The following is a 70,948-nucleotide window of genomic DNA, read 5'->3' on the forward strand; positions in this document are numbered from 1 at the left end:
GGTATGGTGCTGACAAACCTAGAAAAATAATCGGGGTGAACCGGGATTCGAACCCACAATCATAGGTTTCTGGCGTGCCCAAGGGACTCAACTCTGCACAGCGAATTGCGGCGCCTTAGACGACTGGGCCACCCGTGCCCCCCAACACTCAAGCAGCTGTGCAATGATCACATGGGCTGTATTTATCATACAACTCCTCACTAGCAGCTGTGCAATGATCACATGGGCTGTATTTATCATACAACTCCTCACTAGTACAGATTTGTAGATATTGCCAGTTGTAGATATTGCAAAGTGACAGGCACCTTGGTAACGCAGGACACGGCACAACTCTGCTGCGTTATGGGACTCAACTCCTGCTCAAGAATATCACAAATATAAACAATACTGTTCCTGTCGCTCTGTAGTGCGGTTCTGTAGTAAATCTCTTCTTTCATTCAATATTCTTGGATTGTCTGGCAGCCATTTTGTTTCACAGTCAAAAATAGATGCGTTACGTATAGCAAAGTGCGTCTTAAAAGTTAAGTCCAAAAATGATAACATTTTATTCTAGTCTGTTGATAAATATGACTTAAGTTTTATTAATGACTAGTTGTTTGACAAATATGTCCTAAACAGTTGGACTACCAACAAACTAATCCACAGCATGCCTGCAATTTGCCAGTCTGACAGACGGACATTGAACGGAAACTTGACCAAACTCCGCTAAAACAAAGTACAAGTACACAAGTTATACACACATTCATACACCACGGAAAATACTGAATCAACTTGTTCCATACGACCTACTCAATCAGCATTGTCTGCATCACCGTCACATTTCATCAACTTGTTCCATACGACCTACTCAATCAGCATTGTCTGCATCACCGTCACTTTTCATCAACTTGTTCCATACGACCTACACAATCAGCATTGTCTGCATCACCGTCACATTTAATCACACTTGTGTTCAACTTGATTGTTTCCGTGAGAAGCAAAGCTTGGATGAGACCAAGGTGTTATATACAAATCCCTCCGGCCCCTACAAATTCGAAAGAACAAATCATCTGACTGTTACTTTAAGTCCAACTAGATGAGAGAATTTCTATCTAATCTGTCTGTCCGTATACAAGAGTAGTTATTGAGCTATCAAAACAATACCATGAAATTAGGATTCGGAACTTTGCATTTCTATGAACAGTCAGTCAAGTTTCTTGCCATGGAAATGGAAAAACTATAATTTTAAAGATTCCTAAATAGCAAAAGGTACCCTTTGACAACCTGGTCTTTGTACAGTTTCAAGAAAGAGTACCTATTCATGGGCGGATACAGCTTTTTTGAAAAGGGGGGTGCACAATTAAGATCTATTAAGTGTCTTTGGTGGTAATTTATACAGGAATGAAGATTTTTTTCGAAATAAAAAGGGGGGTGTGCACCCCCGCACCCCCCCTCTGTATCCGCCCATGCTATTGGATTTAAAGATATGGTCCGGACCAACACACCACTATGCTCCGGATATGAAATACAGACGAACCGCCATATCAGATGATGACTATATCCCCCCATCATTTGCCGGGGGGATTAATACTACGTCACATCTAAGTTAGAATGACATGTTATCTTGTGTAGACATTCCATGTCTGATAGATTGGTTTGTTTGTTGTTTAGCATTCAGCAATATTCCAGCTATATGACAGTGGCCTGTCTCTAACTGAGTCTGAACCAGACAATCCAGTGACTGATATTATCAGAAATGACACACCATCTACATAGACATCCTCCTCTCATGACCAGCAAGTTGCTGGGGTCCAGTTATAACCCAGATTCCCTACAGCGTGAGGAACTAATAGAGATCATACATCATGGCAAGAGGACAGAGCAGTCACACCATCCACTAACAAGATACTGTAAATCTTGAATTTAATGCGTCTCCAAATTAATACGACTGCTGACCCCTAGCCAGAAATGCAACTCAAAATCAATGCGACTCCCCCACCCCATCCCCAGTGGAATGATACAAATCCTTACCTTACTCCAATCAAACACCAAATAGCGCCACTTATTAGTGCTGAGTAGATCACTTCCGTAATAACAATAAATAGTGATTTCCTAACAACAACACACAGTTTATATGTTTGTTGTTGTATACTGGCATTAAGGAAGTTCAAAGGCAATAAAATAATTGAACCAACAACGATTCATTTATGACACCAAGTTTGACACGAGTGGGTTGAACTCTTGACCCCAGCAGTGATAACTCACCACATGCCCATTGTTTAATTACTTTTCTTTAAAAGACATTGTTCGTACTTGTTACAACTGCTGCTCAATAAACCGTGTTTGTGTTTATATTCAAGTTTGTATTTACGCTATCCAAAGTGTGCAGTGAGGCCGTCTTATTGTTGATAGTCATTTGGGAGACATAAATGCGATGTTTCATTAATGCAAACATAGACCACTGGCATTTTTCGCATTTAATTCACGCCCGCATTATTTTCAAGATTACAGCATACGGAAGCATGTAACGTTCAACTTACAATACATAAATTTACAAATGATTCTGTCGCATTTGAGTGGCCAACCGAGCAATTGTTGTTGAGCTTATGTTTCTACAAATAGGAAAAACATTAGACTGCAACGAACAGACTGCTTCCTGATTGGCTGATAATGGAATGCCTTGTGTTGCATTATTGCACTGAATGATGTCCCAGATTTGTCTTCATTGAGGTCTACAGTTTCTTGTATGTTAGGGGCGGTCGGGTAGCATAGTGGTTAAAGCGTTAGCTTGTCATGCCGAAGACCCGGGTTCGATTCCCGACATGGGTACAATGTGTGAAGCCCATTTCTGGTGTCCCCCGCCGTGATATTACTGGAATGTTGCTAAAAGCGGCGTAAAACCCAACTCACCCACCCATCTTGTATGTTAATGATTAATGAAGCAGCCTGTGACGTCATTACTGTTGACATATTTATTCATAAAAATTGATTTCGATATGTTTTGGCGTTTATGGAGTTATAAATATAAAAAATGGTGAGCACATTTTGCATAAATCCCTGAGCTAACCTCCATATATACAGAAACATTGAAGTCAGTTCTTTGTTGGTTGACTTTTTAGAGCTACATGTTTTAATCAATTTTGGCATTGTATACATGGAATAACTGCATAATTTAAAATTCATTCAGCTCCAAAAAGTACATTGTGCTTCTTACAGGATTGTGTCACAAAAAATCAAGACTGCAACCCAAATCCCACTCGTATAATAACACATCCACATAACACACATTCAACCAACAGACACATCACGGAGAATTTCAACCAACAGACACATCACAGAGAATTTCAACCAACAGACGCATCATGGAGAATTTCAACCAACAGACGCATCACGGGGAATTTCTACCAACAGACACATTACTGAGAATTTCAAACAACTTACATATGATCAGTCATCAACTTGTGAAACAGGTCTTCATGTTGAGTAAACTCGCTTCTAGTCATGAATATAAATATGTCGGTTTGTTTGGTAGAGTTACCTGCCCTTGTCATGCATTTACTCCTATAAAGATTGAGCGCCGGGAGGAAAATGACAGGGGCAGAACCAAGGAACAACAGATAGGTAGACATAAAAATATTTCTTTGACTTCAAAACATCATAATACTTCTCAAGTTTGTCTGTCATACATTCTCCAACCACCTGTGACAAGAAACCGCTGATACGTGGCGTGTTTTAAGTCAAGCAATCAACTGAGACCATGCATAAATCACGGAAGACAAACGAGTTTCATGGAGTTTCATTGAACCCTGACACTAATGTAATGTTTGGAATAAATGGTTCCTAGGCCGTGACACTTGCTGCAAATTGAGAGAAAGGTGTGATACAACCAGAGCGCTCATTTATCTTGCTAGAACCAAGTCACGAGATGATTGGTTGGTTAAAAATAGCCACTACAGTAGACAGCGGCTGATTGTTTCATGGAAGATGGAGGAACGTATTTTACAGAAACCTGTGAAGTACTGACGATGATTTCAATATGAGAACGGTCGAAGAAATGAAACGGTGGTGGACAGATCCACACCGAATCACCCTCTCCATCACTGTCTCCATCTGGACCCTGCGACCCGTGTTGATCAAACATTTGGGCTGTGCTACCCGTGTTGATCAAACATCTGGGTTGTGCTACCCGTGTTGATCAAACATTCCCTTGAGAGACTGCTTGTCTTGCTCTGCCTTCTGTTTGATCATGTCGTCTAATCTTGTCAACTCCTTCTTCACTGCATTTGACAGAGATGGATCTAACAGCAGGACACGGTTAAAGTCATTACGAGCATCGTCTGGATTCCACGCACCAACGTGGGCCTTGGCTCGCCGAAACAACGCCTTCACATTCTCTGGAACAAAACACATGCACTGTGACATAGATATACATGATATAGCTTCATTGATGTGAATTTACAATTGTACATTTTCAAACTCTAATAAATCCTCTGTACGTGATGACTCCTACCCTTGTGTTATTTGATGTTAAAACTATCCCCTGAAGCTCACAGTCAATGAGTGGTGATATAAACAAACGCAAAAAATAACTGTGCTTTACATAAAGATAAATAAAAATATATTATTCGGAAATAATATAAACAGGAAGAAAACAGCGTTATCACCATCCCCTGCCGTGGGGTATATTAGAATTGTGTTCAGTTCCCTGCATACAACAGTGGGGGAATTCGCATTTTTGTTAATAGTTAATATTCCACTGCGCAACAATAACATTTATACCACTTCATATGAAGTATAGTATTCCAACCATGTGGTGTATAGTATATTTAACAACAGCAGACAAGCAAGCAAGGGTTTAATCATTGGCCAATATATTTCTGAGTGTCTCTCGTGAGTTTGTTGAGTGGTGGTGTGTTCTACTCACCTGGCTCACTCTTGAGTACAGTAAAGGTGTGTGCAACTCACCTGGCTCCGACTTGAGTACAGTGGTGAAGTGTGTTCTACTCACCTGGCTCCGACTTGAGTACAGTGGTGAAGTGTTCTACTCACCTGGCTCCGACTTGAGTACAGTGGTGAAGTGTTCTACTCACCTGGCTCCCTCTTGAGTACAGTGGTGGTGTGTTCTACTCACCTGGCTCCCTCTTGAGTACAGTGGTGGTGTGTTCTACTCACCTGGCTCCGACTTGAGTACAGTGGTGGTGTGTTCTACTCACCTGGCTCCGACTTGAGTACAGTGGTGAAGTGTTCTACTCACCTGGCTCCGACTTGAGTACAGTGGTGAAGTGTTCTACTCACCTGGCTCCCTCTTGAGTACAGTGGTGGTGTGTTCTACTCACCTGGCTCCCTCTTGAGTACAGTGGTGGTGTGTTCTACTCACCTGGCTCCCTCTTGAGTACAGTGGTGGTGTGTTCTACTCACCTGGCTCCGACTTGAGTACAGTGGTGGTGTGTTCTACTCACCTGGCTCCGACTTGAGTACAGTGGTGAAGTGTTCTACTCACCTGGCTCCCTCTTGAGTACAGTGGTGAAGTGTTCTACTCACCTGGCTCCCTCTTGAGTACAGTGGTGGTGTGTTCTACTCACCTGGCTCCGACTTGAGTACAGTGGTGAAGTGTTCTACTCACCTGGCTCCCTCTTGAGTACAGTGGTGGTGTGTTCTACTCATCAGGCTCCCTCTTGAGTACACTGGTGGAGTGTTCTACTCACCTGGCTCCCTCTTGAGTACAGTGGTGGTGTGTTCTACTCATCAGGCTCCCTCTTGAGTACACTGGTGGAGTGTTCTACTTACCTGGCTCCCTCTTGAGTACAGTGGTGGTGTGTTCTACTCACCTGGCTCCCTCTTGAGTACAGTGGTGAAGTGTTCTACTCACCTGGCTCCCTCTTGAGTACAGTGGTGGAGTGTTCTACTCACCTGGCTCCCTCTTGAGTACAGTGGTGGTGTGTTCTACTTACCTGGCTCTCTCTTGAGTACACTGGTGGAGTGTTCTACTCACCTGGCTCCCTCTTGAGTACAGTGGTGGTGTGTTCTATGACAGGGTAGTAGTCGTGCTCCAGCAGTTTGCACTGGGAGAAGTTCAGCAGGAATGGCAGCTTCATCTTGTCAAGTTCCTCCCACTCCTCATCTCCCGGCTTCTCCCTGGCAACACAACCAGACAGTTGTGGATAAACCTCGTTGAGCACACACCCAAACAGTTGTGCATAAACCAGCTGAGCACATACCCAGACAGTTGTGGATAAACCTCGTTGAGCACACACCCAAACAGTTGTGCATAAACCAGCTGAGCACATACCCAGACAGTTGTGGATAAACCTCGTTGAGCACACACCCAAACAGAAGTGACACACCCAGTTAACACATACCCAGACAGTTGTGGATAAACCTCGTTGAGCACACACCCAAACAGTTGTGCATAAACCAGCTGAGCACATACCCAGACAGTTGTGGATAAACCTCGTTGAGCACACACCCAGACAGTTGTGTACACACCCAGTTGGGCACACACCAAGACAGTTGTGTACACACCCAGTTGAGCACACACCCAGACAGTTGTGAACACACCCAGTTGGGCACACACCCAGTTGAGCACACACACAGACAGTTGTGTACACACCCAGTTGAGCACACACCCAGACAGTTGTGTACACACCCAGTTGAGCACACACCCAGCCAGTTTTGTACACACCCAGTTGAGTTCACACCCAGACAGTTGTGTACACACCCAGTTGAGCACACACCCAGACAGTTGTGTACACACCCAGTTGAGCACACACACAGACAGTTGTGTACACACCCAGTTGAGCACACACCGAGACAGTTTTGTACACACCCAGTTGAGCTCACACCCAGACAGTTGTGTACACATCCAGTTGAGCGCACACCCAGACAGTTGTGTACACATCCAGTTGAGCACACACCCAGACAGTTGTGGATAAACCTTGTTGAGCACACACCCAGACAGTTGTGTACACACCCAGTTGAGCACACACCCAGACAGTTGTGTACACACCCAGTTGAGCACATACCCAGACAGTTATGGATAAACCTCGTTGAGCACACACCCAAACAGAAGTGACACACCCAGTTAACACATACCCAGACAGTTGTGGATAAACCTCGCTGAGCACACACCCAAACAGTTGTGCATAAACCAGCTGAGCACATACCCAGACAGTTGTGGATAAACCTCGTTGAGCACACACCCAAACAGTAGTGACACACCCAGTTAACACATACCCAGACAGTTGTGGATAAACCTCGTTGAGCACACACCCAAACAGTTGTGCATAAACCAGCTGAGCACACACCCAGACAGTTGTGTACACACCCAGTTGAGCACACACCCAGACAGTTGTGTACACACCCAGTTGGGCACACACCAAGACAGTTGTGTACACACCCAGTTGAGCACACACCCAGACAGTTGTGAACACACCCAGTTGGGCACACACCCAGTTGAGCACACACACAGACAGTTGTGTACACATCCAGTTGAGCACACACCCAGACAGTTGTGTACACACCCAGTTGAGCACACACCCAGACAGTTTTGTACACACCCAGTTGAGCTCACACCCAGACAGTTGTGTACACACCAAGTTGAGCACACACCCAGACAGTTGTGTACACACCCAGTTGAGCACACACACAGACAGTTGTGTACACACCCATGTGAGCACACACCCAGACAGTTTTGTACACACCCAGTTTAGCTCACACCCAGACAGTTGTGTACACATCCAGTTGAGCGCACACCCAGACAGTTGTGTACACACCCAGTTGAGCACACACCCAGACAGTTGTGTACACATCCAGTTGAGCACACACCCAGACAGTTGTGGATAAACCTTGTTGAGCACAATCCCAGACAGTTGTGTACACACCCAGTTGAGCACACACCCAGACAGTTGTGGATAAACCTTGTTGAGCACACACCCAGACAGTTGTGTACACACCCAGATGAGCACACACCCAGACAGTTGTGTACACACCCAGTTGAGCACATACCCAGACAGTTGTGGATAAACCTCGTTGAGCACACACCCAAACAGTTGTGACACACCCAGTTAACACATACCCAGACAGTTGGGATAACCTCGTTGAGCACACACCCAGTTTAGCACACACCCAGACAGCTGTGCATAAACCCAGTTGAGCACACGTGCAGAAAGTTGTGCAAAAACACCACACCCTGACAGAAGAAATCCAAACAGTTTTGTATACATCCCAAACAGTTGTACATATGAATTAAGTTCAAAAGTACAGTGTCAATAGTATAGCTGAAGTCATAGCCTTAGCATAACCTACACTTACTTCAGAATGAGCTGTTCCAGTTTTCCTGTCACCTTAGCGTAACCTACACTTACTTCAGAATGAGCTGTTCCAGTATTCCTATCACCTTAGCGTAACCTACACTTACTTCAGAATGAGCTGTTCCAGTATTCCTATCACCTTAGCGTAACCTACACTTACTTCAGAATGAGCTGTTCAAGTATTCCTATGGCCTTAGCGTAACCTACACTTACTTCAGAATGAGCTGTTCCAGTATTCCTATCACCTTAGCGTAACCTACACTTACTTCAGAATGAGCTGTTCAAGTATTCCTATGGCCTTAGCGTAGACGTCAGCCGCCTCCTTGTACAGCTTCCGGCCATACAGCTGATTGCCTTCCTCTTTCAGCTTGGGGACTGTGGCCAGCTTCTCGTCCTCACTCATCGTCCACACTTCCTTGTCAAAGGTCTCTGCCTCCTCGAACTTCACCAGTTCTACAAGCACCAGCAATAAAACTGTGAGACAAATGTGTGTGTTTATGGCACATAAGCTTGAAGGCAGGCAGTGACATGAGACATTGTCTGTTCATTCCAAGCAGTTTCCAAAGTATTGTCAGAATGGGCAACCACTCTGTGTGTCGAAGACAAACATATGTCACTCCTCTGTGATCAGACACAACAATCAAACAAACATAAATAAGGAGACTCATGCATATGACAGAAGCGTTCTAGGTATTGTTCTACTGTGTTTGTTTTCTTGGGTTTTTTTTGTTTATTATCACATACAGTAACATTCCAGCTATATGACAGCGGTCTGTAAATGAAATATTTGTGTTTCATCTTTCTTATGAGCGAACAGGGTCAATTTTGACGTGACAAGCAAGTGACGTCACATTAAACTGCATGATGTCATATCTGTACAGGCTAACTGCCACACAGATGGCTAGATTCTCTAACAAGTAAGGATATCTATGTTTATGGTTCTGTAGTGTTTATTTTGTATCAATTCTCATCATAAATCTCTCCCACTGGATATTCTGAATTAAAACCAGTACACAACAGCCATTGCTGGTTATAAGAGGTCACTTACAGGGTCTGGTCAACATGCTTTGAGATTTACTGGTGGACATGCTTTGTGACTTACTGGTGGACATGCTATGTGACTTACTGGTGGACATGCTTTGTGACTTACTGGTGGACATGCTATGTGACTTACTGGTGGACATGCTTTGTGACTTACTGGTGGACATGCTATGTGACTTACTGGTGGACATGCTTTGTGACTTACTGGTGGACATGCTTCGTGACTTACTGGTGGACAAGCTTTGTGACTTACTGGTGGACTTTGTGACTTACTGGTGGACATGCTTTGTGACTTACTGGTGGACATGCTATGTGACTTACTGGTGGACATGCTTTGTGACTTACTGGTGGACATGCTTCGTGACTTACTGGTGGACATGCTTTGTGACTTACTGGTGGACATGCTTTGTGACTTACTGGTGGACATGCTTTGTGACTTACTGGTGGACATTGTTTGTGACTTACTGGTGGACATGCTTTGTGACTTGGTTCAAGGGCGGATCCAGCATTTCAAAAAGGGGGGGGGTGGGGGATTGGGTCCAAAATCACAACATCAAAATCCTCTCTCAGTCAATTTTACTGTCAACAACATACTACAATCGGTTTTCAAAAGGGGATGTTGGGACCACGTGGCACATGGACCTCCCCTCTGGATCACCGCCCATGTGACTGACTGTGTTGTTGTAACCCGTGGATCATTGCCTATGTGACTGACTGTGTTGTTGTAACCCGTGGATCACTGCCTATGTAACTGACTGTGTTGTTGTAACCCGTGGATCACCGCCTATGTGACTGACTGTGTTGTAACCCGTGGATCACCGCCCATGTGACTGACTGTGTTGTTGTAACCCGTGGGTCATTGCCTATGTGACTGACTGTGTTGTTGTAACCCGTGGATCATTGCCTATGTGACTGACTGTGTTGTTGTAACCCGTGGGTCATTGCCTATGTGACTGACTGTGTTGTTGCAACCCCTGGATCATTGCCTATGTGACTGACTGTGTTGTTGTAATCCGTGGATCATTGCCTATGTAACTGACTGTGTTGTTGTAACCCGTGGATCATTGCTGATAATATCAATCACAGGATTATCTGGACCAGATTTTATTATTTACAGCTTGTTGTCATATAGCTGGGTCAAAACCAACAAACAAACAAACATTATAGTTCTGTCAAGTAAACCACAAAGGAAGACAGATTATCAAGCATGAAACGATTCTCACAATGCAGTGGCTATATTAATCGAAGGTGGATTTGACGACAGATAGCACAACGCACTCTGTGACCTTACCCAGTGTAAAGGCAAGGGGCTGAGGAGTCTTCATCAGTTCATCCAGGTCGGCGTGACCAAGGCCGTGTTCCGCCATATTCATCATGCCACAACAGTGGTTCTCATGCTGGTGGTTGTCCGTCTTCCCCGAGTGGATCTGACGGAGACTCTTTGCAACCAACGGGTAGGTCGTCACATGCTGTAGATTGAATGAAGTACAAATTAAATTGGAAATGAACTGATAAACATACAAATCCCCTCTTTAATGCACCCATATTTATGAAAACTCTCTCAGACAACATGCACAGCTCTTTCATACAACATGCACAACTCTCTCATACAACATGCACAACTCTCTCATACAACATGCACAAGTCTCTCATACAACATGCACAGCTCTCTCATACAACATGCACAACTCTCTCATACAACATGCACAACTCTCTCATACAACATGCACAAGAGACAATAACCTGATATTATATCTATCTTCAAAATAGAAAGGTAAGTATGAAGGACAATCTGAAACAATCTTAGGGCTGGATAATTATTTTCAAAGATGCTGAAAAAGTATTTGTCCCTAAACAAATCATTCACTGGCATGAGTGAGTGAGAGAGATTGGTTTAACGCCACTTTGAACAGTATTCCCATTAAGTTATGGCATGTAAGCTTAATGTTGGAGGAAACCACGAAGTGCAGCAGGTCTCAGACGTTTACCACTTTGGTGAAAAACACGAGCACCAGTATGGTGCTGACAAACCTAGAAACATAATCAGGGCGAATCGGGATTCGAACCTATGATCATAAGTCTCTGCTATGCCCAAGGGACGCAACTCTCCACAGCGAATTGCAGCACCTTAGACGACAGGGCCATTGTGACAAATTATGTACAGTGTGCAGGCACCTAATTAGGCAGCAATCACTATTTAGTCTGTCCACTTGACAAAAACAACAATGCGCCACTCTTGACTCAAGCTTCTTAATTCACAGCATCATAATTTAAGTAGTACCATTAGGTTTTGATTCCATTGATCTGACTTCGATTACCACGTTGATGTAACCAGGTGCCGCCATGTCTTTTCACAGTATTTCATTTTTTAATAATGATTACCATTACAGTTGGATCAAAAGATAAATACGTAATGGGTTGAACAATTTGTTTGAATTGCTACATGTTACATGTGTTGAGTGAGTGAGTATGGTTTTAGGCCGCTTTTAGCAATATTCCAGCATGTCCAGCAAGATCACGGCGGGGGACACATTGTACCCATGTTGGGAATCGAACCCGGATCTTCGGCGTGACGAGTGAACGCTTTAACCATTTGGCTAACCGACCGCCCCTACATATGTTGAGAATGGTACGAAATATACTTGCACTTTCCAAACTGTCAATGTGGCAATGCCAACTTGGAAATAAAGGCACCAAATTATCTAGTAAAGTCAAATTTGGGGCCCAGTCCAAGGTTCAAGATTACGCTGTGTATTTTTCTCTCAAATTCCAGATAAGCATGCAACTGGAGAATAGGTTTGAGATATCGGTACATTAGAGATAACAGAGTTTGAGATAACAAGGTTCGACTGTATTTATATCCTCATAACCAAAAGGGCCAAATTAGTTAGCCTGCTTTACACTTCAGCACTCGAAATCTGTATTAAACTGCCTTGTGTATGTTTTCATTACAAAATATATGGAGGGATTTTATAAGATTCTAAACTACGTGACTTTGGCAAGCAAATTGAAAATAAAAATCAGTATTGTGTTAATATACCTGTCCTTTTATCAGCGATATACAATTTCCTCTACAAAGTCATAACATTAGTTATAATTATATTAACATTAATTGGGAAACTGTCAATTCCAATTAGTGAGTGAGTGAGTATGAGTTATGCTGCTTTTAGCAATATTCCAGCAATATCCCGGCGGGGGACACCAGAAATGGGCTTCACACATTGTACCCATGTCGGGATTCAAACCTGGGTCTTCTGCGTGACAAGCGAACGCTTTAACCAATAGGCTACCCCACCGCCCCCAATTCCAATTTAGGAATTTTTACAGGCATATGCTACAGACTTGGGGGCCAAATAAATCCCTGATATGTCTGTAACAAACACAGCTGTTTACCTTGATATCACAGATGAACTCGGCCACCTCTCCCTCCTTCATTGTTTGAAGACACATCTCCCACACCTCCAACTTGAACTTCTTGCCAAGGATAATCTCCAGAGGCTTGGGATGTTTCCGACTGTCATCGAGGACTGTCTTGCTTTCGTCACATTTGCTCGTCTTGTAATGGAAAGTCAGCTGAAAACCCAATTCAGTCCACATTTAACCATGTTTTAACTGAGCAAATCCTAGGTGAGGTGACCTTTCATTTTCAAGTAAGCATATTGAACCTGAGCAGCTGAAGCATGTATGTAACCATGGCAACTTAGATCCTAATTCGGCATGTGCACAGTCTTTGATAAAATACGCTTTTAAAGTCGGGGACCATTTACAATCTATGCCTATCATGTGTCCATTGTCTAGATGACGAAATTATGTATAACAAAAACATGATAATAAATATTGAAACTTGTACCTACTTCAAACCATTGGTGCATGCATGTATTATTTGTATTGTTCCTCAATAATGAGTAAATGTTGTTTTCTGCTGTATCTCCAGCAGATTTTAGAGTTTGTAGATATGGACTTTTATTAGTTAAATTTACTGCATTAAAATATATTTGACTAGACCCATGCTTTTGACCATGTTCCTAAAGTGAATCACATGCTGTCAAACACCCTGATCATTTGTCCATTGCATTTATTCATGTTTAAATTCAAACAAACTGCCGGCCCTGTTTTACGCTGAGATAGCCTACATGCGAGTGCAGGTGCAAGTGCCACTTTGTAACCAGTCTTTTTCATGATTATTTGATCCAGAATATTTTGAAACTCTTTCTTTCAGATTACTTTTTTAAAGAAATTATTTTAAATATATTGGACTGTATTATTTCCCCTATCTAGTCATAATTTAAGGTGTTTCCATACAACATCCGAGCTAGCAGTACTCATGAAATCTAAAATATTGCATTATACGGTTATAATTAAGGAAGTTATTAATTACGGAATACGGACGATTATAATATCCTTCAGAATTTCAAGAGACGTCTGTACAGACAATCAGTAGAATGCATAGATGACGGCACAACAACATAGTCATTCACATATATTGATTTACTGGTTCTTGACAGAATCTATAGTGTAATTGCGACAGACACCGGATTCAGAATATGGAGGTGCCTAATCGTCAAACCTAAATACTGCACTGTCTATACAACGTATCTATCCATCCACTTGTCAGTGACAATAATTGAAGTGTCTACCCTTGATCCATCCTTAAAAGGAGGAAGATTGCCCTTCCCAGCATACAAGATCTTCTTGATGATACCATCCTTTTGCAAGTTGAACAGAATGTCAGCCATGTTGTTTACACATTTCAAGTTTGATATTAGAGTTATCTGCCCTTATTTGTTCCGGTGAGAAAATATATATGGGATTTTACTGTTACTTCCTACAATTGTCACTATGTGCTCGAGAGATGACACAGTGGGCTGATAAATTTATATATACCCGAGTACGATTTCGACTTTTTTTAATACTTTTTGTGAAATGATATAACAAAAGATATATGCATGTTTCTTGTATCATAATTAGATCAATGCATGTCACTACATTTTGATATTATTTACTGTCAATTCAATGTTTAGATATCAATAAATCTGATTTATTTGTAATGATTATTTGCGATATCAATAAATGCGCTTATTAATATCTAAATATCGACTTTGTGAAATCAATAAATTAATAATCTTATATCACAAAACTGGGTATAAATATTAAAATAGCGCCTAACAGTTGTAGGTCAAGAATAGATCAATTAGTATGGCATTTTGTCCAAGCCCGAACAGATAGATAAATCTGGAATAGATATTCAAGCACATTGAAGTTAATGATGGCCTTACTTCGAACTGACAGAACCATCAAATAGAAATGCTTGACAAAACTACTCCCCAGCAATGAAAGACTATTTCCATTAAGCAGGGGACTGCTGTGGAGAGTGGATACATGTATTCGTTTTTGAACCACGGTGACTTGATACAAGCACTCGATGTTCACATCAGTGAATGTATTAAAAAGGAATAGCTGACTTTGGCTGTTTAGATGCTAATCCTATAGATTTCAATTATTGTTAACAGAAAAATCAACTCATCCACAGGGTCCATTCAGGTTGTGATTTTTTCTAAGGTTTAATTTCCAGTAGTTAGCATCATCCAGAGGCAAGGGAGTTACTGTCTGTAAAAGTCCAGTTTCCACCCTTGCTGAACTAGGCTGGAATTTCCGGGCTTAATCATAGCACCACCAGTGGCTATATTTCGAGTTATTTCCCTTCTATGTACCTCCTATTGACCAATCAGAATCCACCTCTTATATCAATTGCATTTGCTTAAAAACAAAAATGGTGATGCCCAGTGAAGACAATTGGATCGATAATCAAGATCTATACTGTAATAAAACGGTTTTGCTTCACCAATATATATATCTATATTTTAGAAATTTAAATAGTAACTATAACAGATTGTATATATTTATTAGATTCTATGTTAAACTTGCTTATGTTGTACTTTCATTGTTTCAGGCTGAAGTAAGTATGTACGTACGTAAGTCCATGCATCAATACAAATATAAATAAACGTCATCAGCCTCACCCCCCACAGCTGTTTGTGATTATTGGGTAGTCGACCACCTACTCTACTATCGGCTAACACAAGCTCAGTTACAATAACAAGAAAAGATTTGGTAAATATCTGCTGATGCTGAGTTGTCGGTACACATGCTTTGCAAATGCTGCAATTGACCGGGTAGTTTACAAACCGGAGGTCGATTTCGTATTGCAATTTCTATTGACTAAGCATAGACTTGTTAGTCCGGCCAAGATGTAAACACCATAATTCCAGCCTGGTTCGGCAAGGGTGGAAACTGGACTTTTATAGTCAGTTAACTCCCTTGCCTCGGGAAGATGGTAGTTAGGGATAAGATGTGACTGTGCATACATTGGGGCCCACATTCCAAAGTGCTGAACATGGGTTGTATGAAAACATATTGCCCAGGGCAGTCCTGACCCTACCCAAACACATTTCCAGTGTGGAGGTTTACATGTCTTCTTGATGGGTGTTGATCAAATACAGAAGAAGGTATTGACTGAGATCTTTTATTTCCTATTTACATGTTCGTTCAAATCTGACCAGCAGGACAGCAGCTGGCGTGCATCAAACAACGGCCATTTCCTTTGCTGCAATCCTTGTCGTGATGCTGTCCAGTGGAGATCCTACAGTCAGCTCCTGCTCTGTAAGCTTGTACACCTAGAACAACAAGACCAACCAAGTAATGGTGTGACAACTAATACGTGGAAGATTAGCAAGGATATATATTCTAGTATATACAGTAGAACACGGATATAACAAACTACAAGGGACCAGAGAAATCAGTTCGTTATATCCGTTGTTCGTTATACACGTTTTGGCTCGGAAACGTCCGCCATCTTGGATAAGACAAAGCACAATACACGTAACTGCAGCACTGATTTGTATTAGCAGTGATCATTCAATGGATAACAATTTATCTGTGTTCTACTCTCTCTATATATATATATCTGTTTCTTAGGAGACCCATTTATAGCTCCAGTTCTAAGGGGAATGTCTTAAATATTTGGCCCACTGAAATTAAATATTTTACAATCAGGCAATGATTAATGCATTCAGTTAAATACTAAAACACCTCTGAAAATAAGAAATTAAGGAATCTAAAAATATTCCCAATTTGGGACAAATCAAGACTTTTCCTAATTTGTTTGTGACAGACCGACCTGACTGGACAGATGAACACAAGAAAACACAATTTTCTGAAACTAAGTACAGTGTCGTCCCTAAATTCCAGAATATGACAATCAGGTTCACTTTATTGCTTTTATCTGCACTGCAAAATTTTAACAATGTTTGTTTAATCTTGAACTAACCTTTTTGACCATATCAGTGTCTGTGAGCTCCCCAACTTCTGTGACATCAACCAGTTTTCCCTGTACCTTGTCTGTCACTGTTGCCAGTGTGCTGCCGTTTTTGTCATTCATGATCACTACTAAAGCTGAAGTATCCGAGTCACCCAAACCAAACTTCTTGAATGAATCGGATATCTTTAAAAAAAAAAAACAGACACAATGAATAAAAAAAAATCATTCATCAACGAAATTTTCATACAAATGATACACCAAATAAATAATATACCACAAATAAATGATACACCATTTTAGATGTCAAGACAACTGCATTTTTACCTACTGTTCCGCTGATCCAAATTTGTTGTTTAACGCCGCACTCAGCAATATTCCAGCTATATGATGGTGGTCGGTAAATAATCGAGCCTTGACCAGACAATCCAGTGATTGACATCATGAGCATCAGTCTATGCAATTGGGATATGGTGACATGCATCAACCAAGTCAGCAGGCCTGACCACCAAATTTCTTTAGTCACCTCTTACAACAAGCATGGGTTGCTGAAGACCAATTTTAGCCAGGATCTTCAGGGGTAGCTGATCCAAGTAATTCTCGAGTTGATGCTGTAGGTTGTTAGTACAATATATGATTCCTGAAGCCCTGCTACCCATGAACAGACGGTTGAGACAAACACCCTGGGTAGTATAAACAATACAACCATGGGATTATAGGTCATAGAGAGATACGTTGGTAGATGTCACATGGTCAATACAAACTCAGTAAAATCGGATCTTAGTTCTCACTAGTGCTAAACAAAGATCAGAGGATATCCCATTATAGATCACAATAGAACAACCTTTCATCCGAACAGGTAGAGAGTTGCTTACCAGATTGCAAAGTGACAGCTTGGATGGATTCTCTCGATTCAATGGGATAAACATTTGAAAAGGAAGAGACTTTCCATAGCCCATGGGAAGTACTGTAATTTCGAAAAATCTTTTAGACATTCCAGAATTTTCTATTTTTCAGCTTCAAATTTGGAAGAATTCATAAATATTTTTGAAAGGGTAGTCTGGAATGTAGTGCTGTGTAGAGTAACGAATACGAATATTAATTCACGAATACAATAACAAGTCAGCAGTTGATGTATTATTTGTTGTATTCAGTGAAAAAAAAGCAACACAAATTATTTGACATGGTTTGTTAATTATTAATATATTATACATTTATATACTGCACTTATCCAGGTACATGTACTAGTATCTGCTCAAATGCAACAATGACCAGTGACCACATTACTGTCAAATTAAATGTTATAAGAGTGTTGTCTTTCAAGAAATCTATGCATATAATAGTTCTTATGGATATTTTTAGATACAGGGTACATAAATGATCATGACTGCATATTCATGAATATTTGATTCTATTGGTCCCGAATAACAAATTCAATTCATGACTGGATATGGTTTGATTCACCGAATACACGAGTGAATCGTAACAGCCCAAGTGCTGTGTAGCTCTAGAAATCAATTTCTCATTGTGTACTAAATCATCTTGACTTCTAGTTATTCATTTCTTTGATCAGTCAAAGTTCGCGGAATGGTGTTCTGACATGACCTGTAATTGGATGTCCCAAGATCTTTGGGGTAGTGGCGATCACTAAACCTGACTTTAATGAGATTGATGGCGAATATAATATACCATGTACATCATAAAAGTTTTGTTTGTTTGTTGCTTAACATTGCACTCAGGGACAATCAAGTAACTTATAATGGTTCACTTAAGGATACATGATCAAAATATTGTGAAATTCTTGTAACCAGCTTATCAGTTTCTGGGGAAAACACTTTCAACAAAACTGCAATAGGTAGAAAGGAAGCTTGAGAAAGAACTATTCTTACATTTTTTGTGGGTGAAAGACAGAAGAGAATCTCTGTGTGGACATTTCTTGTCATCATTCTCCCACTGCGGTGTAAATGCTCAGCTTTATTGGCAGCTACAAGGACTTGAAATGGATCAACAATCTGAAACATACAATAAACAATAACAGTGAGTTATTTTTAATACTGTTTTGAATGTTATTATGGTTATCAATAGCATAGTGTTGTATCAGCTTGATGGGGACAAAATCTCAAAGTACTTTCTGAGGAACCAAGGAACCTAATCCGGGCAAGATTCGAACCTACAACCAATGCCATCCATGGATCCAGCTGGGGTGTGTTGGGGAGGCGGAAAACAAGATTTGGGCAAACTATTTATTTATATATTCGAACATTATATATGCAGTTTGGTATCCTGGTATGTACACATAAAAGTGCACAATAACTATAACCTGTCTGGTGATATATTTTCAACAAAATTACACAATTACAGAATGCAGTTGTCAAATAACTGGAATACACACATTCTTTCCATAAATCTGTATCAACTTTTGAACATTTACACTTTTCGGTTTTCCAATCAATCTTTAAAAAAAGTTAAAACCTCAAAGATGATAATTGAACTACACCTACTCCAAGCATATATTAGGCCTACCATGTTTTCGAAAGAAAAGAACACAAATGTTCAGTAGAGTGTCAGAGCCTGTTGTTAAAAGCTTATCTAAAGTCAAATGTTATTAAATGGAATCAGATGTATACATATTTGCTTTTAAATATCTTTCATTATGTACACTGGCAGCGTCAAAAAGGAAATGATGGATATTTTAAGTCTCTTCACTAAATTTGTTTTCAAAAAGTAATCTTAGAGGCTGACCCGCTGCTGTATTTACGTACCATTACTGGTTTCAAAAGAGAAGCCTCGAACTCCCCCTTCATGACATGTTGTCGAAGCTCAGCGGAATTTGTAACCTCTCGAAACAACGCCATTGTGATAGTTGTATCAGGATACAAAGCATGGTTGACCACAGTGGCAGCCATATTGCGACAAGAAGTGCAGGGACCGTTTCGTGATTGATAAGCCAAACAAACAATGCACATTAAATCATTCTTATCAGGCACAGGATCATGTGATACCTTTTGTGTAACTGATCCAATGCTTTTTCTTTAAACAGAATATATTATACGTGTATCCGTTTCTTTATAACTCTTATCTGTGTTAAGAAAATATACACACACGAAACGTTGTACCGACTGGTCCCTAAGACACGGAAGCTCACGTGGTTGCTTGGCCAAATTGCAAATACTTTCAAAATGGTTTGGAGAGCAAGAATCGGATATTTCATTCGGACATACGGGTTGGGAACAGCTGGTGCGATAACTGCATTAGGTATTTTATTACACGAGAAATCAAAAGATAAAAACGTTGCTTATTCAGCCAAACGTGAATGGTCCTACTCATTTGAACCAAGTGTGAAGTGGGACTACAACTGGGACAGGTACGAGAGCTACTATTTATTCTTAGGCTAGCTACTTAGTATATGTAGTAGAATACATCATTGACTCCTTCCCTGGAGAAGATTGTGATGATCATTTAATCGATATCAATGTCATGATGTGTCGGGGTCGTCTGAACAGTAAACAGGTATCCTGCTTATCAAAACCACAATACGGAATGTTTTTTTCTCGTGCTGTAATATTAACAGCTCTGACAACAGGGACCACTTGCACAAAGCGATCTTAGCGCTAAGATGATCGTAACTCTCACACTTTAACATAGGCACTAAGATCGCTTTGTGCAAGTGGGCCCAGGATTGTATTTTTTATGATAAACAGAACACTTGCAGTATGTGCAGTTTTGATTTTGTAAAGATCTCTTAAATTACTGAAGTTTGGCATGTATGGTTCTCCCTCATATGATGACATATGTTTGTTCAAATCATTCAGATTTTAGTGTGTTGTTGTAAAACAGTTGTAAAAATTGTATGGCATGATTGGAGAAAGTATTGTCCATGGAATGTTTTTAGGTGGCTGTATTTGTTGACAGCATGTGTCCAGGTGAGCTACAGTGCCGTAAGTCCAGGATATTTATCATAATAGAATGAAGATATAAGACCCAGGATAATCACAATTGTTTGCTGTTACTGATTTAAGGTTTTAGAGTATATCAGGATTCAAATTCAACATATATTCTATCCTGTCCACAGTCTTGTGTTCATTTCCAGCTGTGGTCCAGACACTGTAATTTTTGTATTGTCCCGTATGAAACCCATGAGACATTGTTTCAGTGTAATTAGGGTGATTGTTAAGTTTTAGATGGATATACGTCCTAATCAACAGGCAAACAAATTACTGTTTAAATGACTTGAATTAAACTTGCTGGGCCTGCTAGTTGCCCCCCTCAAGGCCACTTTGTACTTAACAAAGTATAAGTTGTCATATTAAGTGAAATCAGTGAAAAAAACAGTTGCAAAAAGGAATGGGTGGAATAAATTCAAAGATTATTTGAAGTTTATATGAAGTTTATTTCACCTGTGTTTCAGACGTGAGCCAGAAAACCTTGTGAAACCCTTCAAACACAACACAGAGAAGGACCCAGAGACAGTAGCAAATGAACTAAAATCGAAGACCGCAAAAGCTACACGTCATCTGTTGCTGATTCGTCATGGACAGTACAACATGGAGTCCTCGGATGACATTGGCAGATTCCTCACAAAACTGGGTACATGTCATGCCAGGAACAGCATTCCTGTTTTGTTTTTTTATCTTCCTGGAGTCCTAGTGGATAGGGTTACCAGTCATCTATGGTGTGGCAATTTGCTGTGCAGTTGCATCCCTTGGGCATGCCAGTAGCTTATGGTTGTAGGTTCGAATTTCAGTTTGCCTCAAATATGTTTGTAGGTTTCTGACGACCCTACCCATGCTCATGCGTTGCAACAAAGTGATAAGCGACTAGACCTGTATCACTTGAGGCTTTCCTCCAACATTAAACATTTAAAAAGTGGAATACTGTTCAAAGAGGCATTAAACCCAACACACTCACTCACTCCTCGAGTCTGCATTCAGACCCTGTATCTTCCTAGGGTCCTGTGGATCCAGCCTTAGCCTAGAAACACCAACAATGTACAAGTCCTTCACAAGATTATTTTCAAGCTAATCCTTTTTTGGTTTGGTTTGTTGTTTTACGCCGCACTCGGCAATATTCCAGCTATATGACGACAGTCTGTAAATAATCGAGTCTGGACCAGACAATCCATTGATTGATATCATGTACATCGATCCACGCAATTGGGATCGATGACATGCATCAACCAAGTCAGCGACTCTGACCACCCTTTTCAGTTAGTTGCTTCTTACGACAAGCATAGTCACCTTTTATGGCAAGCATGGGTTGCTGAAGATATTCGTAACGTATTCCAGTTGCATGGAGCGATGCTCATGATGTAAATCCCTGGATTGTCTGATCCAGACTCAATTATTTACAGACCACTGTCATATAGCTGGAATGAGTGCTGAGTACAGCGTTCAACAACACTGAAAGAAAGAAAATCATTGTGTCTGCAGATATTAAGAAATATTACCATGGAATGTGCAGGCACACATGAATATGTTCAGTTAGAAAATGGGATCTGCCATTTGCTTTTTGTGTAAAATCCATTGTTTGAACCCCACAGGCCAAGAACAAGCAGACATTACCGGCAAGCGTCTGAAGGATCTGAACCTACCCTACACCGTCTTGATCTCCTCGACAATGACGCGAGCAAAGGAGACAGCTGACATTATTCACAAGCATGTGCCACACTTGTCTATACAACGGAATGACTTGTTGCGAGAGGGCGCACCAATCCCCCCAGAGCCTGCCTCAGCTCATTGGAGGCCAGAAGTAGCGGTAGGTCCAAACTTAGATCTGCATAGTAGTCTGAAGCTCTGGACTTAGTAGTCTGTAGATCTCGGCTTGCAGGTCTGTAGCTCTCGACTCACTAGTCTGTAGCTTTCAACTTATTAGTCTGTAGCTCTCAACTTAGTGGTCTGTAGCTTCTGACTAAGTGGTCTGTAGCTTCTGACTAAGTGGTCTGTAGCTCCTGACTTAGTGGTCTGTAGCTCCTGACTTAGTAGTCTGTAGCTCCTGACTTAGTAGTCTGTAGCTCCTGACTTAGTAGTCTGTAGCTCGGGATTTAGCAATCTGTAGCTCTCGACTTAGTAGTCTAAAGCTTGCGACTTGGTAGTCTATAGCTTGCGACTTAGTAGTCTGTAGCTCCTGACTTAGTAGTCTGTAGCTATCGACTTAGTGGTCTGTAGCTCTCGACTTAGTAGTCTGTAGCTCTTGACTTTGAAGTCTGTAGCTTTTGGCTTACTTGTCTGTAGCTCCTGACTTAATAGTCTATAGCTCACAACTTAGTAATCCGTAGCTCTCGATTTTGTAGTCTGTGGCTCTCGACTTTGTAGTCTGTAGCTTTCAACTTAGTTGTCTGTAGATCTCGGCTTGCTAGTCTGTAGCTCTCCATATATTAGTCTGTAGCTCTTGACTTAGTAGTCTGTACTACAGACTCTGTAGTTCTCGACTTAGTAGTCTGTAGGTCTCGACTTTGTAGTCTGTAGCTTTCAACTTAGTTGTCTGTAGATCTTGGCTTGCTAGTCTGTAGCTCTCGATATATTAGTCTGTAGCTCTTGACTTAGTAGTCTGTAGCTCTTGACTTAGTAGTCTGTAGCTTTCAACTTACCGTACTCGACGTAATATAAGCGCCCAGGGCGCTCTCAAAATTAGGAATAGGGGGCTCTTATTAGAATATTATTTTGGTGTAAAAACAGAGTTGAAAGATAAATTTTGTGGTTTAAGCTGACAACCTGAAATGTTTATGTACGACAGATATATTTTTCCAGAATTAAATTGCCCATAATTAAGGGTGCATATAACACATAACTAAGTCTTGTGTACATTGATCAGTTGGAAGGGGCGCTAATTGGGATTGTTCACTTGCCCATATATTAACAAATATCGCCCTGGGCGCTTATTGGAGCAGGGCGCTTATTACGTCGAATACGGTAGTTGTCTGTAGATCTCGGCTTGCTAGTCTGTAGCTCTTGACTTAGCGTCAATAGTCATTTGTGCAGTCAGTACCATATTTAGTATACTGTATGTACAAGATGGTTTTCAGATATCAGGATGTTTCATTGGAAAATGTCAATGTTTATTAATGAGGCTTTCATGAAGAGTGGCTTTTTAAGAAAATTGTTGGTACTTGTAAAGATCAGAAAATTCTTGGACTGTCCATGTCAAGTGAAATGTCACATCTCTTGTGATTCATCAGAATACATTGTAGTGTCCAGTAATCTGGAGGATCTCGTCATCACTGTGTGGTGTATTGTGTGTGTGTTTAGTTCATCCATTGAGTGCACCATTCTTACAATGTCTTACTTCTAGCAGTTTTACAAAGAAGGGGCCAGAATTGAAGCAGCCTTTCGAAAATATTTCCACCGAGCTGAGCCGGACCAGACGGAGGACAGCTACGAGATCATCGTCTGTCACGCTAATGTCATCCGCTACTTTGTCTGCAGGTAATGGAGGTCTTTAACTGTGATCTATTCTTTCTTTGTGCACTGTGTGTTTGTGTATTTCCATGGGACTGCTACTGTACTTTGCATGTGTTAAAAACTATGTTTTACATCTAGAACCAGAGTTGCATCCCTTGGACATTCCAGAAAGTTTCATTCAGAACAGAGATCTTTATTTTCCTGAATTGCATATAATTACGTTCAACAGATTTAAAATTTAAGAGCATGTCCAGATCGTTATATTTGCCGTTATGTTTTCAGAGCCCTGCAGTTCCCTCCCGAGGGTTGGCTAAGAATGTCTCTCGCTAACGGCAGCATCACGTACCTCGTCATCCGTCCAAGTGGCCGAGTCCACATCAAGACTCTCGGAGAGAGTGGGCACATGCCCGTAGACAAAGTCACCTACACATAGACTCGGTCATTCTGGCAGGGATTATTTAGTCATCAATAATACGCGGGTTTGTATAGACTACATTCCTCCATGACGCATGACAGATGAAATCTCGGATCATTTCGTTTTCTAATCGACCAGGTCGTCCTCTATGGTGGTGGTCTTTGTGAAACCATTTGCAATAAGAACAGTGATCTGATTGGCTATTCCGTCTTCATCATAAGGGAGACAACAAGTGTTCTACATGGCGCCACAATGAAGCCAAGACAAATAGGATTGAAATGTCAAAGTAGAAACTAGGTTTTGACAGAGGCTTTGCCTCGGGAAGATTGGATTCCTCTTGCTGGAGCTGAGCAATCGTTAGTTAAAATGTAGCAACTACTCTGCAAAGTGGACGTATGTATTCAAGGGTGATGAAGGAACATAGTGTATACAAACCTTTAAAGCTCGACAATGTCATTAATAAAGACATATCAACCGGTAAATGTTTCATGCTTCTGTTCCAAACTTGGTGCTTGGATCTGTTAAATACAACCATTACCTCTATGTCTGTAAGGTTACTTTATCAACAGTTGTCTGGTGTTTTAGAAAGAATTAAGTTGAAAGTCATTTTATTGATCTATCGCTGTTGCTAGAGATATGAAGGTATATTTAAACCTGTCATAAATGTTTGTGCATGAAAGCGATTTTGTTAAATTAAATTTACACTTTTATATTTTTATGAATCTGGCACAGAACCTAGCTTTTAGCATGGTAAGTCTGGATTTGTAACTGAAGTCAGATATTTGATAGATTACTGTTTATCATGAAATTAATGCATCATCTAATTTATGAGTGTGTCATTTATGAATGAATGTGTTTAACATGACTGTAGATTCCCTGTTACGACAACTCCAGCATTGTTGCCATGTAAATATTGTGTAAAAAACCTGTCTTGTTTTGTGTTTACTTTTCATAATGGACCACACTCATCTGAGGCTCAGCAATTCTCTCTGCAGAACCTCTGCAGACTCGATTATTTACAGGCCACTGTCATATAGCTGGAATGAGTGCTTACAACAAGCATAATCGCCTTTTGCTGAAGACCTTTTGCTGAAGACCTTTTCCTACCCCGGATCTTCACGGGTCGGTTCCAATGCATGCATTGCATAAATGGGCTGCTTAGCCACCTCGCAGTGGCACCATGATCCACCATATGATCTAAAATTCAACTCTGAATTATTTTAATAGGTGGCAAATATAATTGGGCTGTCATATTCAAATTTTGCTGGTCCCAAAGGAAAGTTGGCAAAATGCTGAAGAGGTTAATTCAACTGGAAATTAATCAAACTGCTGTACAATATTCATCCAATGGCAAACCCATATCAGCAAGCTGACAAATGTCTAGACATACCGGTATGCCACAGTATGGTGATGCAAATTTTGACAAACCAAAAACTAATAATTTGTGATGTCCACAATCAACATGCTACAAACCTCCATCACCAGTAAACATACTGAACAAGTGTATGTAAGTATACTGAAAATAAAATGGTTAGGGAAGATGAATATGTTGGGGGATATTTTTATGAAATTGTGTGCTCAAGGTTTTACCCCCCCCCAAAATATCTATGATCCTAACCATTTGTTTTTATCAGTGTACTTACAGATGCTTTGTGTTGTACCTGCTCTTTCTAAGCAATGAGTGAGTGAGTGAGTTGGGTTTAACGCCGATTTTAACACTATTCAAGTTATATCACGGCGTGTCAGCTTTATGTGGGAGGAAAGCCCGAAGTGATGCAGGTCTAAGACGTTTACCACTTCGGTGAAACCCACGAGCACGGGTATGGTGCTGACAAACCTAGAAATATAATCGGGGTGAACCGGGATTCGAACCCACAGTCATAGGTTTCAGGCGTGTCCAGGGGACGCAAACCTGCAAAGCGAATCGCGGCGCCTTAGACGACTGGGCCACCCGTGCCCCCTGTAAGCAATGACTCCATCAAACCCCTGGTTCCATCAGGGGACAACCAGTGAGTGCTCAGATGCTCATTTGGGGCGGTCGGGTAGCCTAGTGGTTAAAGCATTCGCTCGTCACGCCGAAGACCCGAGTTGGATTCCGGACATGGGTACAATGTGTGAAGCCCATTTCTGTTGTCCCCCACCGTGATATTGCTTGAATATTGCTAAAAGCGGCGTAAAACCGTACTCACTCACTAACTCACTCTGATGCTCATTTAGCTTCCGTGAGTTACACATGGCTGCCATTCACTACCTGACTGAAACTAGACAATCACACCGCATATTGACTAGTGGTGGGACAATACACCGATGCATCGGTGGATCGTGATATTTTACTTCTCGATCACAGTTGCACACAAAGTAAAAAAATATTGATTCTTACCTTAACTGTTTGGTTTAATAACTGTTCCAATAAACACTAATCAGTAGTGCAAGTGAAAACGTACATATTTTCAACCATTGCACCATGTTTAACACTGCCAACTGTAAATATCAGTGTGGCAGGTATTTGGCCATCCTGTCAATGAAAAAGATGGCTCACAGACCACAGATAAGAGCACATGCAAGTATCATGATACGTACCAAATCGTGTCGGAGGAAGGTATCGTGGTAGGTATCCGATCACAAGGTTGGTGTATCGTCCCAGGCCTCATGTTGGCCCAATGTATGCACGACTAATGGAGGAATATACTGAACATCTGGAGAAATGCTTTCTCAAAAAACAACATAACATTTTGCCTAGTTTCATATATTTATTTCTGAATATACACAGGTCTTGTGTACAACCAGGGGTTTTATCAGTACAAAATATACAAACAGCAAACATCTCATGGTGTGCTTTTAAAACTGTGAACAAAATGTGAAAACTGCCATGTCGAGTGCCCTACACTACGAACACCGTCACTTCTTAGTAGGGTCATTTTAATCAGTTCACTTAATGTTTCATCCAAGTTAGCAAACAACATACAATACCAAAGCATAATCGTATTAAATGTTTACTAAATGGGATCTTGTACAAATTTGTGCTGCATCAACAACAATCAAGTGACAACATGGGTCGCCATGATGCTGGAGAGCTGCATATTTAATGCCGTTTGTTTTGAAAATAAATTGAATGCACGTGTAGCAATGAATATACTATATTTAATTAAATTAATTTCCATGTGTAATGTAGAAAAGAATACGCACAATCGATTGCTTTATGATCTTCTAATGCTAGCATTTGGAGACTCGTTTCAGTTGGGGCATTCCATATCTACTTTTAACGGATGGGTTCTCAGGAGATGCCACCTTCTGTCACTTGTGGAAGAGTACTGTACTGTATTCAGTTTCTGTCATTTCTCTGTGACCCCCATGTTGTGGCTTGGGAACCCTCGTTTATACACTGGAACCACTACAAGTAACGGGATGAAGTCCCCTGGACCATCAAATAAACAAATAATATAACCCAGGTACATCCCTGTCTGTTGACTAATCTGTGCAGTCCAAATCTGAGACTATCAACCTACACACATCACGTGTGAGGCAGTGTTATCAGAGCCACTGATATAACTACAAGATATTGACATCACTTCTGGACATATTTTATTTCAATAAAACAAGTCAACATTCCATATAGCCTTGATTATCCAGTGTGATATATCTCCATTCTATTAACATGATTATGATAAATTCTGTGCTTAGTAAGATAGGAGTGATGGCTTCATCACTTCCTAAACGAAGCCATGGTGGCAAATAATGAGTGAGTGTGGTTTTAAGTCGCTTTAGCAATGTTCCAGCAATGTCACGGCAGGGGACACCAGAAATAGGCTTCACACATTGTACCCACGTGGGAGTGACGAGTGAATGCCTTAACCCCGAGGCATAACAGAATAGAGATATAGCACACTTGACAATGGAGTGAGTAACAGCCTGTGTCTTCTTCCGTTGTAAAATCCAGGTAAAAGTCTCTGACACCATTCTGATGGTTTTGAGTTTCTAGGATCACTTGAGGGAGACAACTCCGTCAGTACGAGGCTGTCATTATCTCCTGTTGCATACAGTATCCAACATCTCAAAATCCAACTGTGGAATATCAGACTCCGCCAACATTCTTTGTCACATGAGAATCTGCACATGGCCATCAGAGTCAACTCGCATTCTGTCACATGGGTAATCGACTCCACCATGGGTAATCGATTCCACACATAATCTGTGTCACATGACCACGAGACTCCATCCACATTGTTCGTCACATGACCACAAGACTCCGCCCACGTTCTACCTCACATGACCACAAGACTCCGTCCACATTCTACATCACATGACCATAAGACTCCGCCCACAATCTGCATCACATGACCACAAGACTCCGCCCACATTCTATGTCACATGACCATGAGACTCCGCCCACATTCTACATCACATGACCACGAGACTCCGTCCACATTCTACGTCACATGACCACGAGACTCCACCCACATTCTGCATGACATGGCCCCTGCCTCATGAGCCACCTTCACTTCCCTGAGTTGCAGAAGGCTGATGTTCTGGGCTGTGTCTCTGGCAAAACAGAAAGGCATGCATGTATGAGTTGATTACACCCATCTGGACCATACACCTGTACTTAAAACTCTAAATTATGCTTCAAGCCAGTATTGCCTAGTAAAAAGCATGCCTTGAATTTTGAAACAATTTCAATAATTCAGATCTTTTACATGATATAGCATCTCTCCATGTGAAGATCTGAGGACACCTACAAAGGTTGCATCAGTCAGACAAGCTTCATAATAAAATCTCTGCATGAAGATCAGGGGAGATTTGATTTTAATGAGATTGGCCTTGAAAGAAATTAGTGTTTTTGTTTTATAGTTTGGGCATCTAACAACTAACAAAAGCTTGCCACTGAATAAGTCGACATGACCGGGGGTAGGTGAAACCCTAGAATCACGCTACACTATCAAGGTAAAGTGATACCTATTGCATAAGACTACACCATCAGGGTAAAGTGATACCTGTAGGGTGAGACTACATCGTCAGGGTAAAGTGACACCAATAGGGTGAGACTACATCAGGGAAAAGTGACACCAATAGGGCGAGACTACATCATCAGGGAAAAGTGACACCAATAGGGTGAGACTACATCATCAGGGAAAAGTGACACCAATAGGGTGAGACTACATCATCAGGGTAGATGAAATGCTGGAATCACTCTTCACAATTAAAGGTGATGTTACAGGTTACTAAGATCTAAAATATATTTGTTTTTCTATGATTCTGTCCTAACTCCTAAACTTTGACCTCATCAAACAGACCATAGTGATACTGTCCTTGATAAAAATAAAAGAAAGGCGTTGGTAAAATCCACCAAACCTGGTTATCTTGAAACCAAAATAAATTTTACAGTTCTATGACAAACAGCCAAAATAAATAGCTAGAATAAAGAACATATCGTCATGGTATCAACTTACTTTCTTCTTTTTCTTCTTCTTCTTCTCCTTCTTCTTGCTGTTGTCCTTGCTGTTGTCTTCATCCTTCCTTGGTTTCTTAACTTTCTTTGCTTCCGCATCAGCTGCATTCTCAGCTACAACATCAACAACATTAACAACATGAACAGCCGATCAGGTGGACATTTTCATGGAGATTTTCCATATTATGTGAAACGATAAGTTAAATCACAAAAACCTGTCTCTGGACATTAAGGTCACAAATCCTCATCTGAAATATGACACAAGGTCGCAAGTTAATGGAGCAACATATTCTGAATTCCATTATAAACATATAAACAGTAGCATGTTCAAAGTTATGCTGATTGTCAGTCACAACACCAGAACAGACACCTCACCTATTGCCCTATTCATAGTAGATCATGTAGGTCAGCCTGGTGTGTGTATGTAGGTCAGCCTGGTGTGTGTATGTAGGTCAGCCTGGTGTGTGTATGTAGCTCAGCCTGGTGTGTGTATGTAGCTCAGCCTGGTGCATGTAGCTCAGCCTGGTGTGTGTATGTAGCTCAACCTGGTGTGTGTATGTAGCTCAGCCTGGTGTGTGTATGTAGCTCAGCCTGGTGTGTGTATGTAGCTCAGCCTGGTGTGTGTATGTAGCTCCCTCACTTACTCTGAGTTTCCTGGAGTGCACTCCCCTTCTCCCCTTCCTTGTGCTTCTTCTTCCGCTTGTGCTTCCTCTTCTGGGTCATCTGGTTCAACAGCTGATACTGCTCAGGAAGCTGCACAAAAACAAACAACTCCACCTGTCATAATCATGACACCCAATAATCTGGGATAAACTAGTGGTTGACAGCATGAGCAATACCAACACCAATGAGATACCTATAACCCTCGCCACTTGAAAAAGAAATACAAAATATTGCAATTTTTAACAAATAAGGATAACTGTTGCATGTGTGCTTATACTTAAAACGTGTTAACAAGGAATACTATTTTAGTGTTGTGACAAACACTTTGCTTATCAAGAAATATCCAATTTGCTAGAGATAAACATCGAGTTTTCGACATGTTACAATCCAGGGTAATAATCGGCAGTCAGACTGCGAGCGGTTATATTCAGCATCACCTGCATCTCGAACTAGGTCAATAGCGTTGTAATACTACATCTGCACGTTTGTTTCTTTCAGTTTGTCATGGTAATGTACATACAGCGCTACTGACCTAGTTTGAGATGCAGGCACTGCTAACTATAATCGCTCAGTCACTTAGCACACAATACATACCGTCCGCAATGTTAACTATAATCGCTCACAGTCACTTATCAGTGCAGATACATACGGTCTCCACTGCTAACTATAATCGCTCACAGTCACTTAGCACAGAATACATACCGGTCCGGGATGGAGCCTGAAGCCTGTCAGGGAAGACCCTGCAAGAGAAGATAACTCCTTGCCTATGATTGGCGGCTTCTCTATCAAAGACCGCAGAGAACTGAAACAAAGAAATGTACTTGCTGCTTATGATCCTGAATTCTTTGATACTAATCATGTGACTTACAACTCTCTCATTTGTTTATTTGTATTACTGACTGTTCATCATCATTGCGTTTACCTTATTGAGCTTTGCATTTTGAAAGGTTTGTAAACAAAAGAATCAGCTAAGAACTGGATTTCAGTGCAATAAATCATTACTTCAAGTCCTGAAAGTTGTCCCTTGTCTGCTTACTGTTATGTCTTCATTTCACAGGAAGATAATACTTTTCTTTTTGTTTGTTATTTAACGCCGCACTCAGCAATATTCCAGCTACATGACAGCAGTCTGTAAATAATCAAGTCTGGACCAGACAATCCAGTGATTGACATCATGTGCATCTATCTACGCAATTGGGATACGATGTCATGCATCAACCAAGTCAGCGACTCTGACCACCCAATCCTGTTAGTGTTCTTGTCTGGTGGTCTAGTCCATTTGTCTGGAGGAACAGTGTATTTGTCTGTTGGATCAGTGTATGGGTCTAGTGGATATTTGTCTTGTAGACACGTGTAATTGTCAAACCCTGTTTCTGTGAAACAAAATGTTGGTATTCCACTGCTTTAAGCACCTGTTATCTTGCATCCCTGGACTATCAATGTTTCCTGGAAGATGGGGGAGAAATGCGCTGAGTTCCTCTTTAACTTTCTTGCCACAGAACTTGCTGTAGGAGTGTTCAAGCCCATACTGTGACAATAGGTTAGTGCTACCAGTAATCTCAGCAGGTTCTGTCATGAAAAAAATTAAAATATGCAATGAAAATTATTATTTCCAATACAAAAATTATTTTCAGCTATTCAACATGTGAAATGAGAAATTTCGATAGAGAATATGGATTAAGGGTTGCTCAACGCAGCAGTCAGCAAAGTTCCAACTATATGACAGCATCTTGATTACCATCACATTACAGGTACGAGGACACAAAATCAGTCCAGTCATAGACCTTGGACCACTCAATCCCTCTTTCAGTTGACCCTAAGGAACGCATGGCACGCTAGTGACCTATTCTGACAGTTTCCTCATATTGCATTGGGTAATTTTCTAATGAATCAAGCTTGAGTTCTTAAAAAAATTAAGGGCTAAGGATCGAGTTAGGGTAACCTAATTACATTTCCTGAAATAGATAATCTATTTGATTTCAATCATTGACAGTATTTATCATGCATCAATTAGGCCTGGCATGATTAGATGAAAACTTAGCGTAGTTTTTAACGGTATCTTCAACATGATCAGTTCCAAAATACCAAAGTACACAAATCAGAAATCAAAAGTATTGGGATAATTTCATGTATTTGTTGACAGGAATCTGACATATAGTCTAGTTATCACATGACGCGTAGTCTGCTTATTTGACAACGCGTCATTCGAGTCATTGTTTTCTTACCCGGCACATCTTTCATTAAGTAGAAGGGTCCTGTGTGAATAACTGAGGGGATTTTCCCCAGGCTTATGGTTGTCTTGAGGGTCCCTGTTGAATCTTGTCTGGGGTAGGCTGGGGATCTCGAGCCCCTGTCACGGGGGCTCGACTTAGGAGACACTTGGTCAGGTCGACGAAGAGGATCAGCCATCATTGTCGGCCATATTTGTGGAAATATCGGTGTGTTTGTAACGGATTATGTGATTGGCTCACTTTTAAGTTAACTGAGTTGTGATTGGCTGAATGAAAGCTAAACTTCAGAAGATGAGATTGATTGACAAGATAGAGATTGGTGCAAGCAGAGAACATATAATAGATCTATTATATGGTCTCTGGTGCGAGGCAAGGAGTCTACTGACTGCGGCTACCATATCCTCTCATCTATCACTCGTTTACTATCAGTGTTTCTGATAGTCTAACTGCTAACTTGTAACAAGATATATCATTTCAAAACAAAACTAAAGTAATGTAAAATGTAAACTAGAATCTATGTGTGAAGATTTCGGGTAAGAATTTTGGTCCCGAGCTTCAGTTGAAACTCCTATCATGCAAGGAAGCACAATTAAAACTCCAAATCTCAGTCTCCTCGTCCGCGCATCTTCAATTTTAAATTGCTGAAGTAGTAGTAGAAGGCACCTTGCAGTTTAGCATACATTCACACTTTTAGTAACCTTTCATTACTGGTAATGATGTTCCGCATATGCAAACTATACCTACGCTTGAGCGAAATTCAATTGTTGCCTTGGAAACGAAAAATGTAAAAAACATAGATATCATGACTAGGAATTTAAACGACGTCCTATCAGCACTTGTATATATATTGTGCAGCTTAAACGTTTAGATCCGGAAATGAATCCTACTCTCATTTTAACATATCCCGGTGGAATTACAATATAGCTCCCCAGCAATCTATGCTTGTCACAAGAGACAGTTAAATTGGATCGTGTGGTCAGGTTCGCATTCGTCACCACTCGCCCCTTTCCGTAATCTCGCTATTCGGTTTGTCACGGAATAACACGAGTTGGTCACGAATGGTCAGGCTCGGAGACATGGTTGATTGCATGGTGTCCCATTTGCGTGAATCGATGCTAATATTAATCACCGCATTGTTTGGTCCAGAGTCGATTATTTACAATCCGCCGTCATATTTCTCTCTATATAGCTGTAATATCTATGGGCGTGACTGAACAAACAAGGAAACAACTAGGCTTAAAAATATGATGTGTACTGTCCCAGCGACCATATTTATTTAACATATACTTAAAATTTTGAAATTTGTATTCATTATGGGTTTTTTGCTGCTGAGAATATAATACAATTATCTTCGGGATATTAAAGTACAATTGTATACCTATGTCTTCGTTTTCATGAAGTGTGAGTCGTGTTTAGTATTAATAGGGTATATCTATCTATACATTTCAAACTATAAAGCAACGATAGAACTCACTGGGATCAAGTTATTTGTTATATAAAAGAATCGTCATTTCTGTTTGGATCGGGTTACTTCGCCTGTAAAAAACACAGCAAAGTTACGTTTTCATAATTTTGTTCCCGAGAAAGATTATTAATTTCAACCACCAAGACAGTATTGTCAGTATAAAATTGCTCTCTATTTCTTGCTCCCAAATGTTAAGCAATCTCATTTTAACAATAATGTCAAAAAAATGGCTGTTATAAGAACTGATAAAGTTGGGACTGTGCGCCATAGCTTAAAATTGGTGATCATTATTATTACCAGTAAATCTTGTCACGTACGTGTCACGTGTCACGTGTGAACCTGTGAAACCGTTACTCCCACTGTAAATAGCGTAATTAGCAATTAGTAACTGGAAGTTGGTTTACAACAATTTAAATTAGCATCAGACAAGGTTGGTTTTCATTCTTTGAATGACCTACACCAAAGTTGATGGGTTTGTCAATTTATCCGATGTTAATAAAGTCTTTAACTTTATGTTCATAACAATATGTATAAGCTTTACGGTAGATGTTGCCATAACCATTCATCAACAATACAGCACCGCAACTCGTTCCCCGTGCGTATATATTATCATCCTCTTTTCCTATTTATCGTCAGTCTAATAAACATCGATGGTATTACCATCGATACGTCAAAATATGCAAGCATTCGTATTTTTAGCGGCCAGCACATTCGTTATATTGGGAGTTATATCCCTTGTCAAAACAAGGGTGGTAGTAAATAATAAACAAGTATGGATGAGGAAGCTGCATCTAATGGCAACACAGATACTTCACCTACAATTACGGTAAGTGAACCGGGTCTATATAAACCCTACTAGAAAATAGCAACAACACATTGAGCAGGGATTACCATGACGGCGCATTATTTCTTTGTGACAACTAAAAGTGCATCGACCCTGTGTTTATTAAATGTTTTTGCCTACCACGTTGCATGTTGTCTTGTGAGGGAGAATGAACCAACATGTTTGTTTTAAAGCATATAATATTCACTTTCATACATGAAATCTCAAAATCGTTCTGAAAAACTAGGCTGCCTTATTTGTCATAAATTTGTTTAATAGATAATCAATCATTCGGTTATGGATCCATTGTCAGAGACCATAAAATAAATTATGTGGTCTGCGTATGTGAATGAATGAAAGTACTGAAAATCAACCATACCTGTTTTTAATTATATGCAGGAAAGGTTCAAATTATATTTTATGCATTCACTGTTAATCACAAATATCAACCACATAATGAGGATTTGCTTACATACATTTAGATAATGTCAAATGTTATTAATAAACCTATACAGTTTAACTTATTTAAAGGTAGACTGGGCTCTGACCAAATGAGGTGTTAATCACAAATATCAACCACATAATGAGGATTTGCTTACATACATTTAGATAATGTCAAATGTTATTAATAAACCTATACAGTTTAACTTATTTAAAGGTAGACTGGGCTCTGACCAAATGAGGTGAGGTGAGGTGAAATGGGGTTAAACGTCCCGTCCAAGATTATTGCACTTACATAGCGACGTGCATGTACGTGTGTGTGTTTGTGTGGCTGCTTGTACTAGTCCGGACTGATGCCAATTTATAGTGCTAGCTCACTGAGATACCATGCCACAGTTTAACATGAATACCCCACTCAGACACAGTATACTGACTCCGAGCCGACCAGTCCTTGTTTTATCCCCTTAATGCCGAGCGCCAGACAGGGTAACAACAAGTACCATCTTTTAACGTCTTTTGCTATGACACGGCCGAGGATCGAACCCCGGACCTTCCGCTCTCCGGGTGGACGCTCTACCTCTAGACTACGGAGGCAGTCTCTGACCAAATGTCTATCCAAGCAAGTTCGAATCTGATCATTCAAGCTACAAATACACCATGTTTTCCTTGTTTGTATTTGCAAAATCATACGATGTATTGCTCTGCTTTTACTTACTGACATACACTGGTCGCTAGTCATGTAATACACACAGCGCAAATCAAGGAATATCATAGAAATGCTTAACCCCCTATAGTTCCCAAATAAATTATCCTGGGCTACATTAAATATTTTGATTGAAAATGTATTTTGTCAAAAGTTATGATATGCCTACCTCAAGTATAGTCAAGTGTAGTCAATATATGTGTATTGCAAAACTGAGTTAAGGTTGTGTTGTGTTATGTTGAAACTTAGACTAGGGTTTGTTAGAGTACGATTTATTGACCGGAGTTATATGGGACAGCCAGCATGGCATCCACTCGAGTCCCCACACAAACCATGACGTCACCTGATGACGTAATATAGGGGAGCTAACTCTAACTAACCTAGACTGGGTTTTTACCCTTAACAGCAATAACGCTACAGGTTGTACTTTTTTTTTGTGATGTTCACCATGTTCCATGTGTAGCCCAGCTGTTCTAAGTCCAATCCCATTTAAATCAGATCTTATTTTTTGCTACCGCTAAACAAAGATCTGAGGACATCCCATTACGGGTCACGTCAGAATGACCCTTCGCAAATTTTGACCGACCAATGAAATGACTGACAAGAAATCAACAGTAGCCAATCAGAAGGCAGCTTTCTTGAGCTTTACGACACTAGTTTCAAACTGGCGACCACGCTTCGAAACATATTTTGACGTATTCTCGATTAAAAAAAATAAAACTGATAAGAAGAACATTCTGGAATGGCTTATAGATGGCCTAGATTGTATGGATATAATCATAAAACCCGTAACTGTCGTTCGGAATACCCTGTGTTAAATATTTCGTGGTTGCACATTTCGACTGTCACTTTCATGATCTGGAAAGCGAAGCTCTGATTGGTTGGATGATAGGTCGTTCTGACGTGCCCTTAATGGGATGTCCTCAGATCTTTGTTAAGCATAGCGAGAACTAAGATCTAATTTTAATGAGATTGTTCTAAGTCATGCTGTCTACCAGTTTGTGTTTAATTTGGGTGATGGGTTAACATAGACTCCTTATAGTATTATGAAATCAGATTCCGATGTGTAATAACTGACGCTAGACTTTAAATGATGGTACTTGTAGGTGGATGTTGCCGTTCTTGACGTTCGACATAAGGGGATAAAACAAGGACTGGTCAGCTTGGAGTCAGTTTACTGTGTCTGAGTTGGTGTCTATTAGGGTTGGGACGAGTCCGAATTTACTACCTGGGTACCCACCCCCCTGTTACCCGACCCTACCCGGGTACCCACGGTCTCAAGAGATAGGTACAAAATGTCAGATTTTGCATATTTTACTATAGCACTGGCAAAACATATTTAGATACATGTATTAAACAATCTGGTCATGCATTCACTGAAGTTGACTCAAGTTATATCTTTATGCAAAGAAATGAAAAGTCAGTACAGAAGGAATGGGTGCATAGTCAGAAAGAAATGCGAACATTTGTGACTTGTAGTGTAACCATAGAGTTCTAGATAAACTTTTCTTGTTGAAACTTGCTATTAGATCAGTCTGTTGCTTTTGGATGATTTGGGATTTTTATGGTTTTTAAAATTTTGTTTCTTTTCATGAAGACAAGTTGGACTAATACTGAGAATAATGGAGCAGAACTCCAAAGCTGTTGAATGTCTACAAATCTATCGTGTTGTGTGTCAGATATATTTCACTCATTTTATTGGGTTTTATTTAAGTTCAGTGAAGTTGAGGAAAATATAGTTAATCTAACTTGTAAATGACACCAAGCTCTGTTTTCCTGAGTCATCTTGATTTTATCATGTGTGTTGATTTGATCGAAGGATAAACATAAACAACAACACCTCAGTGTTAGAGACTGGCTCTAGTCCTGTAGTCCTCGTCAGACTGCCCAATAGTTAAGGGTATCCTAAGGACTAGTAGACATTTGTCATTTTTAAGGGTTTTGTTATATGTTATGGATGATGTACGTATGGTGTGTGTGTGCGTGCGTGCGTGTTTTTGTGTGCGTGTATTTGTGTGTGCGCGTGTGTGGTATAATGTATGTATGGTGTGTGTGTGTGTGGGTGCGTGCGTGCGTGCGTGTGTGCATGCGTGTTTTTGTGTACGTGTATTTGTGTGTGCGCGTGTTTGGTATAATGTATGTATGGTGTGTGTGTGTGCGTGCGTGCGTGCGTTTGTGTGTGCGTGCACGTGCGTGCGTGTGCATGTGTGTGGTGTGGTGGGGGTGTGGTGGGTGGGTGGATATCTATGTGTTTGTGTATGATTGCGTGCGTGACTTTACAAGTAATTTGGCGTGCGTGTGTGTGCGTGCATGCGTGTTCATAACCCAATCTTAACTTTAAACATTGTGTTAGTATATGTCTTATTTTACCTTATCCAGATCATGACGTTATAATTTGCTTTTATGTCTAAGTGTCTCGTAGGCCATATCTGGTCGGATGTTATATTTTATTGTTTGTGTACGTGTTTAAGTATGAAGTGTATATAACATGTGACACTATAATAAACATTATTCTCTCTCTCTCTCTCTCTCTCTCTCTCTCTCTCTCTCTAGTAGTTTCTACCACTGCACCTCCCCATTTCCAAACTGAGCATCTGATAATGTATGAAAAGAAACATCTATCAATTTATTATCTTCAAGACAGGTAATCAGCAGAAATTTTATAGTGCTTGGATGCTGTATCATAAACTTTTCGAAAATGAGGAGCAGCTTTCATTTTAATTTTAGCTTTATACTTAAGACTTTAATGTTTGAGTCCCTGTACTTTCTTGCACTGCAATATGATATATAAACTTTATTATAGTTTATGCATACTTGATATATGAGGTATGTTTGTATTACTAGAGTGAATGTGTGAGTGGGAAGTATGTTACAGATGTACTGATAAGTTGTCATATATGTCATGTAGGTTTTGCCGCCCTGGATCGATAATCAACATCTACAATGATAAGACGGGTCTTATATCGTGATGTGCATCAAATCATGTGAGCACCTTGATTAAAATCATGAAAAGACTTGGAAAATATCTGTTGACAACGAGTTGGTGGTGCAGTTGACCAAAATAAGCATGACAGTTTACGAACCGGATTTCGATTTCTTTTCGCAATTTTGATTGGACTATGCATAGACTCATTAGCCCAGCCAAAATGTAACTCCATAATACCAGCCTAGTTCGGCAAGGGTGGAAACTGGACTTTTATAGTCAGTTAACTGTCTTGCCTCAGGTAGATGGGAACGAACTAGTTTCCCCCATCCTTCAACTTTTAACACACCTTAGAAGTGTTTACATAATGTCGGCAGGAAATAAGTGTGACCTTTCACTGGAGGCAAAATGTCATTAAGCAGATAAGGCACGGATGAGAAGGAAGCTTCGCGGATGTGCAGGTCTATGATTCATGGTTCAGTAGACAGCCAGTGGGGCAGTGTGTGCTTGCCTGATGGAAGCTGGGGACCTGTGTGACAGTGTGTGTATCACTAACAGTCACAGTCAGCGGTGGGTATACTTGTCACATGGACACATGAACGATGGACAAGGTTCGACTTTCAACATTTCTTTCGGTCTAGATTTCACAGCCTACCAGCTCTCTGTTTTGGTGTCTTGAATAGTGTGTATACATATTTTATCTCATAGGTATTTAGTCAGTATATTATTAATATGAATGAAAAAGACCAACACATTTGGTGTTTAAGTAAATTAAGGGACTGGTCTTTTATTTCAGAGTGGGGTGGGTTAGAGGTTTGGCATGCCCTAATGTACTGAAAAGTATAATGACTCTCCCCGAAGGCTTGTCATATTTTGGATGACCCTCCCCATGTCCATGGACATCTTCTTAATGATCTTCCCTAAATATATGTATTAAACAATGACAAATGTTTACTTTATATTCCTGTGGATCAAATATGCAACCTTGGTATCTGTCGCGCTGGTAAATCACTATATATTATTTCCTTTAGGAATGTCTTTCTCAAGTACCCGTATGGAAAGCATGTTATGAAACATAAAATGTTGATATACATGTATATTGTTTAAAATCTTTGGGGGGGGGGGGGGGTTATAAATAAGACAAAATGTTTACCCTCAGATCTTTATGAGATTTAGCCCCTCATCCTCAGGATAAAACCTTGGGGCTGACGTTCCTCGGTATTATCCCTTGGATTCAGGTTTTAAATCTCATAGAAATCCGAGGGTAAGTGTTTTATCCAACACTTATATATGTTCCCAAGTACGAGTCAGTAGGAATCGGAAATGTTTGCATATAACATGTATAACATGCTCATAATATCATATAATGTCTTATTTTAAGTATATTATTACAATAATTTTTACACATGTTATAAATGTTCAGCTTTAATCATGAAGTTACTGCATGTCATTGTGACCTTGCCTCATATTCAACATTAATTATGTTGCTTTTTTGTTAGCTCACCTTACTTAAAGTCAAGTGAGCCTCATGTTATGGACTGCTTGTCTGGCATCTGGCATGCATCTCCCATCATCCATTGTCGGTTGTAAACATTTTCTCCTCAGAAGCCTCTTGACTCATGCAGGGGCGGTCGGGTAGCCTAGTGGTTAAAGCGTTCGCTTGTCACGTCGAAGACACGGGTTCGATTCCCGACATGGGTACAATTTGTGAAGCCCATTTCTGGTGTCCCCTGCACCATATTGCTGGAATAGCGGCGTAAAACCACACACACACACACACACACACACACACACACACACACACACACACACACACACACACACACCACACACACACACACACTCACTCACTCACTCACTCACTCACTCACTCACTCACTCACTCACTCACTCACTCACTCACTCACTCACTCACTCACTCACTCACTCACTCACTCACTCACTCACTCACTCACTCACTCACTCACTCACTCACTCACTCACTCACTCACTCACTCACTCACTCACTCACTCACTCACTCACTCACTCACTCACTCACTCACTCACTCACTCACTCACTCACTCACTCACTCACTCACTCACTCACTCACTCACTCACTCACTCACTCACTCACTCACTCACTCACTCACTCACTCACTCACTCACTCGACCCATGCAACTGAAACTTCACATACTTGTTCCCACTAATCGTGACACTCCAACTGTTCCAGAGGTTTCGATCTCATTTTCAATATGGCCATTTCTCTGTCATTTTTGTAGGAAATGTGATGAAAGTTGGTTTATGAGTAGTTAGTAGCATGGCTCCATGTGTTCTTGTTTTGTGATAAATAAAATTTTAAGCTTGCTTTGACGTTTGCACTTCAACCATACTGAAAGCTGACCCTTACTTAACCCTTTTTTATTTAAAATATCATGAAAATTGGTGCATGTGCCTTATTCGACGTAATAAGCGCTCAGGGCGCACTCAAAATTAGAAATAGGGGGCTCTTATTAGAATATTATTTTGGTGGAAAAAAAACATAGTTGAAAGATAAATTTCCTGGTTTGTGCTGACAGCCTGAAATGTTTATATACGACTGATATATTTTTTCCCAGAATTTAATTGCCCATAAATAAGGGTGCATAGAACACACGAGTGCGTATTATACCGAATAAATAAGTCTTTTGTACATCATCAATCGGAAGGGATGCAAATTGGGCTTATTCACTAGTCAATATATCAGCAAATATCGCAGTAAGCGCTTATTAGAGCGGGGCGCTTATTACGTCGAATACGGTATATATATGTGTTGTCGGCTCAACATATAAGTTGCAACATATTTAATTTTGATCTGTATTTGACCTTTACACTTTGGACCATGCCCCTAAATTCTCTCAAAATGTATTTCCAGGACTGTAAACGTCTCTCCTCAGAAACTACTGAACCAACCAAGTTGAAACTTCACATACTTATTCCCTCCAATGACAACACCTGAGAGGTTGAGAGGTTTTCAATATGGCTGCCATGAAAAACCTCTTTACGGCCATTATTCAGCCACCGTTGCTCAAAATATGCTGCAATGCTCTTAAATTCTCTGTACATGGTGCACATCTACATATCCATTTCTTTGAGAGCCATTTTTGAAGTTGGAGTATGAAGTAAGGATAAGATATATGGATGAACACTTATTACAATTAAGAGGGACGTTTCGGTTAGGGCTGGCTAAAAGTATCGATAATTGCAAAAATTGATGAAAAATAGTGTAGATTTAGCAAAAGAGATTTGTTATTGTTATGTTGAAGACGAAAAGCATCTGTTTCTGTTATAGTCAATGTCCACATTGTAATCTATGCATACATGTGCCCCACTCACCGATTGGGTGAAATATGTTTGATTTCTTTTGGGATTTTCTTGCATATATGCTTGAAGTTTCTTCTCTGATATTTATCAGTAATTGATTGATGTTTAGTTAGCGATTATGATCTATATCGATTGCCAGCCCTAGTTATCAAGCAATTATGTGAACCTACACCGAAACGTCACTCCGAATTGTAATATAGGAACTTACTTAATCAACATATCCAGGTGAGCTACAGGGCTGTGGCACTATCTGTTCATTATGTATGTTGGCAAGTTTTAATTAGTGAATTACTGTATCTTTCTGTGTATAATATGCTTCAGGTTGAAAAGACAATATACAGGGGATTATTTACACACACTCACACTACAAGAACAGGTGCTGTTGCTAGGCTATTAAACTGACACTGACAGCTGAAACTCCTTAAGTCATGTACCGTATCAGACCCAATAAATATTTTGGCACTTATTATTAAGAGATAAAGAAAAGTGTGTTCGTATGAGTCATAACAAACATAAGGAAGAGAACAAGATAACAAACATGTTCATACTGTCATGTTTATATGTTGGGATGTTTATATGTGATTATGCCAGATATATTTTGGGTCCTGGTAACCATGGTAACATATGGATACTAAGCATGTTGGTGTGTGTTAAGGAGAGTGGTGCTTTAATAGCAAATGGTCAAGCCAAGCACAGTGTAAGTACCGTTCTGCTGCCAATATCAATAGCTCAAGCATGCATGCATGCATGTATGCATGCTCACTCACTCACTCTGCTGTTAATATGTTCATCAGATTACAAAATACAGTGTACTGGTGTTGTCCTCTCACCCGTTTCCATGATTTATCGTTATCCAGACTAACTACACTTGGCAGGCAAATTGGGGAAAATCGATATTTTGATCAAAGATCAAGTTCTTTTTTTCTTAAGTTCAGTAGTATTTAAACATTGTATATTAATGTTGCATTTAATGCAATCAGCTGATGATGAAATTATTCATCATAGCAATGAGTGTCTATTTTTTTTAACTGAAAGTGACAAATAATTTCCTGTTCAAGACTTTATGACCTGGCTAATGTTGAGAGGGGTCACATTGTTTATGATAAATCTGACAAGTGTCACCACTGAAGAAGCAAACAGGATACAGCACTTATATTTACCAGGAAACACATTCTCACCACAGGTAGTTTCTAATGCAAGGATAGAAACTATTGAATTAAAGTGTGCCTTTTGAAATTAAAGTGTGCTCTTTAGAATTAAAGTGTACCCTTTAGAATTAAAGTGTTCCCTTTGGAATTAAAATGTGCCCTTTAGAATTAAAGTGTGCCCTTTAGAATTAAAGGGTACCCTTTGGAATTAAAGTTTGCCAACAAAACATGCTAGAATAATGATAGTGATCCATCATTGAACTCAATGAAAGTCATATCCCCTATGCTACATAAGAAGCACTTTCCTCTTTTCTTTTCATTGAGTTTGATAATACCCAAATTTATTTTGCGAATCATACTGCACATTATATCACATTGTAATCAGGTACTTGAATCTAGGTCAGGTTTTGAGTCATGGGTACCCGAGACCATTGTTTGAGTCCTGTTAAATGTAGTTACTAAAGTTGTCTTTCCTTGTCATTGAACAGTTCCCAAGTGTGGTCACCCTCAATGTCGGAGGAAAACACTTTGCCACCCGCTTGTCAACAATCCGGCGTTATCCCGAGTCCATGCTTGCCGTGATGTTCAGTGGCCGACACAACGTGGACACAGACCCTGACGGCAACTACTTCATCGACCGCGACGGAACCCATTTTCATCACATTCTCAACTTCCTACGTCATGATGACCCCCCACCAGCGGATCTGGCAGAGGAAGTTCTCAAGGATGCAATGTATTATGGGATAGATCCGCTTATAGACCATCTCAAAAGTTCGCCAGCGTTATTCACGGAATATGTTGTCAGGGAGAACTTACGTTCAAAGCTTGTCAAATATTTCGATATTAAAGACGACATCATCAACTTGGCTAAAGATCAAGTTCGGCAGAATGGAGCCATTAAGTCAACTGTGAGACTAGTCGTTACCAAGAACCAACCCATCCCTCGAGACCTTCGGTTCTCAAAGCAGGTTTATAAGCAGTTCTACCGAAGGTTTAAGACCTTTGATACTTTTGAAGAGTGTCTGGGGAAATATTTCATTCAAGTACCAGCGGACAAGGTCAAAGGTCAGCCCGATTTAGTAATGAATGAAGTGTCCAATTGTATTTTATTTGACTTAAAGCGTGATGGTTACAGCGGGAACTGTCGACCGGAAAGTATTCACGAAGACAACAAGACAAAGACAGTCACGTGGTGTGATGACCAGTTCCATGTGTTTGCCAGTATTCACATTTTCACCTTCAACTGGCTGGAGAGTGATAAAGTCCCCTCACCAAACCATCATCGCCTTCATAGTGCGGACTTCTAGATGTGGTGATCCCTTTGCAGTGATATTGTCAGAGGGAGTTCATGTGCAACAGAACAAGTCATCATCATCATCCTCATCCTCATCATCCTCATCATCATTATCCACATTATCACCATCATCATCCTCATCCTCATCATCATCATCATCCACATTATCACCATCATCATCATCCACATCATCATCAGCAGCAGCACCATCACTATCATCATCATCACCATCATTATCAACAGCAGCATTAAGCTGCATTAGGCTCTGTCATCATCATCAGCAGCAGCAGCAGCAGCAGCAGCAGCAGCAGCCTACTTCATACCTTTGTCACATTTCAGGTATCATCTAATGATACTATGGAGTGGAGCTTTATCATTTCAGACAATATAACCATATTTGACATATTGAGAAAAAGTGTTGGCTATTTTGACTACCTATTAAGGTTTGGAATACTTCGTCACCATTATTTATACAAAACTAGAGATGAAAGAATACGTTATCCTACCTTATAAAAAACCCTCAATTTGTTGACATTTCCAAACAAGGTAGACAGTGTTGACGCTGGGCAATGTAGTAGATTGTGATGGAGATGTCTCCGTGATCCCAGACAGATCATTAAATATCAGTTATGTTGTTGAGATGAACCTGGTACGTTATTGGAACAAAAATCTAATCTATTTTTTACCTTTCCGAAGGTATTATTTACTTAATTATTTGATTTCACACCATTTGAAGGCCAACGTTCTGCATACAGGAGGCCGAACAAGAACATTGGTCATGATTGACTGGAGAGCACTAAAGAGGGAAGACAATAGTACACACATAAAACATAAGAGTTGTAATAATTTTTTATAATAATTTGAGAGATCTTTAATTGTAAAATTGTAAATTGCTTGAAAACATGTTTATGTCTTCAGTAACCATGACAACCAAGGATGATATGGAAATACATGGCAAGCTCATATTAAGAAGGATTAAATATTGAGCTGTTTTTTAAGGTATTATCAAATGTTTTAACGTAGAAACTTTTTCATTTTTTGCTTTTGGAGAGACTTTGGTGTGTTGTTGTGTACATGAACACTATGTGTAACCCTGGTAACATGTCTTTAGGTCAGCTGTGTCCACTTTGATATTTTCTAAAATTTAAGAACACAGATATATGATTTCCTTTAAATATATAATTGATTTATGTTGTGTTTGTATTTATTATTTACAATTTGTTTTATGGAATTCCCACTGAGAGAGGTGTGCAGGAGTTGTGGATTTGTGTCTCAGCTATCATTGATATGTGACTGGGATGAGAAATTGTACAAGACATTTTTATGCCTCGCTTCTATATTTATTTTGTATCACAGTTGAATATTTTGTACAGTTTATTTTTGTTGGTGCTTATTGAATGTTTACCTTGGAAAGATGTTGGCATAACAAGGCCAGAACAGTCTATTTATAACATGTATCCTGTTTTACGAATATTCTTTGCCAAAAATACCAGAAGCAGGAGGCAAATATGCAAATATGTCACCTGTTTCTGTCATATTACTGTAGGTAATTGGTCATGTGCCACAGACCCATGAAGATCCAGGTTAGAGCTGGTGCTCAGCAACCCGTGCTTGTCATAGGAGGAGGCCGTTAAACGGGATTGGGTTGTCAGAGCCTTATACTGTTGTCAAGACTATCCAACAGCTCAGTTTAGTGTCTGTATGGAGAGTAAATGGCTTTAATCGGTTTGACATGTGTAAGTCATTGCAGTCCCAGACAAATTCTGCGATTCTAAGATTGCAGATTTGCAGAACTTGTTACTTACCGCAGAATAGCAGAAAAATCACCGAATGTCATTCTCTCTCTTAAATGTTCTTGTGGTATTATGACAACATAGAGTATGTTTACATCTAACCATAAATATCAGACACTATGCATATGCATGCATGATTTTATGTCTTGAAATGTGTAAATGCAAGAGAATGAAATTTAAAAAAACAATGAGCATGATGAGTGTGTATTAATGTTAGAGGGTGAATGGATATGTTTTTGCTGCAGAATTTTTTCAATTTACCACAGAATATCTATCATTTTACCGCAGAAATTGTTTGGGACTGCTTGTTGACTATGCCCATTGCCCAAAGATTTCATAGTCCCTGTCAACATTCTGATTACAATTATATATGGTTAATTATATCTATTCATATGTCGAAATGATGCATTTCATATAACTCACACAATGTGTATAGAATAAGACAACTGGTAAAAAGGAATGGAGTGAGTGAGTGAGTGAGTATGGTTTTATGCTGTGTTTAGCAGTATTCCAGAATATCACAGCAGGGGACACCAAAAATGGGCTTCATACATTGTACCCAAATAGAGGAATCGAACCCAGGTCTTCGGCATGATGAGCCAACGCTTTAACAACTAGGCTACCCCATCAACCCCCCCCCCCTCCAAAATGAATGGAAAACATTAGCAGTAGTGTTTGAATTTTATTAATCTGGATGTGTGCATTTTGGGAGGATGTGCACTGTACATACAATACACATAGTCAGGTACCACGCATCATTGGTGACAATCACATCTTGTAGGTGATGAATGAAGTGGTATGTGTGTTGAATCATGTATTGTGTCATGTGCACGTGAGGAATTATGCAATCTCATTAAAATCAGATCTTAAAGTACTCACTGAAATGAAAAAAACCTGTTTTTTTTACCTCAGATTTTAAATAAATGCAGTATATATACAAAATATATAAATATTCAAACAACTAAATTAGTACTAATTGGGCCGTGGCACAAATACAGCGTATCAAATGTTTTTATGCCTTTTTACACGTAAAAGTGTGTAAAAATGTGAATAAAACAGACTATTGTGAAACAGGGCATAACCAGGTGTAAGTTGATCAAGGTGACCTATGACACCTTGACGACAGGTGAGAACAGGTGCTTAATGCCTATAGTCTGTTTCTGCTATGTCAATTTGGACTTACTTTTATTTTTGAATGTTGAAAGTGCCGACAAAATACCTCCTGTAAAGTACATTTTGTATTGTTCACTGAGATCAAACTAGCAAATCCAGACTACTACTTTTCGAGTTGTTTTGTTATTTCGTATTTACAGGTACGTCACACTTTGTGTCGATTTTTAAATTGAGAAAAACAGGTTTTTTTCATTTCCGTGAGTACTTTAGTTCTCGCTACCGCTAAACAAAGATCTGAGGACATGCTATTACGGGTCACATCAGACCAACCTTGCGCGAACTTTGACCGACCAATGGAATTACCAATCAGAAGACAGCTTTCTCGTGCTTTACGGCACTAATTTCAAATTGATGACTACGCTTCAAAACATATTTTGACAAATTCTCGATTACAAGTTTGAAACCTGAACAAAAGAACATTCTGGAATGGCTAATAGATGGTCTAGATTGTATGGATTCAGTCGTTAAACCCGTAACTATCGTTCGGAATATCCCGTGTTAATTTTTTCGAGGTTGTATGATTAGAAATCACATTCCGACTGTCACTTTCATGATCTGGTAATGTGACGCCTAATGGGATGTCTTCAGATCTTTGTTTAGCGGTAGCAAGAACTTAGGTCTGATTTTAATGAGATTGGGAATTATGTTAGGTAATATTGTGTCCTGTGTTAGATCATGTGTTGTGTCGTGTGTCAAATCATGTGTTGTGTCGTGTTTTAATCATGTGTTGTGTCCTGTGTTAAATCATGTGTTGTGTCCTGTGTTAAATCATGTGTTGTGTCCTGTGTTGAATCATGTGTTGTGTCCTGTGTTGAATCATGTGTTGTGTCCTGTTTTGAATCATGTTGTGTCATGTGTTGAATCATGTTGTATGATATGTTTATATTTTGTTTCAACTGGTCAAAGAAAAGTCATGTTTTATGTATTTATTTACTGTCCTTTTGACTAATATTTTGTTTTTGATTCACCTATAATTTTAATGCTGCTAAAGCATATTTGCTGTCAAACGTTGTGAGGCTTGTTCATTGTTGTTCTCAAACAGTTGTTGTTAGGGAAACAGCAGCTGAAGCATATCTTATTTCAAACTATATATCTACAAAATTGTACATTGTATTTTGTCCATATATTTGTGCCTCTCTCTTTAACAGGTAATAACTATTTTTCTTTTTTATGAATGAATACAGTAACCATGGTAATAAAAGAGGAAGATGCTTCATGTGCTTAAATAGGAATTATTAAAAATTGAAAGCCTAATTTTCACTTAAAAATTAAATAGACACCCTTATTATTAAATTTAATTTTCAAATTTTCAAATTCTTGTCATCAATGGGGCCCTAATGATGTTTTGCAGTTTTCACCGTTTTCAGCTAGTGATCTTGCATCCCCGGTCATCCAGGTTTTCTTTTCTCCTGTTGGGGGCACAGGTGGCCCAGTCGTCTAAGGCGCTGTGATTGGCTGTGCAGAGGTGTGTCCCTTGGGCGTGCCAGAAACCTATGATTGTGGGTTCAAATCCTGGTTTGCCCCAATTATGTTTCTAGGTTTGTCAGCACCATACCCGTGCTCGTGGGTTTCACCGAAGTGGTAAACGTCTCAGACCTGCATCACTTCGGGTTTTCCTCCCACATAAAGCTGACATGCCGTGATATAACTGGAATACTAGCGGAGTTAAACCCAACTCACTCACTCACTCACTTTTCTCCTGTTTAATATGTTAAATACTCTGGACCTATTGGCCACCAAAGCTTTGTATTGGAAGTGACACCACCATCTCCAATTCTCGTATCGCCTACTTAGCAAAGATGTTCTCATGAGCGTCAGTTTGAAATGAACCAATTAAATTTCTTTCTGATTAAGAGTTCGGCATAGTTTGAATTAAAAACTGTACTTCAATCAAATTGATGTCTAAGCTGCAAGGGGCAGTCAGGTAGCCTAGTGGTTAAAGCATTTTGCTGTCACGCCGAAGACCCTGGTTCGATTCCCGACTTGGGTACAATGTATGAAGCCCATTTCTGGTGTCCCCGGCCATGATATTGCTGGAATATTGCAAAAGTGGCGTAAAACTGTGCTCACTCACTCACTAAGCTGCGAAAGACATTTCCTTGCTATTATAGAATTAGCATCACTCTCAGCTGTATTGAAGAAGGTTCACAATAAAGCAAGTTGTATACTGGTGATACTGCTTTCGTTCGATCATGAAAATAGTCATTTGATTGGATGGTTATTTTTAGCATCATGTCATTCAAATTTAACTTGAAATGAAGTCTTGGTGGTGAATAGTCAAGGATATTTGTCTGAAGAGATTGGAGATATATCACACCGGATCCTAGATGTTGGTTGAGGATTGGTCAAGATTGTTTTAAATTGGACGTTTAATGTGGTGAGCTGAGGTTCTTTGTTATCTCCTCTGTCCAGTAGCAGTGGAGGAGAGTTCAAGTTGCTTCCTTTCGGGAAGTGCTACTTAACTGCAAGCATTACCTTTTTAAACGGCGAAGTGTATGATTTTGTTCTTGTTATTTGTGAATTGCACCAACATAGATTTCAGTGGTGTGGTATTTATTCATCATTGTTTATATGTGTCCTTCGTTATTGTTTGATGAGATTTCTGTGGTCAGGGTGTAGATCAATGTGGATGTAGATCAATGCATCTGGAGGACTCCATGCTACTTTAAGGTAAATTATTAGTACGACAACGGACAATCTTAACTGTAAACTGTAAACTATTAATGCTATTCGCATGTACTAACAAGAGTTGTCCAACAGCTGAAAGATCTAGATCTGTTGACATCCCATGTGTGTGGCCACAGGTGGCCAGTCATCTATTTACCCCAATCTGGTGCGCAGAGTTGTGTCTCTTAGTCATGGCTTCAATTCCAGCTTCTTTGCTTCATTCTTGCTTTCCTCTCCCGTGCCGGATATACTTTACACATCTTCCCAAGGCAAGAGAGAGTTAACTGATTTTAGAAGTCCAGTTTCCACCTTTGCCGAACTAGGCTGGAATTCCCAGGCTTGATCGTAGCGCCACCAGTGGTTATTACGAGTTATGACCCTCCTAAATCTCTCCTATGGACCAATCAGATTCCACCTCTCGTATCACTTGCATTTGATTCAAACAAAATGGCGGCGCACAGTCAAGACAATCTGATCGATAATCAAGATCTATATTGTGATAAAACGAGTCTTACATCGTGAAGTGCATCAAATCATGTGAGCACCTTGATTAAAATCATGAAAAGATTTGTAAAATATCTGTTGACAACGAGTTGGAGGAGCACGTTTTGCAAATCCTCCAATTGACGAAAATCAGCATAACAGTTTACGAACTGGATTTCAATTTGTGCGCGATTTTGATTGGACTATGCATAGACTCGTTAGCCCAGCCAAAATGTAACTCCATAATACCAGCCTAATTCGGGAAGTGTGGAAACTGGACTTTTATAGTCAGTTAACTCCCTTGCCTCGGGAAGATGTACTTTACATAGTGTTGCAGGCAGCATGAAGCCAGACCTCTCACTCACTCACTCACTCACTCACTCCCAGCTACAGATGTTTAAACTTGTGATCACTGCAGAGAATATTTATTAACCAATGTCATTAAAATCAGACCATAGTTCTCGCTGCCGCTACACAAAGATTTGGGAACATCCCATTACAGGTCACGTCAGAACAACCTTTCATTTGAAACAGAAGAGACAATCCATAGACAATGGAAGGTACAATTAGACATTCCAGAATTTTCTTTAGTTCTGTTTTCAAAATTTGAATCAAGAACTTTGTCCAAAAAATGTTTCAAAGCATACTCTGGAATGGAAGCTGCATTTTGAAACTTGTGCCACAAAGCTTGAGAAATCTGCTGTCTGACTGGCTAATGTCAATTCCTGTTAGTGATTTCATTGGTCGGTCAAAGTTGTCAAAAAGTCGTTCCAACAATTATGTTATGTCCTGTAGTGGGATGTCTTCAGATCTTGTGTAGCTGTAGCGAGTACCATGTCATGATCAGACTTTAATGAGATTGATGATCTTTTGAATCCATCATCCTGATATCGCCATGTCCTAAGCATCTTTGTCAAGATGCAACATTGCAGTATTCCTGGATACGTCAAGTCTCATTTTCCTGTTTGCAAATGTATTGTTTGCTGCATTAAAACATACATCATGAAATGTTGTCTTTGTTCTTTGTTAGACAACAATACTTCACCAACATTGTCATGTCAATAAACACAAGAGGACGAAGTCATCGATATCCCCCTTTGTGAATATGTCAACAAGTCTTCTATACATATATATAGTTTCCATGGCAACAATATACATTATATATTTCTGAGGCTCAAAAATGAGGCAAATGTTCACTCGATGTACATGTAATATATAATAAAATATTAAAGTCCACTGAAGAGCTGTCATGAGACAGTGAAAGTACTGTCTGAAACTGATATAAAGAAGATGTTGGACTAACGTGGACTTTATTATTTTATTATATATTACATGTACACCAAATGAACATTTGCCTCATTTATATATATACTGCATTTATATAGATATATTATATAAATCATATGTATTATATACTCATTTATATATATATATTGATGTCCGTTATTCAGTTATGGCCTGATGAGACTTGGGGTAAGAGTTGAAAGCGCTAGCTAATTAAAACTGTTCAATCTTACTCCACTTATTTAATTATTACTATATTGTGTACTATATATATATATCTATAAAAAACAATGCTTCTAACTGAGTGCGCCTCATGTACTGTGCGGTGTATAGCTGTATTAGTCAACGAATCAGTTCGACTGTCGTTAAACACCACACTCAGCAATATTCCAACTGTAAACAAACAACCCAGACCAGACAATCCAGTGACTGATATAGGAGTAGCAATCCTCCAATCTTTGTGGTACGATGACACAAGACCCGTGAAGATCCGGGATAGAATAGATCCTCAGCAACCTATGATAGCCGTATATGGTGATTGGGTGGTTAGGCTTGCTGCCTTGCCTGATGAATGTCATTGATCCCATTTGCGTGGACCAATGCTCATGATGTCAATCACTGGATTGTCTGGTCCAGACTCGATTATTTACAGACCACCATCATATAACAGGAATATTGCTGAGTGTGGCGTTAAACAACAAACAAACAAACAATGCCAAGCATGCCAACGAGCCAGACATCTTGATGTATATACCGTAGGTTGTGGAACGCTATTTCTACCCAGAATCTCCACAGGGTGAAAAAAATGAAAAAATATTTATAAGCAGTTAAACCTCAGAAGATTTCATTGCTATGAAATTCATTTCACAGTGTTTCAACCAATCACATTGTGGCACACACTCATAAATTTAACAATCATACATGCATATGATCCAGCCCTGGTACATGTATTTTTGTTATTATTTAGTTTTCAAGGGATCTGATACAAGTAAACCTGACTCATCTCGGTATATTTTACGGTTTGTATTTTCGTTCTCATTACACAGTTTTCAATGGATCTGAGTCGGTCTCTGACACAAGGATCTGTACTTGATCTGACATCAGGCTGGAAAATTTCCCTTTCAGCTCTTTGAGATAGCCCCTCTCTGTGTTGGTGTGCTCACACAGAATGACGCTGATGCCGTTACTGACGGCGTTGAGTACATCATGATGTGACATCTCCCCAGTCACGAATAGATCGGCCTTGGCACCACGCAGAACGCTAGATCCAGACCCTGCACACACAGCCACGGAGCCGACCTTGTCAATGCCTGAACAAACCAAATACCAGTACCATAAATAATGAAATTATTGCGAGGATGTTGGTTGGTTGGTTTGTTGTTTAACGCCGCACACAGCAATATTCCAGCTATATGACGGCGGTCTGTAAATAATCAAGTCTGGACCAGACAATCCAGTGATTGACCTCATGAGCATCGATCCACGCAATTGGGATCGATGACATGCATCAACCAAGTCAGCGAGCCTGACCACCCGATCCCGTTAGTCACCTTTTACGACAAGCATAGTCACCTTTTACGGCAAGCATGCGTTGCTGAAGACCTATTCTACCTAATCTATTGCGAGGATGTCCCTTGATTTAATCAATAAAGTGACACATTTATGTCAGGTCATGTCGTCCCCTCAGGTTCTCTACACAGGATTATTCCGAGAACAGCAGTCAAGGGAAAACAAAACCCAAGTTAATCTCTGATCTCTTTCTCATGCCTGTGTTGCAATGACATCACATAACAAAGCACTCAATGAACAATGTAGTGTAGTGCTAGAGAGTTCCTCAATGTCTGGTCAAGCTTTGTCAACCATATGATGGCATCTTTGTTCTTTGCACCAACCGATTCTTTCTGAATCCCCCAGATAAGTTTGTGACTCATAAATATATTACTATGTTTGTTTTCCAAAGGACTGCCCAGTTTACTTTTGTGAAAGTGTGTTCATCACTGACTATATATTATACACATATCTGCTTAAAAACCATGTTCCTTCAGGCACCAGGAACTTATTTTAACTGTGTCGTTTGCACAGTCATACATTTAAATTTGAGCGTGGCTCACTAAAACCCCCGACCCGCCTAGTGTGTCAGTAGTTTCAAATTAAATAATTGACAGGGTTAGGGTTTGAAAAATTCATAAAAAAATGGAAAATTCATAAAAACATTTTTTTTTCTTTTGACTGCACCCCTCCATATGACACAGATTATATATACTAAGTTTGAGATGAATCCACTGAAAAGTTTAAGTGAAATCGCGCAGGCAAAGTTTTCAGTCGTACGGACTGACGGAACCTCAGTATAACTATATACCCCCCAACCTAAAAGGTCGGGGGTATAATAAATGTCCAAACAGCATGTTAGGCGCGTGTTAGGCACTTACCAGATGCAGACGCCAGCCGGACATGCTCCAGACCCAGATGCGTCTTCACTCTCTCTACAGCTTCTGCGAGACTGAGGGGTGAAGTGAGTTTCCCTACACGTCCCATGCCATAGCCCACCAGTGGAACCTGTACGTGACAATTGACAAACATGATTATTTCACTGTCAACAGTTTAGGAAATTCACTATTAAATCTCTCTTACTAAATATCTTCGTGGGTTTCCTGGTTTGAAATGTTAAAAAGTCACCCCATTCTGAAGTGATAATTACATCACATGAACACAACATATCCTAACAGCATGGATAGTTGCTAATAAATATACACATATTTTCTAACAGTGGATTGGCCGACTCAATTGTTTATAAGATGCCATCATACAGCTGTCATATTGCTGGTAGTGATGGGTATTGGCCTTTCATATTGCAGTTTATATGCACAACCTCAATTCGTTACAGATATTATTTTTTTTATATTTGATGGCTGTACAGAAACGGGAGAACTTCTTTCATTTTGTTTCTTTCATTTTGGCGACTATGCGTGTCGTAAGAGGCGACTAACAGGATCAGGGGGTCAGGCTCACTGACTTGGTTGATGCATGTCATCGTATCCCAATTGCATGGATCGATGTTCATGATGTCAATAACTGGATTGTCTGTTTACAGACCGCCATCGTACAGCTGGAATATTGCTGAGTGTGGCGTTAAACAACAAACAATCAATCTTTCATTTTGATCAACTATTAAAGAGTATAAACAAATCACCATTAAAATTCCAGAAGCAAGTCAGGATAGGCAGGTGACTATTTCGCATACAGTTGCTGTAAGCTCAATAAAATCATAGTTCTTGCAACAGCTAAAAAAAGATCTGAGGACATCCCATTACGGGTCATGTCAGACCGACCATTCGTAAATTTTGACTGACCAATGGTATGAATGACAAGAAGTTGACATTAGCCAATCAGAAGGCAGCTTTCTTGTGCTATAAATGTTCAAACTGGCCATTAAGCTTCGAAACATATTTTGACAAATTCTTGATTAAAAATTTGAAAACTGAACAAAGAACATTCTGGAATGGCTAATAGATGACCGAGATTGAATGGATTCAGTCATAAAGCCCATAACTTTCTGTCAGGATACCCCGTGTTAAATGTCTCGAGGTTGCATGATTAGAAAACACATTCCAACTGTCACTTTCATGATCTGGTAAGCAACGTTCTGATTGGTCGTAAAAAAGGTAATTTTGACGGGATCAGTCATGGGATGTCCTCAGAGCTTTGTTTACCTGTAGCGTCACCTGTCAGAACTAGGGTCTGATTTGAATGAGATTGACTGTTGCTGTGGACCAATTTAACGTGGACTCCTAATCAACGTACCTTCTCTATCTGCCGCTTCTCTATACTGACCACCCCTGGGTGGGACTGGGCACTGTCCACCAGCCGAGGGACGTCACTCTTGCTGCATGACACACTCACTCGGGTCACGTCTTGCTCCGTCTTCTCATGCAATGACCTTTCATAAAACAGATGTGTTGAACAGTATTGAAACCCTTAAACACCTTAAACATTCACCGAGTAGGTACTACAATCGAACCTGGAAATTTCAGCCTTCTTCGGCAAGGGTGGAAACTGGACTTTTATAGTCAGTTAACGCCCTTGCCTCAGGAAGATGGATGTTAAAAGACAATCGGGTCAGATTCTTTTTATCATCCAAAATCATTCTTCAAGCTTTTTCCGTTTGTAAACAGTAATAAAACCAGCGTCTTGAATGTGTTGAACAGTAGTGAAACCTCAAACACCTTAAACCTTCATCGAGTGTAAGTATTACAGGCAAGTAATTGAAAACCACTGCATCATTCAGAATGACAACTCAGTAAGAGTGCACCGGGGCACAGTTGAGAGTTGGGTACCCGTCCAAATGAGTGAGCATGTTTCATTCATAAAAAGTTTGTCAGGAAAGCCCAAAGTGATACAGGCCTAACCCTTTGGTGAAATCCACATGTATAGTGCTTACAAACCAGGAAACATCATCAGGGTGAATCTGGGATTCAAACAATCTATCATAGGTTTTTGGCACGGAAAAGGGAGGCAACTCTAGACAGCAAATTGCTGCACCTTAGATGACTGGGCCACCCATGGCCGACTCACTTAAGACACAACTGAGAGTTTGGTCTTCATCAAGACTGTATAGTCACTGGGGTCATGGGAGCATGGCAGTAGAGGTGACTATTGGTCTGGAAATCACTATTGCAATAACTATTGATATTGAAAGAAACTATTGCGATAACTATTGATATTGCAAGCAACTATTGCGATAAATATCGATAGTTTTCAGTGTATCATTTAAGATGGATTTTAGAGTTGAATTAAACCTTGGAACTGAAGTTCCCTATGAATGTGATAACCATAACAACAAATAAAAAGTAAGGTTTGAGATATGACAGGTTTGTTTTTTCTTTACCCTAATAATTTAAGAAAAAGAAACTTCCACATTACCATGTGTAAATTACTGCCACTCTTGATCAAAAGAAAAACAAATTTGAACAGCATTGCATGTAGTATGTACAATCGAGACTATCAATATTCCTAATTGAAATCGATACTAGTGATCGGAAACTGATTTAACAATCGATTTATTGACTTTAAGTGCTTACCAATAGCATTACATCGATATTTCGATTTATCGTGACACCCCTACATGGGAGTATGATGACACACAAGCATAATTCTCAGCGTTAGAAATTGGCATCAGTTTTGGAAGATAAAAAGCTGCATCACTTTGCTCTATATGATGGCAGCCTGTAAACAATCAAGTCTGGACCAGACAAACCAGTGACTGATATGATTGGTTGGTTTGTTTGTTTGTTGTTAAATGCCGCACTCAGCAATATTCCAGCTATATGACGGCGGTCTGTAAATAATCGTGTCTGGACCAGACAATCCACTGATTAATATCATGAGCATCGATCCATGCAATTGGGATTGATGACATGCATCAACCAAGTCAGCGAGTCTGACCACCCGATCCCGTTAATCGCGTTTTACGACAAGCATAGTCGCCTTTTATGGCAAGCATGGGTTGCTGAATACCTATTCTACCCCGGATCTTCAAGGGTCGACTGATATGAGCAGCAATCCATGCCATCAGGGTATGATGTCACAAAGTCTGAACAGCCTATCTGTTAAATCGCCTATTATGACAAGCTGATGAGGACCTATCCCCATGGGCGTTTAAGTGTTGTTGAGTTTACTCACAGAGCGCTTGTGGTGATTCTCCTGGGTATGGATTTGTCTGTGAGTGCCAGGACAAGCTTGGAGGCACCAGCTGTTTCCGTGACAATGTCTACCTGGCAACCAAACTCTCCGCAGCCTTCACTCTGCTCCACTGGCTTAGTGTTCTTCATGTCTACAATATATCCATGAACAACTGTAGGACATCTTACCTCAACTTGTAGCACTATCAATATACCAACTCACCAAGGAGCAGCACCCAATTCATTCAGTCACCATGGTCACCTCTTACAAGCGAATGTTGGTGGGGGCCTTTTCTAACCCCGAGCCCCCACAGCAGGATACATACATTGTACATCATAAAGCCTAAGTTAGATAACAAATTGGGGTTTGCATGTCTGACTCAAACTTGCTGACACTGCACTTTTGACAAAGTTAAGTCCCCCTTTTATTAAATGCTAGTTCCTGCTGCTTTACCTTGAAACTACAACATCCACAAGCTGGTATGTAATGATAGAACATGGTGACTCCTCCAAGACTATCCAGGTATTTTATCTCCAGTCTCTTATGACAAATACCCTGGACCCATTTGCTGCCATTGAGTCTAATTTGAAATGCACAACAGTGAAAAAAAGCCATCCATTCAAATTACTTTCTTACGAAGTTAGGGAGTAGTTGAGGGGGTGATGTCATTTCTTAAACAAAGCTATCGTAATAAATGGTTCCAGGGTATTCATTATGATACAAATGAGATATAATACCCTGAATATTGTACTACTATATAGGTCTGTGGTCTGTCAATACCTCTCCAAAAACGATATCGAATACCCAAAATAATTGAGGAGGATGGTCACTGGTGACAGAGAAGATCATGTTCAGATTCTCACCAAATGCACTGATCAGCCAGTCATTGACACCTCCACTGAGAGCATCGTAACAGGTATGTGGAGAGTAGATGGCAATTCTCTTCTCAATGCATTTCACAATCAGCTTTTCCTTCCACGACTTCTGCGTCAGCCTCTTCATGGGGGAGAAGATGGGAGGATGGTAGGACAGAATCATGTCCGCGTTCTTGTCTATGGCCTCATCCAGGACCAGCGGGGTCAAGTCATTTGTGAGTAGAATGGTCCTCACGCTGTGAGGGGCGGAGGGTTCAGTGAGGAGACCCACGTTGTCCCAACTCTCCGCCAAACTAGTGTTTGCAAAGTCGTTGAGAATGTTTACAACCTTTTTCAGTTCCATTCCTTCAGGTGAAGTATGTAAGAAGTTCTTCTTGGTGATACACGGTAGAAACTGTTGCTGCAACCGGCCTAATCTTGAAACGCTTAAATACCGACACGTATAGCTACCACTTTTGCTTTTAGAAAAAGAGGCTGCAGGCTCACTTGTGACAGGTGCGTTAATGGTTGTGTGGGAATCCTGAAGTATTGCCACTACTACATTGACAGTTCGCGAATTATTGATTTTTGATATCCATGACGTTAAAGACTGCAAAGACATTAAAAGTGGTTGTATTAAGTAATCACTGATACATTAGCCATTAACCAAAACATAATCTGTCCACCCTGTCGTTTGTTTTGGTTGCCTTCGCGTGCTTCCGATTAGTTCAAGTTCCTTACAGCGATGCCGCTTTTCGTGGGTGTATAGAGAAGGTGGCACGCGCTGGAATGGAGCTTGGCTATGGCAAGGAAGATAACTCTAATCTTCTCTTTTTTTGACATTGAGCACCGTAGTGTTGTGTAAGTTAAAACAAATCGCAGTGGTCCATAGCGGACGTTCTGATATGGATTTACGCACGAATACACATAAATTGAAACTGTAAAGCTTGATGGAATCTAGAAACAATTGTTATCGTGAAATGTCAAATGCTGCCCGTGTCACTGGACAAAAGAGTCGACAGAAGTCATTTTGTGTTGTCATGGTGCCGTTGATCACTCAATATTATAACGCAGGTTATTTTTTTTCAAAAATTTAAATATATTTTATTTCAGATAAAAATCCTCGTTTACAACTACACAAGAAAGAAATGTCAGTATTAAACGTCTCACTACCTCACAATAGGTCGAAGATTCTGAAATGTTGCCAACTGTGTTTTCGACAGTTTTCAAATTCTTCCAAAATGCCATCAAAAGTTGCAACGTCAACAAAGTTTGTTCCAAACAGCCAACCAGCTTCAGAGGAAGAGATCGAATCTTTACAGCAGTTTATGGACAGGAGTGAACGCCTCCTAGTATTAACAGGGGCAGGAATCTCCACTGAAAGTGGAATTCCGGACTACAGGTCGGAGGGAGTAGGTCTGTACGCCACAAGCTCCAACAGACCTGTACAGTATGTAGATTTTTTGAAAGACGCAAAGATCCGTCAGCGGTACTGGGCAAGGAATTTTGTAGGATGGCCCCGATTCTCCTCCTTTTCCCCCAACAAGTCCCATTTGACTTTAAGTTCTTGGGAGAAGAAGAGAAAGGTGTCGTGGCTGGTGACACAGAATGTTGATGCGTTGCACTACAAAGCTGGCAGTACACAGCTGACTGAGTTACATGGGAGTGCACACAGGGTGGAGTGTCTGTCGTGTCGGAAGGTCTTGCCGAGAAACGAAATGCAGGAGCTGATAAAAGACAGAAACCCTAAATGGCATGCAGAGTCTTTTGAGATGGCCCCTGATGGTGATGTGGCTCTGTCTACTGAACAAGTCCAAGGCTTTCAGGTAATAGTTTGTGTTTTGTTTGATCAGAGTAATATAATAATTAGATATCCATTCCAACTCGAACAAAACACACAGCCTCAAACCAGGTTATTGTCCCTGAGTACCTACAATTGTTTAATTTATCACCTTATATTCAGTTTAACTTGGTTATGAGTCAGTGAGTGAGGTTTTACGCTGCTTTTAGCAATATTCCAGCAATATCACGACAGGGGTCACCAGAAATGGGCTTCACACATTGTACCCATGTCGGGAATCGAACCCGGGTCTTCGGCATGACGAGTGAACGCTTTAACCACCAGGCTACCCGACCGCCCAAACTTGGTTATGAAATGGCTGTACGTGTATAATATGATATAAATGCTTGGATCAAGTAAGCGATGTTCTTGGCTCTCATAACAGACAGTAAACAGAGAATTATTTTAACACTTTAATATGAACAGCTCTATGTTTCTGACCTTGTGGGGATTCCGGGTTAGAAAAGGTCCCAACCAACATATGCTGGTCACAAGAGGTGACCTAATGGATTGGTGGTCAGACTTTGTAACTTGATTTCATGTCTTCGTGCCAGGGATTGTTGCTGATAATATCAATCTCTGGTTTGTCTGGTGAAAATTCAATTACCGTATTCGACGTAATAAGCGCCCCGCTCTAATAAGCGCCCACGGCAATATTTGCTAATATATTGTCTAGTGAACAATCCCAATTAGCACCCCTTCCGATTGATCAGTGAACACTTATTTATTCGTGTATGATATGCGCTCGTGTGTTATATGCACCCTTAATTATGGGCAATTAAATTCTGGAAAATATATCTGTCGTGTATAATACTTTTCTTTTGTAGTTTTTCAGGCTGTCAGCATAAATCACAAAATTTACGATCTTTCAACCTGTTTTTTTTCTCACCAAAATTATATTCTAATAAGAGCCCCCTATTTCTAATTTTGAGAGCGCCCTGAGCGCTTATTACATCAAATACGGTATGTTACTAGCAGTCTTCATAAAGGTTCAATATTGCAGAGTGTGATGTTAAACAAACAAGTCTGTGTTTCTGATACATTCATCAGGGAGGGGTCAGTGGCTTCAGACTGTTGATTTCTTGTGTGTCAAGTACAAACATGTTTTCACTATTGACTAAAATATATAAATCTTTCAGTATGTTTCAAGTGAAATGACATCTTACCTAAATGCATCATGAAGGCAACAAATTTCAATACAGACACTTTTGTACAACACATAGAGGGAACATCGCTCACTTCTGTCCAGTACGTGAACATAATCTATTGTAGATTTTACATTTAATAAAACACTTGTCATATATTTATGTTTTTAAATTTCTTTTTGTCATGTCCATCTTTTAAAGTTGGGTGTGGTTTGTTGTTTAACGTCGCACTCAGGAATATTCCAGCGGCGACCTGTAAATAATTGAATATCATAAGCATCGATCCACACAATTGGGATACGATGATATGCTTCAACCAAGTCAGCGAGCCTGACCACCCGATCCTGTAAGTCGCCTCTTACGACAAGCATAGTCACTTTTTACAGCAAGCATGGGTAGCTGAAGACCTTTTCTACCCCGGATCTTCTCTTTTAAGGTGCCCACATGTGACAGCTGTGGTGGAGTTCTCAAACCTGAGATAATATTCTTTGGAGACAACGTTGCGCGACACATTGTGGACCTCGTCTTTAGAAAAGTCTCTGAAAGTGATGCAGTGCTGGTCATAGGTTCATCCTTGGAGGTATGTTACACGGATCTTCACGGGTTTGCCATTCAATAGTTCTCCAGAGTTGGGTCACCTGTATTTTTGTCAATGTTATTTACTGAATTGGTAATTACTTTACCATGCCAGTATGTAAAATACATCTCCATGTTGCTCCATTTGACTGACCTGCTGTTTCAGGTGTATTCTGGCTATCGGTTTGTCAACAGGGCCCACAACGAGAGTAAACCGGTCGCTATTGTGAACATAGGAAGAACCAGAGCAGACGATCTGGCTCAGCTCAAGATATCAGCTATATGTGGGGACATATTACCCAAAATACAAGTGTAAGACCTGCGGCCGTAGTTAAAAACATTCTCATTTCAATAATACTCTTAACTTACGGAGGTCATTCTTGGCTGAGAGTTACACGCAAGAGTGTAGTGATAATAGTGTAACTTTTAACTGAGTGGAAAGTAATACTGTGAGAGGAACTCTTTGTTTGGATTGTGATCATGACCAGGGAAATCCCCATGCTATTTTTAGAAATATTAGCAGATTCAGAGGTAGAATTATGACACTGCTGACCCTGTTATCCATATACATGTTGCTGAATAGTGCAAGGTGAGTGTAATTGCAATTTGCAGCCCAAGTGCTACTGCATTTCTTTTGATTATACATGGTGATTGCATGTCGATAAACCATATTTCTGTTCTTGAAAATGTCTAACAACGGCTGCAATGTCACGCGGCAGCCATTTTGTAGACTTAAGAAAATTCTTAATTACTTAGAGCTCTGTGAGGACTCCCAAGTTCTGCTCACTCCAAGAGTAAACTTATGTCTGAAGAGTCTTTTTATTGAGTAACTCTAAGAGAATTCTCAATTTTTTCTACAATTAAAAGTAATGTTTAATTCTGAGAATGTTTGTAACAATGGCCCCTTGTATATTCATTGTATATGTTCTAATAAATGATAAATCTTTCAAAATATCTTGATAAGACACACAGGAAGTTTCATAACCATTACAGTCATACATTTATCTTATCCCTCTCCTTTATGCTCACATTATGATGGCTTGTGTTTGACATGAGTACTTCAGTGGTAGCTCGTAACCCAGTTTGGGGCTAGTGCCCTCACTTGGCGCGACGACCAGGAAAGAGCACATGTATATAAACATTCATTAAGCCAGCTCAGGAAAAATCGGCAAACTGCCAATACTCATTGCTTATGATTGGTTGGTTGGTTGGTTTGTTGTTTAACGCTGCACTCAGCAATATTCCAGCTATATGACGGCAGTCTGTAAATAATCGAGCCTGGACCAGACAATCCAGTGATTGATATCATGAGCATCGATCCACGCAATTGGGATCGGAATCTTCACGGGTCCATTGCTTATGATGCCGACTGTAGTATGTATCAATAGCACTGAATACACAATTATTGATCATTGTGTTTTACCTTGAGTTCTCTTACGAACCACTGGATGAATTGGGGAATCAAGGCAGTCCTTGACATAACTAATCTCATTTAATCTGTTAATGTTTCAGTATTCTGGCACCTTTTCATAGTTTGTTGGATCAATCCAGATTAACCAGGTTTCAGGAAGATGGTCCAGATTAACAAAGTTTCAGGAAGATGGACCAGATTAATGAGGTTTCAGAAAGATGGTCCAGATTAACAAAGTTTCAGAAAGATGGTCCAGATTAACATGGTTTCAGGCAGAGGGTCCAGATTACCGAGGTTTCAGGAAGATGGTCCAGATTAACTAGGCTTCAGGAAAATGGTCCAGATTAACAAGGTTTCAGAAAGATGGTCCAGATTAACAAAGTTTCAGAAAGATGGTCCAGATTAACATGGTTTCAGGCAGAGGGTCCAGATTACCGAGGTTTCAGGAAGATGGTCCAGATTAACTAGGCTTCAGGAAAATGGTCCAGATTAACAAGGTTTCAGAAAGATGGTCCAGATTAACAAAGTTTCAGGAAGATGGTTCGGATTAACCACATTTCAGGAAGATGGTCCAGATTAATGGGGTTTTATGTAGATGATCCAGATTAACAAGGTTTCAGGAAGATGGTCTAGATTAACGAGGTTTCAGGAAGATGGTCATGATTAACGAGGTTTCAGAAAGTTGATCCAGATTAACCAGGTTTCTGGTAGATGGTCCAGATTAACCAGGTTTCAGGAAGATGGTCCAGGTTTCAGGTAGATGGTCCAGATAAACCAGGTATAAAGGTTGATGGTCCAGATTAACCAGGTTTCAGTCAATAGTTCAAAACAGAAATCCAACATTGTTAAAACTGATTTATTGCACAGCCCAGTACTGACATCCTGGTTCCATGATCACCATCTGTACAGCAACAGTAACTACTTCATAAACATATACTACGCAAAAGAAGTGAAGGAATGCCCACAATTCATGATAGGCCTCTAGTTAATCTGTCACGGCTGATGGGTAATGCACCATAGCCTTCCAATTGTGGGAGTTCTTAACTTATTTTGAGTAATATTTATAAAAGATCATATAACAATCGATACTGTACAGCTTATAGATGTGGATAGATTACGTGATATTTAACTACTTCTCCTGTGTTACACATACCCGGGTAATGCAAAACCCGTGAAGATCCGGGGTAGAATCGGTCTTCAGCAACCCATGCTTGCCATAAAAGGTGACTATGCTTGGTGTAAGAGGCGACTAACAAGATCGTGTGGTCAGGCTCGCTGACTTGGTTGATGCATGTCATCGTATCCTAATGAGTGGATTGATGCTTATGATTTTAATCACTGGATTGTCTTGTCCAGACTCGATTACCTACAGACCGCCGTCATATAGCTGGAATATTGCTGAGTGAGGCGTTAATCAATAAACAAAGCAAACCAAACATAATGCAAACAACAGCAAGAGATTGCATTATGTAATGAAGGATAAGTCAAATCTTACATATGCAGAGAGAGTTTATACCTGTGTCCAGTAATACTGTTGACTGCTGCATGTATGATTGCTACCAATCATTATTCCTCCTGAAGCAAGGCAAGGTAACACTGGACACTGCTCCTCCAGCAAACAAGACATATACAACTCTCAATAACGTGTGAACTCTTTGATCACTTACTGAAACTAGTAACAGGTATCTTTTAACATTGGTCATCTGCATACAGCAACCTTGGGGTGTAATGGGGCTTCCATATTCAAAACACTTTCGAGATATACAATTCAAATTTACACACAGACACACACCACATATGTAGACACACATGGAAAAACAGACATGCACGCATGCACGCTCCCCTTGTGAATCAATTTGATTGAATATGTTATTGATTTTGTTTGAACAATTCAGGTGAGACATTTATCTGGAAAAACACGAGAAGCCATACAGTACAATCAATAAACATGGGAGTACAACCATAAGTCTTCACACTTACGTGTTGACCTTGTACTTAACAAACATAACATCTGCATCTTAACACATTGGACTGAAAATCTGCTTAACTTTTAATAAATGTTTTCCTCGGTAAACATTTAAAAAAAATAACATTTCTTGAACAAGCGTTTAAAAATTGTAAGCACAGAAATCCAAAAGCTGTAAAAACATTTTAAAAAGAGTTTGACTAAAATAAACATTTTCCTAGAACTAAGGAAATAATACCTAATTATTCCTCAAAACTAACAAGACAGAGAAAAGAGATGTAAACATAAACTGCCCCAGAACCATCTCATCATATTTAATCTGTGTTAAAAAAGATCACAAAAAATCCATTTTAGCTTAACAAATTAATGTACCGTCAATCACTGTTGTGTCAAAGTTGAAGGGACCGACGTAAATAGTTCCGAGTTATCCGAGGTTTGACACAATCGAAAATGATACATAAAGAAGAACATGCAGGGACCAAGCTTTTACTTTGAGACAACTATAAGTTCGACACATCAAAATTCAACATAATAGTGTTTGACTGTATTTGTGTTTGCTTGACTAATGTGACAAACAACAATGTCTCCACAGCAAGTGAAGAGTTACTTCCCCTTGGTTTTCAAGTCGAGGAAGGAACCAACATGTATGATTTTTGTATCTTGAAAACAAACTAACCATTCAGTTATGAATGTACATGAAAAAGGTTAAGCCATCATATTGCTGTGTATTTTAAACACCCTGTCATTCCTGAGCGCCATGGGATATACACACAAAAAGAGTATTGTATCAACAGAATTTCTGTTCTTTGTGGATTTTCTTCTGTTTAGATTGAAAGTAGTAAAGAAATAAAACTAATTCATTTTAAATAGCTGACATCTGCTTGGTTCAAGATCCCATGCATTAATCAAGAAGATTGGTTCGGCACATAACATGACCTTGTAGAGCTTGTCAGATCTTCTCTTCACAGGGAGGTTTCGTATCAGAGTAAAAGTTCTGAATTTAATGTGATTGTGACTTGCCCTTGACGTTCATTGTTGTGTGAGAGTTACTTCCCCTTTGTGTCCAACGTTTAATCTCCTCACAGTGATACCACGTTCGCGGAGCTCTCTAATACTATCGCTGCCACCAGCCAAAGCTCCCCTCTATGATAGCAGGCCACAACCATGCTTGGAGTTGAACTTACAACCGATGAATTGTTATGTTTACAAACAAGCGATGACTGACATATTGCCGAATACACATACCCTAACTAAATTATTTTCTTTGTTTGTTAATTTCAATTTCTATTTCATTTCAACTATCATGTAATTGGTACGGTAAGAATGTAAGCAAGAAGTTGGGTGATTTTGTGTTTGCCTGCAATCTCGAACCAATGTGATGAAACAAACAAATAGGTAAATTTATCTGGGAAATATTGTCACTTGTAAATCTTTTCAAAATTCACTATGAATGCATTCCCAAAGACATAAACAAAAGTATAAACATTACTATATTTGGGGTTAGAGGGCAAAATTCAAGATTGAAGAGTGTAACGACGGTGTCGCGCTGGGAAGGAGCTTGTTCATCATTGTGTGAGAGTTACTTCTCCTCGGTGTTCATCGTGTGAGAGTTACTTCCCTTTGGTGTTCATCGTTGTGTGTTCTTCAGGATACACACTAGGTTGTTGTCTGTTCCAAATGCAATGTAGTCAGAGCTGGAACTGATGGATACACCATTCACGACGATTTGCTGGAAAATAAGATACTTGAACGATTAAATAACTGTCTGAGAAGTCAAATAGAGCCACAAGGCACTCAAGCTCACCTGAGGAAATAATGGCGGCCATGCAAATGTTTGGAATGCTGTAAGAACCATTTAGAGACACCATAACTGGGATCATTTGTACAGCATCACATAGGCCTTGTAGCTTCAACAGGGAGTCAGTTAACGACAAACTGACCGACAGCTGAATGATCGATAACACTCCACAATCTTGGCTAACCTGACTTTCAGCAATCAGTCAGCGAGTAAGTATGGTAATGTTGTGTACAAAAATCTTTATTTGCTGATAAATCACCACAAAATGAGGCAAATGGAAGCCAACACTTAATCTCCGGATGCAGGAAAAGACGTTTTAGGGATGAGGAGTTCTGACATTTTCGGAGCACCCTGTCATGGCCTCCAACATTTAGTTTTGGCCCAGATAGTTTGGATAAGGGAGAACTTTGAAAGGAGCAAGCCCTGGGTCGACTGCATGAGCCACTCTCCATTGTCAGGGAATGCTGACACACAGACATACTGATCACAAACTGTGACCACCTGAGCCCCAATTTAACAGGCAAGGTACTCGGTAACAATCCTGCCCCAGCATTACAGGGGAAATACAACATGTAGATGATGGTGAGTTTGCTGTTTACCTTCTTGTTGTGTAGCAACTCTTCATCGATTCCAGTCCGGGAGTCGGCCACTAACTCAGGCCATTCAATTACCTGCAACACAGAAACATACTCTCTCATCTCCCAGGACAGCCTCAGCCAAGTTATCAGTAGTCATAGAGGTGAGTCGAAATGGGGTTTAACTAGTCCGGACTGATGCCGATTTATAATGCTAGCACATTGAGATATAATGCCGCAGTTTAACATGAATACCCCACTCAGACACAGTATACTGACTCCGAGCCGCCCAGTCCTTGTTTTAGCCCCTCAATGCCCATCAACAGGTAGGGTAACAACATGTACCAACTTTTGATGTCTTTTGCCATGACGCGGCACCCACACCCTTCTGATGAACACATCCATCAGTTTTATTTCTCAGTTAGGAAGTGCTAACATGTTACAACACTATTTAATCATTTGGTGACATAATTTCAACAAATATACAAGACTATCCAGCTTGAACTGCCAAGTCACACAATGCACCCTCCCTTACTGGAGCGGTATACTGTACGTGACTGCCGGGAATGTATCAACACAGAGTGGTGACATAAAACCCTATATTACCCATAGGGTTAGACATAACCGAGTTCACAATAATCATATATGCACGAGGCAAATATCACTTCTCACACACCAGGTTACGGTTTCTATCATTGAGACAGCATTGTTGACGTCATATGAATCTTGTTGTGACGTAACGTCGGAATAACATCACACTAGAAACTACATCATAGCTGAAGATTGTTCACGTCATTCGACAAATTTTGTTTTCAAGGACAGCGGTGGTGATCAGTGCTTTTTGTTAAGGGGAGCTCAAAAGGATAATTGTGTAAGAATTCTCGCTCTAGCTCTGGAAACACAAGAATTCTTACACCAGTTTCGTAAAATCAGTATGACACACACACACAGACACTCGTATAATAATCTCTGTGGCACATCCAGGAAGCAGTCTCACTTGAGTACCAAGTTACCATACCGTAGAAGGGCACAGAATGTCATCAGAAGGAGACGCTTTCTTCCGGGCCAGAGTGGCAACATTGTAGATGTAGACATTTCCTAGGTCATCCCCAACTCCCAGCAGACCTGGAAACATGGAATAAACACCTTCAGGAAGAATAAACACCTTCGGGATGAATAAACACCTTCGGGAAGAATAAACACCTTCAGGAAGAATAAACACCTTCTGGAAGAATAAACACCTTCTGGAAGAATAAACACCTTCGGGAAGAATAAACACCTTCTGGAAGAATAAACACCTTCAGGAAGAATAAACACCTTCTGGAAGAATAAACACCTTCGGGAAGAATAAACGCCTTCGGGAAGAATAAACACCTTCAGTAGGGCTGGGACGGGTAACTCGGGTCGGGTGGCTACTGGGCAGGCCCCGGGTACCCACTGGACTACCCAGACCTGTTGTTAGTCATGTGATATACTGTTGAGTGACAACAATTATCTAAAACTCTGCAGCTATACTACAAGCCACTAATGTTCGCATTTCTCTCTGACTATGCATGCTTTCCTTCTGACATTTATATGTTTGAATAAAGATAAAACGTCAGTCAACTTCAGATAATTTCATATGTGTATCTAAATACAGGGCTACGGTAAAACTTCCCAATCAGACATCTCTTGAGACCTATAGAGGGTACCCAGGTAGGGTCGGGTAATAGGGGGTGGGTACCCGGGTAGTAAATTTGGACTCGTCCAAGCCCTTACCTTCAGGAACAATAAACAGTTCGCGTTCGTTTTGTCATTGTGTCATGGCAAAATGGAGATACAACAAGTGTGTTTTAAGAGTAGAAGTTTCAGACTTCGATTTCATACCTCAGACAATCGCTTTCAGTTTTGAATGAAAGTGACAGGTATCTTATCTACGTTAAAAACCTCTACACTGAAAGCACGCCAGGTTTCTATCTTACATGACTGCAAAGGAACTTGAAAGAAGATTTGTTTGTTTTGTTATTAACTGTTTATCCCCACACTCAGTAATATTACACAGTGGCCAAGGAACACCAAGCTAAGTGCCCTTGCCAGACAAATTGGGAAAAATCATTATTTTTATATATTTTTTTATTTATCAAAATTGTGATATTTCTTATTTTCCTAAATAAAGTTATTTTAACATTGAATATAAACACTCCTCTTCCTCTAATTAGGTCCTGTTATTGGTGAAAACAAGTCACCACTACCATGTCTACAAAGCTACGGAAAAAAGTAACTGTGCTTCAAATAAAGTTCAATAAATATAAATTTATTCTGAAATTAAATAACGCATCTTTCAATACATATTCATGAAGACATCTCAACTTAAAGGGGGTAATTCACAATTTGCACCTGCACATGCCAAATACACACTTTACTATAGGCCTTACAGGAAAATCACTGCCATGCTCACTGTTAACAATTTTTTCCATAAAATTTGATTATGTTCCTTTTTGGTTTGATATTAAGGCCCTATGTTTGATTGTTTGAAATTTAATGTATGATTTCGCTGATTCATCACTTCATTTTGGTGATAGATGGACTTAAATGTTTCAAAAGGACACACTTATTACCAGCAGACAGCCTTAAGGTCATGTAAGGAACACACCCAAGTCATAATGATGAGTTTGATAGGAGCCAAAAGAAACATGAACCATAGAAACAAATAGAGAAATATGTAAGTTAAGAAGAGATGTCTCCAATGTGTACCACTTAATGACAAAACTAACAATCAGTCAAGTGTTA

The 70,948-nt window shown here is 40.0% G+C and overlaps 8 protein-coding genes across 9 annotated transcripts in view; 3 read left to right on the top strand and 5 right to left on the bottom strand.

The window, feature by feature from the left end:
* Positions 1-3,772: 3,772 nt before the first annotated feature.
* On the bottom strand, positions 3,773-14,065 carry LOC139472287 (AH receptor-interacting protein-like). The gene is made up of 6 exons (XM_071254720.1): positions 13,967-14,065; positions 12,723-12,902; positions 10,621-10,798; positions 8,555-8,741; positions 5,972-6,114; positions 3,773-4,373 (listed from the first exon to the last, which is right to left on the bottom strand). Exons 1-6 carry the CDS (start codon positions 14,063-14,065, stop codon positions 4,162-4,164), a joined length of 999 nt encoding a protein of 332 aa, XP_071110821.1. The 3' UTR covers positions 3,773-4,161.
* Positions 14,066-15,848: 1,783 nt separating this feature from the next.
* On the bottom strand, positions 15,849-19,610 carry LOC139472454 (EKC/KEOPS complex subunit TPRKB-like). The gene is made up of 4 exons (XM_071254931.1): positions 19,407-19,610; positions 18,534-18,656; positions 16,657-16,830; positions 15,849-16,003 (listed from the first exon to the last, which is right to left on the bottom strand). Exons 1-4 carry the CDS (start codon positions 19,608-19,610, stop codon positions 15,911-15,913), a joined length of 594 nt encoding a protein of 197 aa, XP_071111032.1. The 3' UTR covers positions 15,849-15,910.
* Positions 19,611-19,778: 168 nt separating this feature from the next.
* Positions 19,779-25,356, top strand: LOC139472345 (serine/threonine-protein phosphatase PGAM5, mitochondrial-like). 2 transcript variants are annotated; one of them, XM_071254806.1, is made up of 5 exons: positions 19,779-20,008; positions 21,053-21,231; positions 22,184-22,398; positions 23,932-24,065; positions 24,324-25,356. In XM_071254806.1, the coding sequence occupies exons 1-5, from the start codon at positions 19,824-19,826 to the stop codon at positions 24,472-24,474; spliced, it is 864 nt and encodes a 287-aa protein (XP_071110907.1). In that variant the 5' UTR covers positions 19,779-19,823; the 3' UTR covers positions 24,475-25,356. The 2 variants fall into 2 exon arrangements, with proteins under 2 accessions (XP_071110907.1, XP_071110908.1); XM_071254807.1 differs by having other exon boundaries at positions 23,935-24,065.
* A 1,903-nt stretch (positions 25,357-27,259) lies between these two features.
* LOC139472274 (mediator of RNA polymerase II transcription subunit 19-like) lies at positions 27,260-32,989 on the bottom strand. The gene is made up of 6 exons (XM_071254685.1): positions 32,791-32,989; positions 31,978-32,134; positions 31,268-31,367; positions 30,547-30,655; positions 29,904-30,016; positions 27,260-28,995 (listed from the first exon to the last, which is right to left on the bottom strand). Exons 1-6 carry the CDS (start codon positions 32,975-32,977, stop codon positions 28,939-28,941), a joined length of 723 nt encoding a protein of 240 aa, XP_071110786.1. The 5' UTR covers positions 32,978-32,989; the 3' UTR covers positions 27,260-28,938.
* A 2,033-nt stretch (positions 32,990-35,022) lies between these two features.
* Positions 35,023-46,549, top strand: LOC139472406 (BTB/POZ domain-containing protein KCTD7-like). Its single transcript, XM_071254882.1, has 2 exons — positions 35,023-35,087; positions 44,130-46,549. The coding sequence occupies exons 1-2, from the start codon at positions 35,034-35,036 to the stop codon at positions 44,946-44,948; spliced, it is 873 nt and encodes a 290-aa protein (XP_071110983.1). The 5' UTR covers positions 35,023-35,033; the 3' UTR covers positions 44,949-46,549.
* Positions 46,550-53,281: 6,732 nt separating this feature from the next.
* On the bottom strand, positions 53,282-59,599 carry LOC139472392 (NIF3-like protein 1). The gene is made up of 5 exons (XM_071254866.1): positions 58,878-59,599; positions 58,015-58,165; positions 56,137-56,272; positions 54,765-54,891; positions 53,282-53,645 (listed from the first exon to the last, which is right to left on the bottom strand). The coding sequence occupies exons 1-5, from the start codon at positions 59,488-59,490 to the stop codon at positions 53,374-53,376; spliced, it is 1,299 nt and encodes a 432-aa protein (XP_071110967.1). The 5' UTR covers positions 59,491-59,599; the 3' UTR covers positions 53,282-53,373.
* A 101-nt stretch (positions 59,600-59,700) lies between these two features.
* On the top strand, positions 59,701-62,945 carry LOC139472367 (NAD-dependent protein lipoamidase sirtuin-4, mitochondrial-like). Its single transcript, XM_071254836.1, has 4 exons — positions 59,701-59,729; positions 59,982-60,694; positions 62,290-62,433; positions 62,596-62,945. The coding sequence occupies exons 2-4, from the start codon at positions 60,017-60,019 to the stop codon at positions 62,743-62,745; spliced, it is 972 nt and encodes a 323-aa protein (XP_071110937.1). The 5' UTR covers positions 59,701-59,729; positions 59,982-60,016; the 3' UTR covers positions 62,746-62,945.
* A 3,493-nt stretch (positions 62,946-66,438) lies between these two features.
* The window catches only part of LOC139472329 (potassium voltage-gated channel protein Shaw-like), a 124,334-nt gene continuing 119,824 nt past the window's right edge, over positions 66,439-70,948 (bottom strand). Inside the window, exons 12-14 of the mRNA XM_071254782.1 lie at positions 69,198-69,304; positions 68,204-68,275; positions 66,439-67,535 (exon numbers count right to left, since the gene is read on the bottom strand). Of these exons, the coding sequence (XP_071110883.1) occupies positions 67,434-67,535; positions 68,204-68,275; positions 69,198-69,304 (281 nt within the window). The 3' untranslated portion in view covers positions 66,439-67,433. The remainder of the gene's footprint in view (positions 67,536-68,203; positions 68,276-69,197; positions 69,305-70,948) is intronic.

The sequence above is a fragment of the Haliotis cracherodii genome, unplaced genomic scaffold (assembly GCF_022045235.1).
Source record: "Haliotis cracherodii isolate W230 unplaced genomic scaffold, xgHalCrac1.p SCAF_24, whole genome shotgun sequence".
NCBI classification, from domain to species: Eukaryota; Metazoa; Mollusca; class Gastropoda; order Lepetellida; family Haliotidae; genus Haliotis; species Haliotis cracherodii.

What these genes read in the sequence shown, in the direction of transcription:
- LOC139472287 (XM_071254720.1), bottom strand. Translation starts at nt 14,065, where the DNA reads ATGGCTGACATTCTGTTCAACTTGCAAAAGGATGGTATCATCAAGAAG. An exon ending in AGTTCATCTGTGATATCAAG is followed by an intron (nt 10,799 to 12,722) that starts GTAAACAGCTGT and finishes TTCAATCTACAG; the next exon opens with CATGTGACGACCTACCCGTT. An exon ending in GCCCCTTGCCTTTACACTGG is followed by an intron (nt 8,742 to 10,620) that starts GTAAGGTCACAG and finishes TGGTGCTTGTAG; the next exon opens with AACTGGTGAAGTTCGAGGAG.
- LOC139472454 (XM_071254931.1), bottom strand. Translation starts at nt 19,610, where the DNA reads ATGTGCATTGTTTGTTTGGCTTATCAATCACGAAACGGTCCCTGCACT. An exon ending in GTCTTTCACCCACAAAAAAT is followed by an intron (nt 16,831 to 18,533) that starts GTAAGAATAGTT and finishes TTTTTTTTAAAG; the next exon opens with ATATCCGATTCATTCAAGAA. An exon ending in ACACTGATATGGTCAAAAAG is followed by an intron (nt 16,004 to 16,656) that starts GTTAGTTCAAGA and finishes TTGTTGTTCTAG; the next exon opens with GTGTACAAGCTTACAGAGCA.
- LOC139472345 (XM_071254806.1), top strand. Translation starts at nt 19,824, where the DNA reads ATGGTTTGGAGAGCAAGAATCGGATATTTCATTCGGACATACGGGTTG. An exon ending in CAGATTCCTCACAAAACTGG is followed by an intron (nt 21,232 to 22,183) that starts GTACATGTCATG and finishes TGAACCCCACAG; the next exon opens with GCCAAGAACAAGCAGACATT. An exon ending in ATTGGAGGCCAGAAGTAGCG is followed by an intron (nt 22,399 to 23,931) that starts GTAGGTCCAAAC and finishes TCTTACTTCTAG; the next exon opens with CAGTTTTACAAAGAAGGGGC.
- LOC139472274 (XM_071254685.1), bottom strand. Translation starts at nt 32,977, where the DNA reads ATGATGGCTGATCCTCTTCGTCGACCTGACCAAGTGTCTCCTAAGTCG. An exon ending in CTTAATGAAAGATGTGCCGG is followed by an intron (nt 32,135 to 32,790) that starts GTAAGAAAACAA and finishes TTTTCATGACAG; the next exon opens with AACCTGCTGAGATTACTGGT. An exon ending in AGAAGAAGAAAAAGAAGAAA is followed by an intron (nt 28,996 to 29,903) that starts GTAAGTTGATAC and finishes CTGTTTTGCCAG; the next exon opens with AGACACAGCCCAGAACATCA.
- LOC139472406 (XM_071254882.1), top strand. Translation starts at nt 35,034, where the DNA reads ATGGATGAGGAAGCTGCATCTAATGGCAACACAGATACTTCACCTACA. An exon ending in ATACTTCACCTACAATTACG is followed by an intron (nt 35,088 to 44,129) that starts GTAAGTGAACCG and finishes GTCATTGAACAG; the next exon opens with TTCCCAAGTGTGGTCACCCT.
- LOC139472392 (XM_071254866.1), bottom strand. Translation starts at nt 59,490, where the DNA reads ATGTCTTTGCAGTCTTTAACGTCATGGATATCAAAAATCAATAATTCG. An exon ending in CTGGCTGATCAGTGCATTTG is followed by an intron (nt 58,166 to 58,877) that starts GTGAGAATCTGA and finishes GATATATTGTAG; the next exon opens with ACATGAAGAACACTAAGCCA. An exon ending in AGAAGCGGCAGATAGAGAAG is followed by an intron (nt 54,892 to 56,136) that starts GTACGTTGATTA and finishes TGTCACGTACAG; the next exon opens with GTTCCACTGGTGGGCTATGG.
- LOC139472367 (XM_071254836.1), top strand. Translation starts at nt 60,017, where the DNA reads ATGTCAGTATTAAACGTCTCACTACCTCACAATAGGTCGAAGATTCTG. An exon ending in AACAAGTCCAAGGCTTTCAG is followed by an intron (nt 60,695 to 62,289) that starts GTAATAGTTTGT and finishes TTCTCTTTTAAG; the next exon opens with GTGCCCACATGTGACAGCTG. An exon ending in TCATAGGTTCATCCTTGGAG is followed by an intron (nt 62,434 to 62,595) that starts GTATGTTACACG and finishes CTGCTGTTTCAG; the next exon opens with GTGTATTCTGGCTATCGGTT.